The sequence below is a fragment of the Apium graveolens genome, chromosome 7 (genome assembly GCF_009905375.1).
Source record: "Apium graveolens cultivar Ventura chromosome 7, ASM990537v1, whole genome shotgun sequence".
Classification (NCBI taxonomy): domain Eukaryota; kingdom Viridiplantae; phylum Streptophyta; class Magnoliopsida; order Apiales; family Apiaceae; genus Apium; species Apium graveolens.
In genome coordinates, this window is record NC_133653.1 from 2,926,329 (window position 1) to 2,998,417 (window position 72,089).

Below are 72,089 nucleotides of genomic sequence, written 5' to 3' on the forward strand. Positions count from 1 at the left end.
AATATAAAATTTCCAAATTCTGGCCATGCAAATCCACGTAGGATTAAGAGAATAAAATCCCACCTGATAACATGCATAGCACAACACATTAACACATACATGAACACAAGACACAACTCATACATACAAAAATGTACATAAACAATGATAATGATATGTAGAGAGAGAAAATATATGTAGAGAGAGAAACTTAATGATCAGTTGCCTGTGTTGATGCCGCCATTTTCTCGGCCAATGTCTGATAACCCACCCACCCTTTTCATCTTTTCTCCTCTTTTCATCATCCAAACAAGCCCTTAAGTTTTTTTTGTTCTTTAAATTCTTGATTAAAATTTCACTAATTCTCGTTTGATTTGCGGAAAGATTTGATTTTGATGGTGTATATGGTGGATAATCAGCTAAAGATTAGACCCCAGATGGAGAATTGCAGAGCTGATGGTACAAAAAAGGTACTTTTTTGAAACAGTTTGAAAAAGAAATTAAAGATTTGATTTTTATTTGATGGGTTTGTGAATTGGTGTATATTGATCTTGTACCCATGTGGGTTTTTGTTGATTTAGTGAGATTGTGTTGAATTTGTGTTTTAGATTGGTAAAGATTGTGTTGATTAGAGTTTAGATGTTAATTGTGTGGTTGATGTTTTATTACAGGATCTTTGTTGCTGTGGATATGAGAATTGAATGATAGTATTAGTGGCCAGCTCGATATTTGTCGATTTTGAGTAATTTGGATTACTATAGTAGTAGGGTTTTGTAGCTGGTATATATATACTTGTTAGGTGTGTGCATATATTGTAAAGGTGTATTGTTTTGGAAGTGTTACTATTTTTTTGTGAAAATTTAGAAAGATCGCTGTAAATTGGGGTTAGCGTTTGTCAATAGTTTCGAGTATAGTGCTGCAAATTGACATCAATTTGAGGGAAATAGAGAAAAATTATCATTTTATACCACGAGGTGCTGCAGTGTTTGTTCAGATTTAGTGGCTGGTCCTAGAGGTTTATTGGTATCTTTTGGATTTTTAAGCTACTTTGGACAAAGGCTGAGACTTAGATCGCAAGGGTTACAGAACCGAAGTATACATAGTACATAGTGTGTAGTGAGTTACTATTAAAGGAATTGTTGAATTGGTGTAAGATTGGTTTTGAATTAGTATGGAAAGGGAATCCCATTTGGGAAGAGAGATGTTGTTATGATTGATGCCACTGAATAGAGTTAAGAAAGTATCTGAGGCTATGACCAACCAGGGACAAGGCCATAGCGGACAGCGAGTACAACAAGAATCTTCACCCACAACATTTAGAGATGGAATAAATGCAGGAAAAAGTGTTGTAAATAATAATGTTTCTATGCAGACAGGCGAGGACTTCTCTACAGAATTTATCTATGATCGCACTAGTACAAAAGGAGTACCTGGTCTGACCAACATGGTCCAAAATCATGGCAGAGTAGTTGGAGCCAATAAGGTTCAGAATATTCCAGTGGTGTACCAGGGGCTTACTAAGATTCTAGGGCTGAAACGTATGGATTCAGAATGTAGTTCTGATATAAGCGATTTTCTTTCAGCAAAAGGATCTATTTCGGAGTTTGACATTGGTAGTTTTAGTAATAAAGACTTCCAGATTCAAAGAGCAGATTCTCCTATTTTCTACGAGCCAAAAGAGGCCACTGCTGATATGTTTAGCAATCAGGGTGCTTCTGACCCCACCGCTTCATTCATAACTCAATCTGATATATCCAAGTTACTTCAACCTTCAGGATCAGTTGTTTCAGATGGACCCCAATCTTGCAAAATAAAGTTGCTCTGCAGTTTTGGTGGGAAAATCTTGCATCGGCCTAGTGATGGGAAACTTAGATATGTTGGGGGTGATACACGTATTATTTCTATAAGGAAGGATATTTTATGGGAAGAGCTTGTAAGAAAAACCTTTGGTATATGCAAACAGCCTCATACAATCAAATACCAGCTTCCAGGCGAGGACCTTGATTCCCTTGTATCCGTTTCTTGTGATGAGGATCTTCAAAACATGATTGATGAATACTATGGGCTTGAAAAGCTTGGAGGATCACAACGACTAAGAATTTTCGTAATTCCACTTAACGAAACTGAAAGAACACCTCTAGTTGTTTCTGACACTAGTGAGCAGAATAATCATGACTATCAGTATGTTGTCGCTGTAAATGGCATAGGTGAAACTAGTTTTGGTAAGAACTACAGCGAACAACTGCATAGTGAAGAAAGTATGTCGAAACCCCATATGGACAGAAGTTCTAGCTTCTGCAGAGACTCTCCCTCTTCCTTGCCATCTTTGAGTAAGCCCGGTTTTAGTGTTTCTCATCTTACTCCGGTTTTAAATGAATCATATGAAGTCATTGGATCTCTCAATCAGTCTACGTCTTATTCCCCCAAGAAATCCCGACAAGGAGATAGCTATGGTGAGATGCAGAAGTGCGTGGAAATCTCGGCTCATGGTAATACTGAAAAAACCAAAGCTTGCGTTACTGGTCGATTGCTTCCTGAAAAACTTAGAACCGATTTTACTTTTCCACAATTAGCTGCGGATTTAATGAGTTGTAATCATCCCAGTGAACATTTCGCGGTGCATTCTCATATCCCCGTTCCCAGCAGCAGAGGTCTAGCAACTTCTCCCAGACTAAATTATAGTGACACAAATCTTTATTGTCACTGTTCTGGAAATTCAATAATTAAAGAAATGGAAGTTTATTCTGAAAAGAACATTTCACAACCAGGCGATCATATAAGATCTCCGTTGGCATCTAATGGGTCGACAGAGTCTCATCCTGTGCTGTTACATGCATTTTCTGATTCCTTTCTGCCGGAACATGGAGGAAGGTCTGCATTCTATTTGGAAAAAGGAACAAGTACATCACCCTCGTTAAAAGTTGCAACTCCACTGCTGCCTTCAGAAGGAGTTTATGCTGCTTTGGCCGAAAAGCCTGTGCGGATACAGGACAATGGTAATCCAATTGCTTCAGAAGTTCAAATCAAGTTACTGAACGCTGATTCTAATGCATCCTACACAAGAATGAATATTTCAAATGGTGTCACAAGCTCAGGATCAATGGATAGAGTTAAAAATTCTTATGGAGGTGCTGATCGTCCAGATATGAAGCAAAACCTTAGCAAGGAATACTCTTTGGATTCTGACAGACCAAGTGGGTTTGATGGAAGGGATCATTTATTGCTTCAGAGTGGTAGTGTCTCTGATTCTTGGAATCCTTTTGCTGCCAGGGAACCAAACAAGATTTCATTGAATGTCACATGTGATCCAGTATCTAATGTTGGTGTCCAAGCACCCACACAAGATCTGCGAGTCCTCAAGGACATCATCTCTAATGACCCAAATTCTTTCAAAGATGCAGCGATTGAACAGTCTTATCGACCAGAGAAATATCAAGCAGAGCATATCTTCAAAGGTCAGAAAAATCAGGCAGGTCAGCTGCACTTTTCAACTGAGATAACTGGCAGTGATCAGCAGAATAACAGATCATCGGCGAAAGACTCAGGAACAGCTGGGAGGATACAGGGCTCCCTACAACCGTACCATGAGAAAAATGTTCTTACTGATCCTTTTTTTGAAGTATCCAATGATCCCTTGTTAAATGACACCGAGATGCCACCACTTGTCTGTTGTAAGAATAATATTGACCAAGAACCAAGGGTAAAAAGCTCAACAAATTTTGATCACCTTCATTGCGAAAATGCTAAAACCAATCCAAATTTAAATGACTGTACTTCGATGCAGAATATAACTGAAGGAACTGCCATTAAAGTGTCTCTCCTTGATAATGATTTGTTTCAGCACCCTGATGATGAAGTAGAAAAACTTTTCCTTGGTGAATCATACGATGAGAAGCAAAAAGTTCATGGTAGTTCCCAAAGTAAACACGCTGAGAAAAACAGGCTGGAGACTGATGAATTTTTGGGATGCACTGTTGCTGGTATTCCTCCTGGTGTAGAATCTTCCGCAACAGCTATCCTGCAAATGATAGATACTATCAATTGTGATGTAAAATCTCCAGGTTCAGCAGAAGCTAATGTCACTTTGGATGAGTCGAAATTTGAGGTGAGATTGGTTTTTTAGTAATCACAATACCTATTATTGTAACTTATGTGTATAAAGTTTAAATTGACTTTTTTGTTTTATGTAGGATGCAAGAGCTGATGATAGAGAGAAAGATGAATGTTTTAGTGATGCAATGATAGCTGAAATAGAAGCGGACATATATGGTTTACAGGTCTGTATGCTTTATTTACTCAAAGTTGTAACTGAATATATCCTTTAATACATGCAGATAAAAGAAGTAAGAGCTGAGATTATGGCTTATATTAGATGAAAACAGGGTAATAGTTCATTGATCGTGGCAGTTCTGTATACATCTTATAGCTTCCATGCTGCAAGTTGTGCACTTCATTGGAATGGGTAATTTATTTCTTAAGTTCGAGGATTAGTTCCATTGACAAAAGGACTCGCTGCACTTTAAGAAAATGCGTGACTTAAACTACTTGGAATTTGCAGACGTAGGTTCTCACAAGAATGTGCAGACTGCAGCCTACCATTAAGGACCAATTTATTCACAGGCACACCTTGCCTCTATACTATGAACATGTGGGAAACTTCTTGTAAACGTAGCACATAATAGTGGTTTTTTTACAAAATTATTCTATCCCGTGCATAGGGAGGGGACACCTAATTATTTGATATATTAGTTAGTACTTAAAAGTATATAACAGTTGCATCACTACCTTTTAACATGCTTGGAATTACTGACCTTATATTTCCTAATTGGAGTTTGCGGAATAAATCATTTCCCTATAATTTTTTGGTTATAGCTCTAAGTTAATAATCTTGTTTAGATCATATTATTCTAAATCGAATTGTAAAGCTGCCTCCTCTTTTCTTCTGACACTATTTCATAATTTATCTATGCTTGAGTTTGATGTATCATTTGCATTTTTGGCATTTATGTCCAGATCATTAAGAATGCTGATCTGGAAGAACTACGGGAGCTAGGGTGTGGTACTTATGGAACCGTCTATCATGGAAAATGGCGAGGATCGGATGTTGCCATTAAAAGAATAAAAAAAGGCTGCTTTGTTGGGAGATCATCAGAGCAAGAACGCTTGGTCAGTCATGTGAACATTCTTGCTTTCCATATTCTTTTGTTAACTCTTTCCATATATTTTCCGATCGCTGATAATGCATGTGGTTCATATTAGGCCAAGGACTTTTGGAGGGAAGCACAAATTCTTTCAAATCTTCATCATCCAAATGTAGTTGCATTTTATGGGGTCGTACCAGATGGGGCCGGGGGGACATTGGCGACTGTTACGGAATTTATGGCAAATGGGTCACTTAGGAATGTCCTCCTCAAAAAGGATAGGTGAATATTTTCACCATTTGCTTTCAAGCATTTATCCCCTCTTTAAATGTAGTTTAATGATTTTCAATCGTTTTACAGATCACTTGATCGACGAAAAAAGCTTATAATTGCCATGGATGCAGCTTTTGGCATGGAATACTTGCATTCAAAGAATATCGTCCATTTTGATTTGAAATGTGATAATCTGCTAGTCAATCTCAGGGATCCCCAACGACCCATATGCAAGGTGATTTGAGAATTCCAAGCCTGTTCTTTAATACGTGCAACAGTGCAAGTAACGAGTACACAGTCCATGAACTATTCAGTGCAAAGTTACAAATACAGAAAGTACTGCTCTAATGAAGAAAAAATTCTCTTTTTTATATTGTTTGATTATTGATGATTGACTCTGCTGAAAGAAGGATATATTTATTAGAACAACAAATATTAAACTAGTTCAGCTTTGCTTTGCATATAATTGATGATTGTTTTACTTGTTGGCTGGTTAATCAATAAGAGAAAAAATAGTATTATGCAACATTTCAAAGAAATGGTGGTTGTTTGGTTAACAAATTAATACCCAGGAACTCCAGTTTACCGGGAAGTACGCAATGGTCTACTTGTTTTGAAGGATGTAATTACCAAGGAACTACAACTTTCTTAAGAAGTCAGTACCCATGTGTAACCAAACTTATATTGTAATAATCAACTAAATACCATGTTATAGGATTTTAATGTGAAAATTAAGTTAAGAACACGGGGTAAAGTATTGTACCCAACGAGAGGAACATTTTATACACTGTGTACATCTGCGTCACGGGTCCTTCTCTTAATTGCCCTTGATGGTTTTAGATCCTTTCAGGTAGGAGACTTTGGACTTTCGAGAATCAAACGCAATACTTTAGTTTCCGGAGGTGTGCGAGGAACCTTGCCATGGATGGCCCCAGAGCTGTTGAATGGTAGCAGCAATCGGGTTACTGAAAAGGTTGGTTGATATGTCATATATTACATGTTAATTCCTATCACTAAAAGTAATTCAGGTTAACTGTTTCATATGAATTTGTTTTGGCAGGTTGATGTTTTCTCCTTTGGCATTGCAATGTGGGAGATCCTGACAGGGGAAGAACCCTATGCAAACATGCATTGTGGTGCAATCATAGGTAAGTGATTAACTAATGAAATTTAGATGCCAAAGGGTCTGCTCTATCTTGCATGTTGTTGCCATTTGAATGACACAACTTCTACTTTAATTTACTTGCATTCTTAGAATCGAAATGGTCAATGTGAATACAGATTTTGCTGCAATCAATTGATAAATAGCAACTAACGGGAGTGAAGTGTTATGAATGGATAATTTCATTAAAAATTCAAAAGAATTTTGGATGCAAAATGCTTTACTCTATCTTTCATTATGCTACAACTTGAATGATAGAAGTTCTGCTTATATTTACTTGAATTGAAATTGGTAATTCTAGATCCGTGTGGATAAGTCGCCGCACCTGACATATAATCTTCAAATACAAACTACATTACTACAGTTACAATGCCTTGAGAAATTGAACAAATTTTGTATTAGTGGAATTTATTGCCGTGCTAACAAAGGGTTGGTGCAGTGGTTGAGCTCTTGTCCCCTTGCGGGAGCTCAAGAGTTCGACTCCTGGTGTGTGCGTGTTGAATTAATTAGGAAAAAAAGGAATTTATGGCTGCCAAGGTCATATTTAATAGTGTCAAATTTAGGTCGCAGCCAATAGCTGTTATGTCTGGTGCTTGTCTGAGTTATAAAGGTGTCAGTTTAGATTTATTTATATACAAGGGGGGTGAATCGACAATTATGTCTTGTGCTAAAAAAACTGATATTTAATCTTATGATATATATTAAATTTCAATAAAAAAATTATGTGCAGTCTTGGTTTAAGTTCAAATCATGTTAAAATTATAGAATTCCTCTATTATATCATACCTAACGATTGTAAATATAACTTCAGATAATGCTAAAGAAATTCTATGTGTATCTTAGATTCATTATAATAATTTATTTATTTTTCCTTCTTGATCGCTATGGTTGTAGTCATGTAGATACCGGGTCTGCCCTGCTTGTGTTGGTCATTACTGGTTAAAGCTATTTGCATTGATGATTGTAGGTGGAATTGTAAAGAATACTCTTCGTCCTCCCATTCCAGTAAGGTGTGACAGTGAGTGGAAGAATTTGATGGAACAGTGCTGGTCAGCTGACCCTGATACCCGACCATCATTTACTGAGATAACTAAAGCTCTACGATACATGTCTGCAACATTGCAAGGAAAAGGTCCCGGACTGGCCAGATAATCCAAGCCTAATATCCTTGTAAAAGTCCCGCGTCAGGCAACTGCTTCGCGCTTCCTGTTTTCTGTTTGCGGCTGTGTGGTAGACTTTTTTTACGAAGATAATCATGTTTTTCTCGAAGAGTTGCAATCGAGTGGTGTTTTTTTTGCTTGCTTCATCCAATTTTATTCATTTGTATATTATTCGCAGTCTATTCATTCTTTTTGATTCTGCTATAGTAATTAAACCATTAGGCCATTACGTGTAAATCTCGAATATCCTGATGTTCTTGCTCTAGTAAAATGTGTGTATAGATATGTGTAAATCTCGGATATCACCGTTCTCTATTGATTTTTTCGTTTCAATGTATTGTTAGAGATAAACACACTAATCAAATTCCGAAATATAACGAGGAGAAGAATTAGGAGTTCCGATTCTTTTTTCCTTTCTTTTCCCTACAATTAAAATATATTGTACTTCGATGGTATTAGCTATATTTTAAAAATAGTATGTTATTAAAATTTTATGTTGTTATAAATAGAATATATATCTTCAATATGGTAATAAATGATTAGATTTTTTTTTTACAGATTTCTTACAGTGATTCAATAAATATAGCCAACATCAAGAGGAGGCTGACTATATCTATAGACAAGGGGAATGTACCATTGGAGATGGATTTTTTTTACATAATCTCTATGTTTTTTATTTATAATATGTATTAATGATTTTTAACTAAGGGTTTTACACGTTGGAAATGCAGAAACAAGTGTAATGATTGTTAATTAGACTAATGACAATGATTAATATAAAAAAAAAGCATAACAACTAATTTGACAGCCCATGCGTTTACTAACTTTCCAGTCTTCAGTCTTTCCATTTTAGTGACTGTAATAGTTCTAACAATATTGTTGGTAAGAGGTATTATTGACCATATTCATGTAACCTTTTTTGAACAACAACTAAATTTTTGTCCACATTTACAATTTCGTAAAATAAATTTATACTAAAAGATTTTCTATAATTAAGTATCAAATATTCAATACTTTATCGAAATGATAACTGGATACCAAAAATTTTTACAAAATCTTTGGTTAGTAGGGCTCTAATTCGGGCTGTCCGAGCGAGCCGAGTTTCGGGATGGGGCAATTCGAGCCGAACTTAATCGAGTCGATCCCAGCCGATTCGTTTAGCTAATTGAGCCTAAATCTTTGTCCGAACTCGACTCGGTTTAATTTTATAATTCGAGGCGAGCTGGCTTATTCAATTTTACATTTAATCGAGTGTAAAATTCTATTCAAACTCGGCTCGTTTAATTTTACGAGTTGAGTCGAGCTGAATCGTTAATTAAAAAAGTCGGAATCTTTTTTCAAACTCGTCTTATTTAATTAAACTAGTTAAATCAAGTCAGTTAATCGAGTTCCAACCGACCGACAGCAAAAATACTATCATTTCTTAATCACATAAATTTAAGGCGATATTATGACACACTCATAAAATTCTGATTTCGTTATCGCTAATATATAAACAAATTTATATAATTTTAAATCCAATTAAACATCAGTCAAATCAAACAGGCGTCAAAGACTCGTGGTCAATCTTCTTTGAAAAAAAAAATCAAGTGAAAAATGTGAGTTATTTCCCAAACGTTTCATTCTAATTTCCCACCATAGATTCCACTCAGTTTCTGAGAAAGATTCTTGGTGTACCATCTTACAAAAGTACAATGCACTTGTGTGTTCCGTCCACTTTTATTTTTTACTAATTTGGTTTATATACCTTATAATTGAGTATCTGAATAAACAAATTTCGGTGGTGAACAAAAATCGAATCCACAACCTAGGACCACAAGAGATAAGTCCTTGACTTCACCTATCTCATCGCGTTCTCTTCCGTCCACTTCTTAAACACAAGTCAACCCTAAATAACCATGTTCTCCGCAAATGATCGGGATCGAAAATTTTTATTTATTAATAAAATTATTTTTATATTAAAATTAAAATGTGATATTTTATAGTATCAAAATAAAATAAATATTTATTTATCAAATATTTTTAAAATTTTTAATGCACTTTTATACATATAACATTTACATACATATATTTTCTTGATCTTTTTCCTTTAAAGACTCTAGTCTTTCCATTTCACATCACCATCTCTATATAAAGCAGTAAAGATTAAATCTTTAAAGAAAAAGATCAAGTCTTTAAGCACAAAAATACAGGAGAGAAATGGAGAAAGCTGTGAACAGACAGAAGGTTTTGCTAGGCCATCTTTTACCATCTTCATCATCATTTTCTACTGATTCTTCTTTATCTGTAAGTACCCTTTTGTTTATATGTATGTATGAATCTTTTTTTTTTATGATCTTGATGGTTTAGATTCTTGTTTTACAGTTTTTTAGTCTACCCTTTTGTTAGTAGTGTGTGTTTATGTGTTTTGTGTGTTTTTATGATATGTTTGTATCTTTTTTTATGATCTTGATGCTATAGATTATTGTTCTTATAGCTTTTTAGTCTACCCTTTTGTTAGTAGTGTGTGTTTATGTGTGTTTTGTGTGTGTTTTTATTGTCTGATCCTGTTGAGACTTGAGGGTGAGTTGTGATTTATTTAGATAGGCCTGTACATTAGATTGTTGAATTTTTTTAGTGTGTGTTTATGTATTTTTATTGTCTGATCATGTTGAGACTTGAGGATGAGTTGTGATTTAGTTAGATAGGCCTGTGAATTAGATTGTTGAAATTTCTTAGTGTTGTGTGTGGGGAAATGTTATGTGTGTGTTTTAGAAATTGTGGGCTGATCATTTGGGGGTGAATTGTATTTATGTAGATTGGTCTTTAAACTAGATTATATGTTTGAAATTTTGTCTCAGTATGTGTCAGTGTGAGTATAAATTGCGTAAATTTGCTTCGCTTGAAAATTGAAATAACCGGTTTTGTTAGTTGTGTGTATGTCTCTTTTAGTGTGTTTTGTAGCTCGAGCAGTTTGGGAATGAATGTTAGTATTTAAAAATAACCCTTTAAATTGGATTATATGATTACTAATAAGACGATGGTGTATTACTGTATTCACATGGCAGAGTTTTAACGGCGAGCCTACTAAATAAAGCACATGATTCTAAAATATATTGGACAATTTAAACAAGTATCGATCATTTCTGAATTTCATGAAAGGAAAATGTCAAATTTGTTCATGTGCACATTTCTAGGATGCCCGTTTATTAATTTTCTGGACTTCTTTAGTTTTTCATGTACATATTAAATGTAAATTGGTTTGATCATTGAGTTTAATATCTCATGAATTTGGTTTATGGATATATATAGAACTGTAACTATTGTTATGAGTATAAATTGCTCGTGCCTTGCTCTTCAGGCTTCTGTGTGTCTAGCCGGAGATAGTAGTGCTTATCATAGACAGGCTGCTTTCGGAGATGATATTGTGATTGTGGCGTAAGACAATCTAATTTAAGCTTCTGACACGTTTAAACTAAATTGATTTATTGTTGACACGTTTAAACTAAATTGATTTATTGTTGATGTTATATATATTTCCTTTATCTAATTGCATATTCATTTTCTCAGTGCATATCGAACTGCAATATGCAAGGCAAAACGTGGGGGTTTCAAGGATACTCTTCCAGATGATTTACTTGGAACTGTTTTGAAGGTATAGATTTAGTTAATAACTAAATTCAGATATAAATGAATTTTAAAGCAAATTAGATGTTCTTAATCTTTTAGTGCTGTTTTAATAGGCAGTGATAGACAAAACAAACTTGAATCCAAGTGAAGTGGGGGATATAGTTGTCGGTACTGTCTTAGCTCCTGGTTCAGAGAGAGCTATTGATTGCAGGATGGCAGCCTTCTATGCTGGTTTTCCTGGTACTTTCTCCTTACTATATATGCAATTTCTCAAGTTTATCGATATAGTTTTTTGAATAATAAAGGAAATTAGAAATCATCTTTTAGTCAATTGGCCAACTTTATCTGAGATTTCATTGTCTAAATCATAGTACTTGAGTAACTCAGCAGAAACTGCAGTAATATATCAAAAATGAGCTGCGACAATATGTTCACAATAAAAGTTTTTTATTGGATCATTTTCATAAAGCTATGCCAACTTTTATGTTGATTGTTGGGCACTGCGAGGCGAGTCTATGACTGATTAAATGGGGCCCAATATGACCGAATGACTGGGGTCCAAGCCAATTTGTAATTTCTGATTTCATTATTGCAGATACTGTTCCACTCAGAACTGTCAACAGGCAATGTTCATCTGGCCTTCAGGCAGTTGCTGATGTAGCTGCAGGCATAAAATCAGGATACTATGATATAGGTAAGTTTTGTTCCTAAATTCATGGTAGTAGTTATGTAGTAGTTATTTCTCGTGTGATATTGACCCCTTTTTATTCATTGTTATTATGAAGGTATTGCGGCTGGACTGGAGTCTATGACAGTTGATCAAATGGGCAGAACTCGGAAGATAAACCAAAAAGTGAGTTTATGGCCTTGATTTTACCAACACTTAATTGGTTCCTCGCGAGGAAGCTGTCTTCAACAATATATATTAAATATCACTATATTTCCATCAACAGGTAGAAATGTTTGAACAAGCCAGAGACTGTCTTCTTCCAATGGGAATTACATCTGAAAATGTTGCACAGCGTTATGGCGTGACACGTGAAGAGCAAGATCATGCTGCAGTAAGTTCTTGATATCTGTTTGTGTAAGAAATTCTCCGAGTGCTCTGGTTTACACCTCTTGTTTCTGTCTCCATAGGTCTTATCTCATAAGCGTGCTGCTGCTGCAAGTGCATCTGGAAGATTTAAGGATGAAATTATTCCAGTTCATACGAAGGTAGTGTTGTGGACTTATTTCTTCTTAATTCCAGATTTTAACCAACTCAAACAATGAACCCGTACTCGTATTATATAATAACAACATCCAGTATGCCACTTCCCCTCTTAACTTTACTTGTATCTTAATTGATTGACGGTTTGCAAATGGTTAATTAAATTGGAAGATTGTTGACCCGAAGACCGGAGAGGAGAAACCTGTAATAATATCCGTGGATGATGGAATTCGTCCCAGCACAACTATGGAAGCTTTGTCAAAGTTGAAACCCTCGTTTAAGAAGGACGGGACCACAACTGCCGGTACACAATATTGGTATCTTTGTAATACTATCATTTTTAACTTATATATTTGAAACCTAAAGATTTGCCATTTGGCGTTCCAGGTAATGCTAGCCAGGTAAGTGATGGTGCTGGGGCGGTCCTTCTCATGAAGAGAAGTGTAGCCATGCAAAAGGGACTTCCCATTCTTGGTGTATTCAGGTATTATTGCTCAGATTATTTTCAAGGCAGAAAATATCAATCTTTAAATGAGGTCAGGCGTTCACAACAACTCCTAAGAGTTCTACATGTTTTTTAATGCAGGAGTTTTGCCGCAGTTGGAGTGGATCCTGCTGTCATGGGAGTCGGGCCAGCAGCAGCAATTCCAGTTGCCGTGAAGTCCGCAGGTCTTCAGCTTGATGATATTGATCTGTTTGAAATAAATGAGGTAATTTGTTGTCTTTATTTTTAACAAGCTGGTGATAGACTAGGACTAATTTGTTGTAAATTTGTACAGGCTTTTGCATCCCAGTACGTTTACTGCTGTAAGAAACTAGAGCTTGATCCAGAAAAAGTCAATGTCAATGGAGGAGCAATTGCTCTTGGGCACCCTTTGGGTGCTACAGGTAAATTCCCAGAGTTGTTTTGAAATATGCAAAATGGATTATGCAGTTGCTTCTAGCTGAACTTGATTTCACACATAACGAATCTGTTTGATTGAAGTTAGGACCATGCTCTGGCCTTGCTAAATCTCGAAATAGAAGTTAACTTGATCATATTCCTTTATAGGTGCTCGTTGTGTTGCAACTTTATTGAATGAGATGAAGCGACGGGGTAAAGACTCTCGTTATGGTGTGATTTCTATGTGCATAGGTATCTATGTCTACATCTCCATCAGCATTCAGCAAATTGTCTTAATTGTTTCAGCTTTGAAAACATCATTTTCATAAGAGAGTAACATGCATTGTCGTAATTACAGGATCGGGCATGGGAGCTGCAGCTGTTTTCGAGAGAGGGGACTGTGTGGACGAGTTGTGCAATGCTAGAACTGTGTGAAGCACAAATATTTTATCAAGAGCTGCTCAGTAGATTATGCCTTTAAGACCATTGTGGATGTGAAGATGATATAGGGACATGCTCTATTTCTTGTAATTGTAAACAGTTTACAATAAGCATTTTCAGATATTTTGATGTGCGATTGCTTGTTTTAATGAAATTAATTTGCATTCAAAGAAAATAAAAGACAAGGGCTGCTTAATAAAAAAAGCAATGAAGTCCAAATACAACATGTTAACATGTAAAGCAGTCGAAATTCAACATTGAAAATTGTCAAAAACTTTTAATAATACCTTTGTCCCTGATTATATTTTCATTTTGATTTTCCAACTAGTTAAATTAAATAACTTTTGACTTACCTGATTATATATTCATTTTAATTTTTTAGAAGTTAAATTGATCAATTTTTGATTTAGTTATTATCCCAATTTATCTTATTTTGACAATTTGGGGTCAAATTAACCTAACGTTGATAATAAATTTAATATTAACCGTTTCATTATTTTAAAAAAGTGAAATGTAAATATTAAAGTAGATTATATGTAATTTTGAATGATATAATTTTTAGTGTATGAAATTTTCGGTTAAAGTTAGATGAATTTGACCACTAAAAATCAAAGATGATAAATAAATTAGGAGGGAGTATTAAAATTTACCGATTAAATTTTCATATTGTGATGTTTTTTTCTAAGCACTTATGAATTTTTATAATATTCAATAGTGCATTAAATAATTTACAAAATTAAATTTTCATACTGTGATGTTTTGGGTGTGTTGATCGTAATAATTTGACTATTGATGTTTGTTTTACTGATTTTTTCTACTTCTCTTTTTTGTTATAATTCACTAAACATGTTTGATAAAATGTCTTAAATTGATTTTCTGTTTTAAATGTATAATCGACAGATGGAAAACTACCGTCACCACTGTTCGACTGTGTTCCGTTCACGTTCTGCAATTACAAAGCACTACAAGCGCGTACACAAAAATCTCTACAGAAGCCACTAACAAAAACTTACAATGATTGCAGTTCATGGTTCCCGAATCTGATTCGTTTCTTGCAGTCCATGTGGCGCTGAAGTATCAGTTTTGAACCGTAACTTTGTCAATCTTTTGTGGAAGCTTGATGTCTGCACTCTTGCATAATAAAAAAAAACTGTTATTATAAAAATGGCTCGAAGTCCCAAAATTCAGCAAACTCTGGTGCAAAGAGAGTTATGGGTGGTGATTTTCGTGCTACATGTGTTTGATTTTAAGTAGATGTCTCTCGAGTTAAGTCATTCATAGGAATTCCTTCCTTATTTTACATTTAAGTAGAGAAAAAGACTATGTCATCTATGTTCAGTGGTATCTCCCTCATTTCCTTAATCGTTTATACATTTGGACTCTTCCAGTATCCAGCCTAACATCAACCTGGGCTATCTGGCCTGGCCTTTGAGGTCAGCTCAATCCTATGTTTGCGGCACACATTAAACATTACGAAAAACAGGACGATTTCCCTTTCACTCATAGTATGGGAAATAAGTGGATCCTAAAGGTACTACGAATTGAATTGATTGAGGAATCACATTAAACCATATCAATTGTATTATAGATCGTTCTGCAACATATTTTGGCAAGAAAATGCGTAAAAGACAAGAAAGAGGGACACCAGCCGGAAAATACCTGTGAACGTTCCTTTTGATCGAGTGCTATTTCTATAAAAAAAATAATTTAGTAGGAAAATCTTGAATTGGCTTCAATCGAGATTGCCTCGAAATAACTTTGATCCTGACTCAGCATCACATATTAGTTTGGACATTCCTTAGATTTACTAGTGATTTGTACCTCAGTAGGCACAAGCAGCTCTCAGATCTCCAATTTCCCCTTTTCTAATTTTTTCCATGTTATTTGTCTGCGTTATTTATTGAATGGGCCTGTGAGTTAATGGGCCGGATCATCGGATATAAAGATCAAATTGACGTCTTATGGTTCTCATTTTTATTTCTGAGTTCAATAGGATTTGTTATATTAATATAATTGGAAATATGTTATTATTATGTTAATAAAACTGAAGCGTCAAAATTTTAATTTTGTTTTTAAAAATTAGTATTCACGATTTCATTTACTGTCGAGAGCAATTATATAGGGGTGATCACGCTGCGGGCGGTGCGGCTCAACCCGCACATGCGGTTTGATCAAACTTTCAAACTGCAAACCAAGCCATACACACAATTAGATAAATAATTAATGCAATAAAAAATTTTTCACATTAAAATAAATGTGAAAATAGTTCTAAACAATACATGCAATTAGATAAATAATTAATGCAATACTAGTTCTAAACCATAAATGCAATTAGATAAATAATTATTAAAATTTATAATATAATATTATATTATATTATTAAGATTATAAATTTTAAATATACAATTCTAATGCAAAGATAAAAATAATTAACATGGTTTAATGACTTACTATATATATTAAAAATATCGCATTTGTTGTAAGCCAGTTACGTTATCAAATCTCGAATGGGACATGATTGCATCGCTGGGGGCTTATCCATCAGCTAAAGGCCCTCTTTCTTGTTTTAATTTTGTTATTCTTTTAATAATACACATTCTTGGTTAAAATGTGTTTTTTACCTAATTTTGTTGTTGTTGCCTATATCTCATCTTGAAATGTTTTGAGTTATTTTTTTGATAATAATTTATGTCATGTATTGAAGGATCTGGAATCCTCGCATTAAAGTAGTGTGGAATAAAATAATGGTGAAAATTGTAATAATCCACCTTTCAAAACAAAAGTTTTCTTATACTCTACGTGTGCATCTTTACTTTCGGTTAGTATAACTAAAATATCCGAATATTGGATTACATCTAGATTTAATTGTGTGAACGTCAATTGTGATGTTATTGTTTTCAAGAAGACATCGAGGTATAGACTAGATTGCTCGAAAATCATCGAATTCATTTTTAATTTGAAAAATTTTAAGCGATCCGAATATAAAGCGGTTAAATTTTTTAAGACTTAATTGCAGAAAGATGGTCTCAGTTATAATTTTTTTGCACAAAAATGTCTGAAATATAATAATAGTCACCCGCATAACTTACGTATAGTTTTTTTACCACTCAATTACATTTCGTTAATTTTGATTAACGGACGTTAAATATTGAGAGGTAAACTTGGAAAAAAAATATAATGAGTTGTATGTGTATATTATTATGTCATACAGATGTAAACTTGAACACCAGATAACAAAATTGGGCATCCATGATTATGCAAATCAACTGAGTTGATCAGAAATCATGGCAAAATCGAGTGTCACACAAATTTTCAAAGTTTTTTGATTCCTTGCTGCCTTGTCTGACTTCTTCCGATGACAGTGATGATATGACACAGATGAATTTTAAGTATTAAGCTGATCCTTATTAGGAGATTAATATGTCAAATACAAGAGAGAAGGAGTTCAACTGAGCGAATTCTATGAGCTTGAGGAAAATAAATCTAAATTAGTTTTAAGAACTTATAGGGGTGTATTCAATTGGGATTTTGAATGATTTTTATGGATTTTAGAAATCATGGGGTATTCAATTTGGATTTTAAATAATCCTTCAAAATCTGAAGGTATTCAACAAGGATTGAAAAAAGTCTTTTAAAATCTGAGTGTATTCAATTTAGATTTTAAAAAGTCAATCAAAATTTGGTGGTATTCAATTTGAATTTTAAAAAATCCATCAAAATCTGATGGTATTCAACAGTCCATGGATTTTTTTTTATTTAAAAAAGTTGTGGATTTTGATGGATTTGCTAGTACATTTTTAATATCTTGAAATCTCTTCAAAATACATGAGATTTTAATGGATTTCTAAAAAACTCCACAAAATCTACAAGACTCTACAAGATTTTGGATAAACTCCATCAAAGTCCACGAAGAATTGAAATCAACGAAAATCTTTTAAAATCCATAAATTATTAACAATCCTTTAAAATCTGAAATGAATACACCCCATTTAGAAAAATAGAAGTTCAATGATGGAAGCTTATCATAGGTAAAGATAATTATTATTAAAAATTAAAACTTGCGAAATCCCTTTGCCAGGCCTTTCGATGCATTGGTGATAAAATCAGGTGGACATCGGATATCTTGATACTTGATAAGTGGCATTTTATACCACTTAGAACGTCTTAAAATGGCTTAAATTGGTGTCTTGAAATCAAGTATTTTGTGTATTTGATGCGTTTTTCTAGTGTTTATGCGTTTCAGGGTATTAGTTGCATTTCGGAGGAGGAATCATCAAGGATAAGCCTTGGCATGTGTTCACCATTGCGAGAGGAAAAGAACGGGCAGATTACGGCGAAGAAACGGAGCAAACCTGGAAATTTTCCAGTAGGGTCCTGCGCGCCCGCGCAGCAATGCTGAGCGGCCGCGCAGCAACCTTGCGCGCCCGCGCAGAAATGCTGAGCGGCCGCGCAGGGTCGGGGAAAATAATATATTGTTTTAGACTTCTACTTCTGTTTGGCTTCCAACTTCTATGTAATCTGAGTTTTATGGGACTATTATATAAGTATATTTGAGACGTTTTTCACAGAGAATTAAGAGGAGATTATGTTTTAGATTGTGTTTTGCAAGAAGCGAAGGAGATAAGGAAGAAGACCGATTTAGCACACAGCAACGAAGAGGAAGCATATATTCTTGTGATTCTTGTTTCGTTGTAACGTTGGATGCTAGTTTTCTTGCTTTGACTTATTTACTCTTGTGACGTACTCTGTTTTAATATAATTAGTTTAGTTGTTATTTTCTTGTGTTCGTTTATCATGATTTCATATGAACCCATGATGGCGATAAGTTCTATTATGGGCTAATCGTGATCGTGGGGTTGCAACGGATTTATTATGGAATTCTTTAGTTAATTTTTTAATACTTTAGTGTGTGATGATTGCATGATATCTAGTATTGGTTGTGCGTATTCGTCTTATGTGCGTCGCGAACATATAAGATAGGGTGTTAATCTCTTGTGAAGCGACAGTGGATCTTGAGATTTAGAATTTGCCATGCTAGCATAGGTTCATGTATGTTGTGCATGATTAGTGGGTAACTCTAACATTTTTATTTGCCCTATGTAATCAAAAGGAATAACTTGTGCTTAAATCGTTGTGTTGTCAATTTCTGTAGACATATAGGAACTCAACATAATTGATGACTATTCAATGTCTATCTTAATTGTGGATGTTTGGTAGAATGGTATTAGTACAATGAAAGTTGGCTTTTATCAGTTTTGTGTTATTCGATTAATATCATCACTGTCACATGCTAAAGGTAATAACTATGGCTATAGAAGGAAGTAATAATGAAGTTGTGATCTCATGAGTATTTTATTATTGATAAATTACAGTGTTAGTTAAGTGGTTAATTAAGTAGTTAATTATAGTTAATATTTAATCAACAATTTTAAGTGTTATTATCTTAACATTGAGAAGTAATCATACATTGGTGAGTGAGTTAAATTAGACAATAACTTAGTCTGAGTCTCTGAGGGAACGAACTAGAAGTATTCTATATTACTTGCGAACGCGTATACTTGCGTGAATATTAGTGCGTGATTTCGCCCTAACAAGTTTTTGGCGCCGCTGCCGGGGACTCGGCGTAGTTGTTTAGTTTATGTACTTACCATCATTGGTCATTAGGACTCAGTGATTAGGACGTAGTAGTTAATTACTCTTTTCGGTTGTGTTTCAGGTACTTTAGTGCGTTTATGCAAACTCGTTCTCGTGCTCGCAAGAGGACCTTAGATACAGCTGAGGAGAAAGACGAAGTTCTTGATACACCGGAGAAGTTAGATTTTGAGGATTCGGATTCAGGAACTGAGCAGAAAGAACCAGTAAACATGGGAGATCATATTGTTCAAGCTGATCCAGCTCTTATGGATTTTTCTCGGCCTAAAATTGATGACATTCAGTCAAGCATCCTTCATCCGGCTATTCAAGCTAACACCTTTGAAATCAAGCCGGGCACTATTCAGATGGTGCAGAATTCTGTTTCTTTTGGAGGAGCGGCAACTGAAGACCCCAACATGCACATAAGGAATTTTGTCGAGATCTGCAGCACTTTTAAGTATAATGGCGTGACTGATGAGGCTATCAAGTTGAGGCTTTTCCCATTCTCACTGAGGGATAAGGCTAAAGACTGGTTACATTCTGAACCAGCTGGGTCAATCACTACGTGGCAAGATCTTGCGCAAAAGTTTCTGGTGAAGTTTTATCCAATGGCAAAGACTGCTGCTATGAGGAGTGCTCTCACTCAGTTTGCGCAGCAACCTACAGAATCTATGTGCGAGGCTTGGGAACGCTACAAGGAAATGTTGAGAAAATGTCCACATCATGGAATGCCGGATTGGATGGTAATCACTGGTTTTTATAATGGTTTGGGGGCTCAATCTCGGCCCATGCTCGATGCAGCAGCTGGAGGCGCCTTATGGGCTAAAAGCTATACTGAGGCGTACAATCTTATTGAGACGATGGCTGCAAATGAGCATCAAAACCCAACTCAGAGGATGACATCAGGCAAGGTAGCAGGTATTCTGGAAGTTGATGCAGCCACCGCTATTGCAGCCCAGCTCCAAGCGCTATCAATGAAGGTTGATTCTTTGGCTACGTATGGAGTTAATCAAATAGCTATGGTTTGTGAGCTTTGTGCAGGTTCTCATGCTACGGATCAGTGTTCTCTTGTCAACAAATCTGTTCAGTATGTGAATAATTATCAGCGACAACAGCAGCCTGTGCCAGCAACCTATCATCCTAACAACAGAAATCATCCAAATTTCAGCCGGGGAAATAATCAGAATGCTATTCAGCCACCATATCAGCAAGGAGTGAGTAAACAGTTTAACCCACCTGGATTCCAGCAACCACAGCAGTATGCTACAAGACAATCATATCCTCAACAGGGAAGTGCAACTGCACCTACTAGTGCTGATTTTGAGGAACTTAAGCTTGTTGTGCAAGAGTCAGGCGGTTTCTATCAAGACCTTGGAAAATCAAATCGGTCAATTAGCCAATGCAGTGCTCAATCGTCAACCTGGCACTCTTCCCAGTGACACGGAAGTACCAGGCAGGAAGGAAGCTAAAGAGCAAGTCAAGGCTATTACCTTAAGGTCTGGAAAAGTAGCTGATGCTGAAAAGGCAAAAGAAGTCGAAGCTGAAGTTCGAGATGAAGAATCTAAGCAAAGGGAGAAAGCGGCGGAACCAAGGAAGACTACTGTTGAACACACTCTGCCTGAGGCTAATACAGGGGAGAAACAGCTCTATCCTCCACCACCTTTTCCTAAGAGATTGCAGCAACAAAAGCTGGATAAACAGTTCGGGAAGTTTCTGGAGGTGTTCAAGAAACTTCACATCAATATACCTTTCGCTGAGGCTCTGGAACAAATGCCTAGTTATGCGAAGTTTATGAAGACTATTCTTTCAAGGAAGGTGAAACTGGATGACCTTGAAACCGTTGCTCTCACGGAAGAATGCAGCGCGGTTCTGCAACAAAAGTTACCACCAAAACTGAAAGATCCAGGAAGCTTCACCATTCCTTGCACCATTGGCAATCTAACTTTTGACAAGTGCCTTTGTGATTTGGGAGCAAGCATTAATCTGATGCCGTTGTCGATCTTTAAAAAGCTGGATCTACCTGATCCAAAACCCACATACATGTCGCTACAATTGGCGGACCGTTCCATTACTTACCCAAGGGGCATAGTTGAGGATGTGCTCGTCAAGGTGGATAAGCTCTTCTTTCCTGCTGATTTTGTTATTCTGGATTTTGAGGAAGATAAAAAGATTCCCATAATCTTGGGGAGGCCTTTCTTGGCAACTGGCCGTACCTTGATAGATGTGCAAAAAGGAGAACTTACTATGCGGGTTCAAGATCAGGATGTGACTTCAACATATTCAAGGCAATGAAATTCCCTACAGAAGATGAAGAGTGCTTAAAAGTGGATGTGATTGATTCTGCGGTTACTTCGGAACTCGATCACATGCTAATGTCTGATGCATTGGAAAAGGCCTTAGTGGGGGAATTTGACAGTGATGATGAAGATAGCAACGAGCAATTACAAAATCTGAACGCTTCTCCCTGGAAGCGAAAGCTAGATATACCATTTGAATCTCTTGATACTTCTGACCTCAAGAACGCTGAAGGGAAGCTCAAACCATCAATAGAGGAAGCGCCTACCTTAGAGCTTAAACCATTACCTGAACACTTGAGGTATGCCTTTTTAGGTGATTCATCTACGTTACCTGTTATTATTTCAGCTGACCTTTCAGGTAGTGAGGAAGACAAGCTCTTAAGGATTTTGAGAGAATTCAAATCGGCTATAGGATGGACTATAGCAGACATCAAGGGGATAAGTCCCTCATATTGTATGCATAAAATTCTGTTAGAGGAAGGTAGTAAGCCAACTGTGGAACAGCAGCGAAGACTGAACCCAATCATGAAGGAGGTGGTGAAGAAAGAAATTCTGAAATGGCTAGATGCAGGCATCATTTATCCTATTTCTGACAGCTCGTGGGTGAGCCCTGTACAATGTGTTCCTAAGAAGGGAGGTATCACTGAGCTCATCCCTACTCGAACATTTACAGGATGGAGAGTATGCATGGATTATAGAAAATTGAACAAAGCCACAAGAAAGGATCACTTCCCTCTCCCATTCATTGATCAAATGCTGGACAGATTGGCGGGACATGAGTATTTTTGTCTTCTGGATGGGTATTCCGGGTATAATCAGATTTGTATTGCACCAGAGGATCAGGAAAAGACTACCTTCACTTGTCCATTTGGCACATTTGCTTTTCGTAGAGTTTCGTTTGGGTTATGTGGCGCCCCGGCCACCTTTCAGAGATGTATGATGGCTATATTCTCTGACATGATTGGAAATAACGTCGAAGTGTTCATGGATGACTTCTCCGTCTTTGGACACTCATATGATGAATGCTTGAATAATCTGCGCGCCGTACTCAAAAGATGCGTGGAAACTAATTTGGTGCTTAATTGGGAGAAATGTCATTTTATGGTGCGTGAAGGCATTATCCTTGGGCATAAGGTCTCTAGCAAAGGTCTGGAGGTGGACAAGGCCAAGGTGGGAGTCATTGAAAATCTTCCCCCACCTAATTCAGTGAAAGGAATCCGTAGTTTTCTCGGTCATGCGGGTTTTTATCGGCGATTCATCAAGGACTTTTCAAAGATATCTAAGCCGTTGTGCAATTTACTTGAGAAAGATGTGCCTTTCAAATTTGATGATGAATGTTTGGCAGCATTCGAGACTCTCAAGGAGAGTTTGATCACGGCACCAGTTATTACAGCACCAGATTGGACAGAACCGTTTGAGATGATGTGTGATGCGAGTGACTATACGGTAGGTGCAGTTCTGGGACAACGCAAGAAAAATCTCTTCCATGTGGTCTACTATGCGAGTAAGACTTTAAATGGGGCCCAATTGAACTACACCACTACTGAGAAGGAGCTTTTGGCTATAGTCTTTGGCTTTGAGAAATTTCGATCTTATCTGCTTGGTACGAAAGTGACAGTATTCACTGATCATGCAGTTATTCGCTATCTGGTTTCTAAGAAGGATTCGAAGCCGAGACTCATTCGTTGGGTGCTTTTACTTCAGGAATTTGAGTTAGAGATCAAAGATAGAAAAGGTACCGAGAATCAAGTAGCTGACCATCTCTCTAGGTTGGAGAATCCCGATTCTACTTCACAAGATAGGATGTTAATCAATGAATCTTTTCCGGATGAGCAGTTGTTTGCAATTCAGGAGGAAGAACCATGGTTTGCAGATATTGTAAACTATCTTGTCAGCAATATAATGCCTCCCAATTTGACATCCGCGCAAAAGAAGAAGTTTCTGCATGAGGTGAAGTGGTATATGTGGGATGAACCATATTTGTTTAGACAGGGAGCTGACCAGATCATCAGGAGATGTATCCCGTTCTGTGAGACGGAGGGGATATTACGAGACTGCCATTCCACAGTTTATGGTGGACACTATGGAGGTGAGAAAACGGCAGCTCGTATTCTGCAAGCAAGTTTATTCTGGCCCACCTTGTTCAAGGATGCTCATCAGTTTGTTTTAAGGTGTGATCGTTGCCAAAGAGTGGGAAATTTGTCAAGGAAGGATGAGATGCCATTAAATGTGATGCTTGAAGTCGAGGTCTTTGATGTATGGGGAATCGATTTCATGGGGCCTTTTATCTCGTCTTGCAATAATCAGTACATTTTGCTGGCAGTCGATTATGTCTCAAAATGGGTCGAAGTTAAAGCTTTACCAACAAATGATGCAAAGGCAGTGCTAAATTTTCTTCATAAGCAAATTTTCACAAGGTTTGGAACACCTCGGGTAATCATAAGTGATGAAGGATCGCATTTTTGCAACCGTAAGTTCACTTCTATGATGCAGCGTTATAATGTGAATCATCGAGTAGCTACTGCCTATCATCCGCAAATAAATGGTCAAGCGGAAGTGTCTAACAGAGAGATAAAGCACATTCTAGAGAAGGTTGTTTGTCCATCAAGGAAGGATTGGTCTTTAAAGCTCGATGAAGCTGTTTGGGCTTACAGAACAGCATACAAAACTCCACTTGGGATGTCACCGTTTCAGTTGGTGTACGGTAAGGGATGTCATCTACCGGCGGAGCTTGAGCATAAGGCCTACTGGGCATTGAAGAAATTGAACCTGGATTTAGATGCAGCTGGTAAGAAAAGAATGCTTCAGCTTAATGAACTTGATGAATTTCGACTTCAAGCGTACGAGAATAACAAAATGTATAAGGAAAAGGTGAAAAGGTGGCACGATAGGAAGCTACATCCTAAGTTGTTTGTGCCAGGGCAACAAGTTCTGTTATTCAACTCTCGGCTCCGACTTTTTCCTGGGAAGTTGAAATCAAGGTGGTTTGGACCTTTTATTGTCAAAACTGTGTTTCCACATGGAGCGGTGGAAATTTTTGAGAATGATTCGGACCAAGCATTCAAGGTTAACGGTCAGCGGTTGAAGCACTACTATGGGGACATGGCAAACCGAGAGGTGGTTAGTGCCATTTTGTTGACTACGTGAGAAAGGAACGGAACGTCAAGCTAATGACGAAAAAGAAGCGCTGCGTGGGAGGCAACCCATGAATTGTTGTTACAGGAACCCTTAGAAGTTAATAACCTATCCAAAAACACAAAAAAATCAGAAAACATGGGCTGAAAAAAAAAAATTCCAGAGACCCTCTGCGCGCCCGCGCAGAAATGCTGAGCGGCCGCGCATGGGTCGAGTTCCAGAAATTTTTTTACAGTTCAGAAAAAAAAAAAAAAAACAAAACACAAAAACCCATTACAGCCCATAAACCCACGAATTCTTTTCCCATTACCCCATGATTTTATCCCTCAACCCCACTCCTAATCTAATTTAACCTACTCCACACCCTATATATACATACACATATCCTACATATCTCCCACAACTTCCTACACTTAAACCCTCTCATAAACATCAAAAATCAGTTCTTACACACTTTTATTCATAAATCAATGGCACCCAAGAGAGCACGCACTAATGACAGCAGCAACACAGTTCCTACTGCTGATTCATCAAGGGGTACTGCTGCAAGGCCTCGGTTAACTGACAGAGCCGCGGAGGAGGAGTACACTAGGCTGTTGGGGAAGCCGATTCTGAAGGAGAGGGGGTTTTTACCATCAGGGAGGGATGGTGAGTTGTTGCCCATGATTGCAGAGAAGGGGTGGATAGCTTTTTGTGAGTCACCCGAAGCAGTACCGATGAGTGTTGTTCGCGAGTTCTACGCGAACGCGAAGGCTGAAAAGAATGGGTTTTCTGTAGTTCGGGGGCTGACGGTTGATTATCATCCTGCGGCGATTCGCCGAGTGATTGGACAGCGAGAGAGGAAGCCCGAGGAGGAGAACTGGAATGAAAAGACTGCTGAGGATTTTGACTTGGATTTGATTTGTGCGACTCTCTGTCGACCGGGCACAGTTTGGAACCGCAGTCCAGCCAATAATGAGTATCGTCACTTTCCGGCGATCGCCATGAACAGGTATGCCCGTGCATGGAACGCATTTATATGTGCTAATATTTTGCCTTCTTCACATGCACACGAGGTCACAGTTGAGAGAGCACAGTTGTTGTGGGGAATTCTGAATGAGGAATACTATGTGGACCTTGGTGAGTTTATCTACCAAGGAATTCTGAAGTTTTTGAGGGGAGCAAAGCATATGAACATCCCTTATGCATCCACGGTTACAAAGCTATGCCGTGCAGTAGGAGTGAACTGGCCGGCTCATGAGCAGTTGCAGTTGCCAGCAGCTCCTATAGATTCATGCACTCTGAATGGGATGCAGGAGTGGACCGGTGGTGAGCCTGAGGAGCATGGGCTGGGTTATCGTCTTCCAGGAGGGCGTCCAGCACGAGGTGCTACTATGGCCAGGCCAGGGCGTGGTGAGGCTAGTTCTTCGAGAGCTCAGGAGGGTGCTGGGATGGGTGATGCCCAATATAGGAGGCTTTCACGGCGGATGGATGCCATGTATGAGACGCAGAGCAGGTTTGCTCAGGAGCTCACCCTTGCGTTAGGGACTGCTTTTCGAGGCCTTGGAGCTGATATCCAGTGGCCAGTTTTTGGTGAGGACTCTGCATACTCGCCGCCTGATACTCCACCCACTGAGGGTGATGATGATGATGACTCCGAGTAGGTATATCCTGTGTTCCTTTCTACTACCTTCACTGGGGACAGTGAAGATTTTAAGTTTGGGGGTGGTAGTTAAGGAATATTTTGTGTGTGTCATATAGTTGCATATTCATGATAGTTAGTTCATATAGTTGCATAATTTTTGCCATATAGTTTTTTTTTATATAGCTTTATTTGTTGTCATATCATATAGCTCATATATATACCATGATCCCTTTTGCAATGATTTATCGACTGAATTGTGATATTGATGCGAGTGTAGTGATAGCATTAAAGTGATATTAAGTTGTGTAGGTTGATATGCATGCTAGAAGCACTTGTATTATCACTAAGTCTTAGAGAATGCTGAAGGACTAGATTGTTGTTATGATCTGATTATTTTCGAGGATAATCTATTTATTATGCTTAGAATTTGATAATAGGTTCTTAGTGGTAAAGGCATGAAAAAGAAAAAAAATGGAGTAAAAATGGAATTTGTTGCTAGTTGTGGCTAGGCGTCAAATGGCTAGTAGCCGGCTCGCATGTTATGCGAGTAGTCTAGGGTTGAGCAAGATGGAGCGAAACGCACTTGCTCAGAGTTAAAAAAAAAAAAAAAAAAAATTTGCGTAATTGATCAAGAGTGGGCTCTTTGGTATTCGAGTTATTAAGTTCTTAGGGGACTTTGTGCCTAGTGACCTAAGGCTTTTAGAGTCTGGGATCCGCTAACCTAACGCTCGTTACATGGATACCATTGTATAAGTATTTTGTGGACCTCACTCACTGCACGGTCAAATAAGCATTTGCGTTGTAAATAAAAAGCACGATTCCGTAGTAAGCTCTAAAGTTCTTGTAGTAGTTGTATATCACTTTGTGCCTAGAATTTTTATTCTTTGTATAATCATAGGATTGCCTTGAGGAAAGTCTAGTCATAGTAATTGGTCTAGTTCCGAAGCATATCTGTTAAGCATTTGCACACACCACGTTTCTGGCGGTATGTCCGTTTGCATGAGTTTCTTGATCTTTAGTGTCTAACTGCATTCGTTGAGACGTGATTCTTGTTTCGTTGTAACGTTGGATGCTAGTTTTCTTGCTTTGACTTATTTACTCTTGTGACGTACTCTATTTTAATATAATTAGTTTAGTTGTTATTTTCTTGTGTTCGTTTATCATGATTTCATATGAACCCATGATGGCGATAAGTTCTATTATGGGCTAATCGTGATCGTGGGGTTGCAACGGATTTATTATGGAATTCTTTAGTTAATTGTTTAATACTTTAGTGTGTGATGATTGCATGATATCTAGTATTGGTTGTGCGTATTCGTCTTATGTGCGTCGCGAACATATAAGATAGGGTGTTAATCTCTTGTGAAGCGACAGTGGATCTTGAGATTTAGAACTTGCCATGCTAGCATAGGTTCATGTACGTTGTGCATGATTAGTGGGTAACTCTAACAGTTTTATTTGCCCTATGTAATCAAAAGGAATAACTTGTGCTTAAATCGTTGTGTTGTCAATTTCTGTAGACATATAGGAACTCAACATAATTGATGACTATTCAATGTCTATCTTAATTGTGGATGTTTGGTAGAATGGTATTAGTACAATGAAAGTTGGCTTTTATCAGTTTTGTGTTATTCGATTAATATCATCACTGCCACATGCTAAAGGTAATAACTATGGCTATAGAAGGAAGTAATAATGAAGTTGTGATCTCATGAGTATTTTATTATTGATAAATTACAGTGTTAGTTAAGTGGTTAATTAAGTAGTTAATTATAGTTAATATTTAATCAACAATTTTAAGTGTTATTATCTTAACATTGAGAAGTAATTATACATTGGTGAGTGAGTTAAATTAGACAATAACTTAGTCTGAGTCTCTGAGGGAACGAACTAGAAAGTATTCTATATTACTTGCGAACGCGTATACTTGCGTGAATATTAGTGCGTGATTTCGCCCTAACAATACTCTAGCAAGAAAAGTTCTTGGAGATCATCCACATGAAGAATCTGCCTTAAATTATATCCCCGAATCATTTTACGAATTTCCGGTGTGCAAGAATTTAGCAGCTGACTATATCTTCTAGTGCTTTTCTCTATAATAACTATGCATTTTCTCTACAGAAGGTTCAAGAACTTCTGCTTCTTCCTCCGGGGCAAATGCCATGCAGATGCTAAGTTCCTGAACTGCCTCCTCGTAGTCCCTGGTGCTCATGATTATCAACACCGATGTAATGAAAAAACACATAGCAGATTATGATAGTATGAAGAAACTTTACCTATCAAAATACAACATCATGTCGTTGTCTCTCCTTAAAGCCCAATTATGTGGCTGTAGGATAAACAATTTCTTTGAAGCCATGATAGCCATCTTAGGGAAAGAACGGAGCTTTGCATGCATATTGTTATTCCAGTGCACAACAATTTACACATTCGAGTTTCATACAGTCGCGAAAACTTGTTAGATTTCTAATTAAGATGAACACTATTACATTATAGTTTAATTATAAAGTAATATAGGATTGAATGCTTCACACTTACTCATTTCATACTTTGCATTAATTTGACAAACTTTTTGCAAAGTTTTTCATCTGTAGAGCCAAATATAATATCATCTACATAAATTTGAACAAGTATGCTAGAACCATTACATTTCTAAAGAATAAAGTTTTATCAACAGTACCTCTAGTGAAGTGATTCTTTAAGAGAAATTTTGACAAAGTGTCATACCAGGCCCTAGGTGCTTGCTTCAATCCATAAAGTGCTTTCAGAAGATAGTATACATGTTCATGAAAATTTGGATCCTCAAAACCAGGAGGCTGACTTACATAGACTTTCTCCTCCAAATCTCCATTAAGAAGGCACTTTTGACATCCATTTGATAGACTTTGAAATTGGAATGGGTTGCATAGGCTAGGAAAATTCTGATGGCTTCAAGTCTTGCAACAGGAGCAAAAGTTTCATCAAAATCTATTCTTTCTTGTTGACAGTAGCCCTCAGAAACCAATCTAGCTTTGTTCCTGATGACTATGCCATTTTCATCCATCTTGTTTCTGAATACCCGCTTGGTGTCTATTGAATTCTTCTCTTTAGGCTTGGGTACCAGCTTCCATACATTATTTCTTTCAAATTGGTTTAGCTCTTCCTGCACAGCTAAAACCCAATCAGGATGCAACAGAGCTTCTTCTACCTTCTTTGGTTCCTCCTTTGATAGGAAGCTGTTATACAGACATTCTTCTTGAGTTGCTTTCCTTGTCTGAACTCTAGAAGATGCATCACCAATAATGAGCTCATAAGGGTGATCTCTTGTCCATTTTCTCTGTTGTGGTAGATTACCTCTTGATGAAGAGGTCTCATTGTTGTCTTGATGTGTGACTGAATTTTGTGTGACTGAATTTTGATTAAAAGAAACTCCCCCTGAGTTTATGGATCTTTGACTTAAAGATGGAGTTCTTTCTGTAAGTGATCTGACTTGACTCCCAGCTTCTCTCATTATTCTGACGGATGATGCACTTTGTATCTCGACGGATGAAGCTGATTGTGTACCGACGGATGAAGCATTTTGCAACTCAACAAATGTTGAGTTCTGTGCTTCATTAGTAGTAGATATTTCCACATTATTCTTAGTCACTGTTTCTTGATCACTTTCATCATCATTGTCATCACTAACCATTTCAACATTATCAAATTTGAGACTCTCATGGAAATCTTCATCTTGCATTCCTTCAATCTTTTTATCATCAAACACAACATGTACAGATTCCATTACTATGTTGGTTCTTAGATTGTAGAATCTAAATGCCTTTCCAACAACATATCCAACAAAGATTCCTTCATCTGCCTTGGCATCAAAATTTCCATGTTGATCAGTTTGATTTTTTAAGATATAGCATTTGCATCCAAAGACGTGTAAGAAATTAGAGTTGGTTTCCTATTCTTGAACAATTGGTAGGGTGTCATGCGCTTTGCTTGATTGATCAAAGAGATGTTTTGAGTGTAGCATGCAGTATTCACAGCTTCGGCCTAAAAATATGTTGGCAACTTTGATTCTTCCATCATTGTCCTTGCAGCTTCAATAAGAGATATGTTCATCCTTTCTACCACTCAATTTTGTTGTGGAGTTCTAGCTGCAGAGAACTCATGCATGATCCCATTCTCTTCACAAAATGATCTCATCACAGAATTCTTGAACTCAGTTCCATTGTCACTCCTGATTCTTCTAACTTTGAAGTTAGGATGATTGTTAGCTTGCTTTATGTGATTGATGATGATTTCACTAGCCTCATCTTTGAATTTCAGAAAATATATCCAAGAGAACTTTGAGAAATCATCCACAATTACTAGGCAATATCTTTTCCTTGAGATAGACAATAAATTGACTGGTCCAAATAAATCCATGTGCAACAGTTGCAAAGGTTCTTCAATTGTTGATTCAAACTTCCTGTCTCTTTCTTCCTTTTCATCTTTTGCCCTTGCAATTTTATCATCTCTTTCCTTCACCCATACACAGTATACAACTTTCCAAAACCTTGTGATTGTATCCTTATCCTTCATCAAACTGATCACTCTTTTGAATTCTGTGGTTGAAAGTATGTCCATTAGATTGCTGCCTAGTAGAGTGAAAGAACCATCATCATAATAAATTCCGACTACTATATATGATACAACCCAGAATCTGACTATTTCTTCAGCTAGCTGTTGAAAATATTCTTCATCTGTGAGGCATCAATTTAGTGGCAGAAAGTCAGTTTGATCATAGCAATTCCATAGTGATCTTTCAGTAACTGGTAGTTGCTTTGCTTTTCTCCCAACAGATTTAAAGTGTGTCTTGATTGGAGGTTTATATGAAGATAGGTTTGTGATTTTCTTCAAGCTGGTTTGAGTGGTAGTGATTGGGATTTTGAGAAGTGAATTTGCAGTTGGCTTGTATATAAATTTTGGCTTTGAGGTGAAAGATGGTTGAATGTTTGAGCTAAGAGATTTGGTAGGTTGAGATTGTGTCATTTGAATTTGTAGGGTTTGTTGGTGTGGTCCTGGATTGTCTTCATTCTTTTTCCTCCTTTCATCTCCTCTCTTCTTGTCATCATCCTTCTTCTCATCCTTATTTTTATCCTTGCTGCCAGTTGCTCTTGAAGATTGACTTGGATTTGAGCCATAAGGTTTTTGTTTATCATCATTCTACTCATTATCATTGTTGTCATCTTTTAAGTTGTATTGAGTGGATGACAATATGGTGTCACCATTTACAAGATATCTATCAAGAATCCTGATCATTTCTTCATCTTCAATTTTCTTTTTCTTTTTATATTTCAAATCAGATTGAAGAGTCATGATCAGCCTCATGTTCCCTCTCACACAATTCTTTGGAACATTGAAGAATTTATTTTTCTCGGTCTGTGAGCAGATGTAGGACATCCCTTGCTTGGATATCATTAGGCTTCATAAAAACTGTTATCTGTGCATATTTAAGCTCATGAAGAAGCTGAGTGTCCTCTATGATGACCATATGTACTTTGTCAATCACAACATCTAGCTCATGTGCCCTTAGTGTTCTGAGATTTGACAGAGATACTTGAAGGCATCTATCCACACCACCATGATTTATGTTGACAACAATCCTCTTCTGTAGATAGTTATCAACATTTACAACTACTGCCCTAATGGAGTTGATAGTATTGGCCAATGCTCTTTTGTATGTGACGAAGTTATTTTGAAGAGACATCCCCAGGACTGCAAGAAGTTCACTGAATTCTTGATCTTGATTTGGTCTTTCTGCAGCCTTGATGAGTCTTTCTTTTCCCACATCTTGAAATAGTTGAGTTTTTGAAGAAGTTTGACCAAGTTGAACCGACGTGATAGGCTCTTTAGATTTAGATTTATTAGCATCCTTGGACTGTTGAATCCTAGCTTCAATCTCCCCCTTAGTCTTGGTGACAGACATGAGTAGGGGAGTTGGTAATTTTGGCCTTACATCTTCAGGTAGTGAGGGCAAAAGAATGTTGAGCTTCCCCATAATGGCTCCCAAAGTAACAGAGTTTTGCATTTGGAGATGGTTATGAAAGTCCACCAAGGTTTTGATATCTGTCTGTTGAATCTGCACTGAAGATGTAAGAGCTTGTACTTGTGCACTTAGTGAGTCATTGGATGATTGGAGAGAAGAGGCTTGTTGTTGAAGCTCTTGAACTTGCATTGTTGATGGGGATTGAGATGTGGAGGAAGTAGAAACCCCAAAAGTGTCCTGCACGGCCTTCTTAATTTCATCCATGAGCAAGGCTGAAGGAGTGTATCTGCTAGAGTGCGTTTGATCCAGCTTCAGTCTTGTATCATTGGAATTAATGATATGTTGTTGAACTTGTGAATTTAGGGCCACAAATGAGGTCTTGAGATTCTTGACTTGTCTCCACTCCACTCAGATCATACCTTGACATCTAATCATCCAAAAATAGGGGTACCCAATATATTACAGTATGTCGTAATATATTAACACGCTGGACCGACGCCACGGCCTCCTACGCAACCATCCAATCTATAATATAAGAATTTAGTATAATGAAATTCTTATACAACAATAACTACTATTCCTGTTTATCAGGAATAACCATAAAATTAACTTTAATAATCAAACAGTGCATCTCACTGTCCAACAAACAACCAAGGAATCACTGTTTAGTAACAATAATGGATTCTAGCAGAATAATTACTAGAAGTATTTTTTAACCAGTATCACAATGATAAATTGTATCAAAATAACAGTATATTTTATTTTCACAATATCGATCAGAGATAACCATTTTAATAAATAAAATATTTAACTATTCTGAAAGTAGAAAATCGGAGAAATACTTGCATAATTATAAGCAGTTTGATATGTAAAATATTGAAATATCCTGGAATTAGAATAGTATAGAGAACCTGCCTTTGATTTTTTAGTAGTTAGTCACACTCGCAGCAACGCAATTATCCCAGTCTGGCATCTCAAGACATCATCGTCTTTCATTCCAACAATCCACTGATATGCTGGTCTTGCGATTGTTAGAAGCCGGATATCCAATATCATTCCATTTCATTCTTTCCAATTTCTGGTCCCGATCAACTCTAACGATTCGCATCCATAATTAAAAAATACACTTTAATCGTCTAAATGATAATTACTCGACGAATTACACGTCAAAACCCTATCGTCAACCCATACGATAGCCCACACATAAATAAAACAGTTAAACACAAGAATCTTGACCCATATACACACGTAATTCACATAGCACGTAAACACATAACTCACGTATCCCATAATTCATATCACATATGACTCATTTCGTTAAAAGATTAGACTCGATACGTTTAAAATTGAAATCTGGTCAAAAATATTATTTACCGATCAATAAACGACTCGGAATGATTCGCAAAACAAACGACCTTTTGAAACAAAATAATTTGGGTCTCGAAAGTATTTTTCATAAAAGAAGAATATTTTTCTGAGTCTAGACGCGTTCATTTCGTATTAATCGGACGAACGATCTATTTATTACGAATAAAATAAGAATAAATCAATTATTAATAATATTAGTTGATTTTTAAACAGTCAAATATAATCTTTAAAAGCTCAAAATAATTTTTAGAAATTATTTTGAATTAATTATAAATTATTATATTTTATTTAACTATTTATAAATAAAACTAATTGATTAAAAGAATTAATCAATTAATTAAATCTATAAATAATTAACTAAAATAAATTATAAATAATTTTGGAAATAAAAAAACAATTCAATTAATTATTAAATAATTAACTAAATTAAAATTAGAATTTAAAATGATTTCTATGAATATGAAATGAATTTTGACTTATTTTTTAAAAACAAAACCTGCACTAACAGCTTTTAGAAATTGTATTTGGCTAAAAGGAAATTGAAACCGGGTCAAACATCAGACCTATCGGGTCAAAAAAGAAAAATCGGGTCACCAAGAACCCTAAGAACAAGCTGGAATTTTTGTAGAACCCGACGAGTTCTTCGACTTCCGGCAAACCCCGATTGGCCTCCAACTGATTCATTACCTCCGCTTTACCGTGCTAATTCATTATACGCCTACCCACACTTCCAATAAACCCTGAACTAGTCATACATGACGCCGTATACACCACAGCCGGCGACAATCACCATTAAAGCCGGTCAAATACCGAGCTTTTCCGGCGAGTCGTGTTTTTTCCCGATTCAATACCAAACTCAAACAATAATACCTTAAATTAAAGTTAGTAATCAGTACAATCAACCTATACTCTTATAAACATCGAATCAACATCAAACAATTCACAAATTCGAAAACTACAAATGAAATTGTTCAAATTTACTCCTGATTCCATTTAACTATCAATTAACAACAACAATTATGCAAATCGATTCTAATTAACACCAGGAATCATAATTTATCCTTATAAACATCAAACAATGAATCAATAACATAGTCCGGATCTTTGTCGATTCTGACGAACGAGTCAAAATAGAATACCCGACCTTAAATCGTGATTCCGGTGTCGAATTATTCATCTCAATCCGTGCTTTATCACAGTGCCAGGATCAACACAAACGGATGGATGAATCGATTAGAAATTAAGGTTCTTTGAAATATGTTCTAAGGTTTATCAGATAAGGAAGAAGGAATGTTTATCTGTTTGGTTTTTGATTTTCTAAAAAAAATACAGACAAACTTGATAGTTATTTATACTCGGTAACTTATTCCGATAAATCGCAACGCAACGCAATATCATTTATCTCTTAATTTAAAATCACAAGTCCAAAATAATAATTTACGATAAAATATAATTTATAATTAATTACAAGTTTTATATCAATTTTTTTCGAAAATTACGTACATTGCAAAAATACGAGAATCACTTGAGCCAAAGATAGCCAGCAATGCTTAGCAACACATACAAGAATAGTGACACATATTCAACAAATTTAGTATATTACCTTATGGGCAGGGAACAAGTTGCCTTGTGCATTACGTTTTAGTTATTAATGTTCAGCTTTTCCATCAAAGTTCCAACAACTTTGAGCTCCGCTGTAACCATTATTCTAAAAAGCGGGAATCGGCATTATTCGGTATAGCAATCCTTTAGTGATTAATCAGATAATCGGTGATTAATCGGATTAATTAATCGGAGCATTAATCGAATATATTTAATAAAATATAAAAATAATTAATTTATTAAACTAAATATATAAATTTAAGAAAAAAGTGCAGTGATTAATCGATTATAAAATTGAATCGGCGGAGCATATTGAAATGATTAATCGGGTGATTAATCGATAAAATCGGTGATTTTTAGAACAAAGGCTGTAACATGATACACTTTACAGAAATAACATTATAGAGAAAAGAAGCAGAATCTCGGAAACCAAACTTTTTCAATTTCACCAACTCCTCGCCATATATCTTTAGACAATCTCTTACGACCGTCCATCTACTTGGCATCTTAAACCTCGACTTCGCTTCATTCAACAATTCTTTAAACCCGTCATGCTCCACAATCCTCAAAGGTTGATTGTCTTTTATACACATCAAGGTTTAGTCTCTCTTGATTATTATGATCCTTAAGCGTGTGAAATTTATCATCCTTCGATAATTTCCCTAATTACAATATTTTTTGCAATTTAACAAGATTCATACGCAACGTCGATTTAGGACACACTAATTTCAAGTGACTCATCATAGCGGATGTACCATTTTGGAAAGAATTGCACGCAATTATCACACCACAAAATTGACATTTAGCTTTCTCAAAATCTTTTGGACAACATGTTACAATATCAAAGTAATCCGCGGCTTGTGAATTTTTTTTCCCAATAGTATCACATTTTTTCCCCTTCCCTTTTATCATCTACCAAGTCAACATTTATCTACAAATAAATAAATATAGAGTAGACAACACCATAAATAACTAAATGTAATAGCAAATGATCCAACAAATTAACTTGTTTCTTCTAATATAACACAAACGAAACTGTGTAATTTGTATATCCAACAAATCAATTCATAATATTACACAAATTAAAAAAAAAGAGATGCACAATATTGTAATATCATACCACTAGAGTCGGAGATATTGTTTCTCGGTAAGATATGGTTTGCAACTCGCGGCAATTCAGGGACAATAGTTCAGGTTTCGGCTCAAATGTTTAATATTTTGAGCGGCTACTGTTAGACCTAAATTATGGAGTGTGGACTTTGTGTGGCTGTGGAGTCTGGAGTATGAGGCCGTGGACTATGAAATATGTTATGAATTTAGACATGCCCAAATGATAAAAAATTCCGGGCCCAAAATTTAATTTCTTAAATTAAATATTTACATTGGTTTAATATATATATATATATATTTCTCGATTTTAATCGATTCCATTTTAGTTATTTTTTATTAATTTCAATTCAGTTTCAATTTCATTTCGGCTTTTCCACTCAGCAGTGGTGATCGGCACACATTCTACAGTAGTAATCATGACCAGAATATATGCATTTAAGCAAATCTAAAATATTTTAAAGTTACCAAAATAAGTAAAAGGGAATATATTTCCTGTTTTAATCTTTTTCCTCTTTTAATCAGTGACACAGAGGCACACATGAGGTACACATGATTACAGTTCGATTTGATGCAGACATGACTCAAACACAACATTTTAATCTTATTACACAACATATTAATCTTATTCCGATGTTGAGTTGGGGACCTCAGTGAAACAAGGTAAGGATTCTTTGTCTATTCATATTTTAATTTGTATTCTTAAACTCAGATGTAATGATTCTTTTTCTATTCATATTCTAATTTGCTTTCTTAAAGTCAGATATAATGATTCTTTTTCGATTCATTGTCTGATTACAATTCAAAAGATTAAATCTTTATAAGTTGGTTGCTCCCATGTTCAATTTTGATGATTCAAACAATTTAGATTGTTTAGTTCTTGATACAGAGATTGTTTAATTCTTGATTAGAAAAAAGATTGCTTTTTTAGTGATTAAAACAGATAAGATTGCTTAGTTCTTGATTTTGAAAAAGATTATTTTTTTTTAATGATTTGGCAGCTCTCATCTTCAGTTTTTTGTATCTGGAATTGAAAAGGTTGGTGATAATTTAATAAAGTTTGCATCTTTATAGAGATGGCTTATAATGTTAATTGGACTGAGCTTCCTAAGGATCTTGTTATAAGTGTTGCAGATAGGTTAAGTTTTTTAGAGGAGTTTTTTCAATTTACTGCTGTTTGTAAGTCATGGAAATTAGCCACCGAAGATCACAAGCCATGGTGGCTGCCTACGAGGGCTCCGATGCTTCTTCTCGCTGAAGAAGTTGCCCCTGGTGCTATACTTGACGATACTGAATTAAAACAAGATGATACGGACACTGACGAAGATGAAGAAGAAGATGAAGAAGAATCTTATGACGATGGCTGGGAAATCAGATACGATAGTTTAAAGAATTCAATAGGTAGTAGCCGTGGTTTATATAGCCTTTCATCAACGAAAACATATAATATCGAGTTACCAGAAGCTGCTGGAAGGCTAATATTAGGGACTAACAGAGGATGGTTGGTAACGCTAGGCAGAGATTTGAAAATCAATCTTCTACATCCTCTTTTGAGGCACCAATTCTCCCTTCCGCCCATGCTTACGTTTCTTAGGCAGTATGAATACCATGAAGACTACACTCCTCTAGATGCTAGTGACCAGTTTATTGAAAAAGTTGCCTTATCTTCTAAATTACTAAACAAAATTACAGATGTCGGATTTTGTTGTCACCAATATACTATGTCACCAATTGTAATGGCTGTCTATGGAGAGCATGGTTATTTAGGTTTTGCTAGATTGGGAGACCAAGTGTGGACGGATGTCAGTGTTCCTTCTCGCTGCTTCCACGATATTGTTTTCCACAAAGGAAATTTCTATGCAGTAAACACTTACGGAGATGTATATCTGTGTTGTATTGACGATGACAAAGAGACTGGAGGGCCTAGGGGCACAAAAAATGCATCTCTCGTAACTGAGGATTGGCACCAGAAGTACTTGGTTGAATCATCGTCAGGATCGGAGCTTTTTCTAATCGTGCGCTACAGGAAAACTAAAAGTGTCAAACAATCTCTAAGCACAGTACTTACGTATTGTACAAAGAATTTTGCCGTATGGAAGTTGGATTTAAAATATCACGATTCTCTTGAAGTTCCTTCTTGTACTCTGACTGAAGAGAAGAACTTGGGAAATGAGGCAATATTCGTTGGTAGAGCTTCATCGTTATCTGTATCATCATCAGAAATCATAAAGCCCAACTCCATTTACTTTACAGATGACTACTGCGAACTCTACTTGCGTACAGGAGGTGGCCATGATATGGGGATCTTCGACATGGAGCGTCGAACCATTGAACCTCACTTTCCAGGAAAATCCATTCATCCCATCTCTCCTCCGCTATGGTGCATCTGAACTACACAGTGAAGCCGATCCACAACTTTTAATTTACATATTAATGGAAGGAATCAGAGTTCACTTATTTCAAGCCTTAGTCAGACATGTCTTTTCATGATTTGTCATGCCTTTTTACTATTTCTTTTTATTTTTTAATAATTATTTTAATATCAGAAATATCCAGAAATAATAAATATAATTCTAAAATATTTACATATATTTGAATATCTAAAAAGTTATTAATATAAATGAGTATTATGATGGTATTCAGTTGTTATTATGCTAACTTTAATTTTATATTCAAGTTCACTATATATAAGCATAAAAATTATATTTTAAATTTTATTATATTTAATTGATAAATATTGGTATGCCATTCGGGCATGACTTTTGATAAAAAATATGCCTTAGACATGCCTTCTGGAGTCTGGTGACAGGTACCCTCACGTGTATTTGCATCTCTGGACAAACTTCTATATATTATTAGATGCCTGATCATAACTGGCATTAATCTTCACAGTAGGAGCATCACTTTCCTTTGCAACAGAACCCTTTTTCTGCTATAGGATGGTCTGGGACTACTACACAGTAACTGAGTGACGAGGGGCTGGAGGCTTTTCATTTATTTTTATTCCAGCAGCAGAAGCATTTGTTGGTGCAAAGTTAACAATAGCGTAGGAATTCTTCTTCTGAGAAGAACCACTTTCTACTAGTTTTACCATCGATCTTGGTTGTCCAATTCACTTTACATTCATCATCGTTTTTGGTATTAACAAATCGTGCGACTTTTAATTTCCTATGTTAAATTAGAAAAAACATACAAGATTTTATTGAATTCATAATTTTTCCTGTTTTTATATAATCCATCATCTTACTTCCTGTTCAAATTATCATTTACAAAATTTCACTGTCATTTCTCTGTCTACTATTCGAAATAAGGACATGCTTTGCATAGATCTTAGGCTCCCCTCTATTTGGTTTGTTTTGATTTAGTTTTTCTAGAGTATGCTCGTCATTGAATTCATTAATTTAGTTTTTTTCAGATCGGGTCGGATTTCGGGTTTCGAATTTTTTTAACATCTTATATTGAGAGAGAAGTAATAGTATGGGTGACCCTCATAGTATTGTACCCCTGAAGAAATGCATCAAAATAATTTAGTTATTTATAAATTGATATATATTTAACATATTATTTAATTTATAGTTATTTACATTAAATTACTACTTCATTTTATATCTAATAATTTGTTTGAAATATATTTTTGATCAAGAAGAATTCATAGCTATTAATCGGATTTCAAAAATCTGATTAGTCACATATTATTAGAGGATTAATCGGGAATTAATTGATAAATTTTCAAAATCATAGGTAAAATATCAATTTGTGATTTATTAAAATCTGAATTTGTTAAAATAAAATATCATAATAAAAATTGGATAAATTTTTATATTTTATTTAATATACTAGTTTTATTTATTAAATATTCATTCATAATATTCATAACGATAAACGGAAAACAGAAAAAATCGTCAAAATATATCATTTTTGGACTTCATGGCACTCACTTGCCTATTGGACATGAAAATTCATGTAAGGCAACTGTTTTTTTTTAATAGGGATGTTGTAACATTTCGTGTTACACGTCTGGAGAAATACAAATTTTGGGCATGACTACCTGTCCTGATACGCAAGACAACAATACGTATTAGCTGAGAACCACACTAAGCTTACACAAGGGAAATAAATCCCACCAGTTACTAGTTGCAAATATGTACTCTGTCTAACCTTTCATGAACTCAATTAGCCTTCCCTTTACTTTTCTCCCAAGTGTATTTCCCACCGGAAAGATCGAGTTCTGCAAGAGAAGAATCATCAATAGTTCTATTTATCTTGTACTACATCCGTCCCTCTCATTTCTTTACAGTTTTTTTCACATGCTTGACGCATTTTAAGGCAACTATAAAATATATCTCCGTAATTTATTTTTAAAATTTTCTTTTTTTTATAAAAGTTTAAACATTATATTTTTAGTAAGAAGAAAAAATTTTAAAAAAAAATTATGCAACTACATTTAATAATAAGGTGACGGAGTGAGTAATAGATTTCCTGTTTTAATCTTTTTCCTCTTTCAAGTGCTGAACAGACCACATATTACAGAACCAGTTCGATGTTGAGTTGGAGACCTCAGTGAAACAAGGTTAGGATTCTTTGTCTATTCATATTCTAATTTGTATTCAGCTGTAATGATTCTTTTTCTATTCATTATCTGATTAAAATTCGAAAGATTAAATCTTTATAAGTTGGTTGCTCCCATGTTCAATTTTGATGATTCAAACAATTCAGATTGTTTAGTTCTTGATTCGAAAAGTTTGCTTTTTTATGATTTGGCACATACAAAGATTGCTTGATTCTTGATTAGAAAAAAAGTTTGCTTTGTTAGTGTTTACAACAGATAAGATTGCTCAGTTCTTGATTAAAGATTGCTTTATTCTTGATTAGAAAAAGATTGTTTTTTTAGTGATTACAAAAGATAAGATTGCTTAGTTCTTGATTGCAAACGATTGTTTTTTTATGATTAGGCAGCTCTCATCTCGATTTTCTTGTTTTTGGAATTGAAAAGATTGGTGATAATTTGATAAAGTTTGCATCTTTATCAAGATGGCTTATAGTGTCAATTGGACTGAGCTTCCTAAGGACCTTGTTGTAAGTGTTGCACATAGGTTGAGTTTTTTAGAGGAGTTTTTTCAATTTACTGCTGTTTGTAAGTCATGGAAATCAGCCACCGAGGCTCACAAGCCGTTATGTCTGCCCATGAGGTATCCCCTGCTTCTTCTTGCTGAAGAAGTTGCACCGGGTGCTATTCGTTTTGATGGTGTATATGACCAAGATTATAGTGACACCGACACCGATGAAGATAAAGATGAAGATGAGGATGTTGGTGAAAAAGAAGATTTTGACACCATTTTTTTGCGATGGAAAGCGAGTTATGATTATTTGAAGAATTCAATCGGCAGTAGTCGTGGTTTATACAGTCTACTATCGATGAAAACATATAATATTGAGTTACCAGAAGCTGCCGGAAGACTAATATTAGGGACAAATAAAGGATGGCTGGTCACGCTAGGTAGAGATTTACAAATTAATCTTTTGCATCCTCTTTTGAGGCATCAAGTCTCACTACCACCCATGCTTACGTTTCCTAGGCAGTATAGGTACCATGAAGGCTACACTCCTGAAGAAGCCACTGACCAGTTTATCCAAAAAGTTGCTATGTCTTCTAGATTACTAACGTGCAATACAGATGTCAGTTTATGTCAGCATCGCTCTACTCCTTCACCAATTGTAATGGCTGTCTATGGAGCATCAGGTTTCTTGGGTTTTGCTAGATTGGGAGACAAAGTGTGGACTGATGTCAACGTTCCTTCTCGCTCCTTTCATGACATTATTTACCACGACGGAAGCTTTTATGCGGTGGACCATCGGGGGGATGTATACGTGTGTTGCATTGACAATGATAAAGAGAGAGGGCCTAGGGGCACAAAAATTGCGTCTCTTGAATGTGATTCTCTTGACCAAAAATATTTGGTTGAACCATTATCGGGATCTGGTTTGTTGTTAGTTGTGCGCTACAACAAGATTAAGCAAATTGAACATAATATCGGAATAGAAGTCAAGTACGGTACAACTGATTTTGTAGTGTGGAGGTTGGACCTAAAATATAGTGATTCTGTTGAAACTCCATCATGTACTTTGACTGAAGTCAATAACTTGGGGAATGAGGCAATATTCGTTGGCAGAGCTTCATCGTTATCTGTATCATCATCGGAGATTGTAAGGCCAAACTCCATTTACTTTACAGATGACAACTCGGAAGCCTATTATCGTATAGGAGGTGGCCACGATATGGGCATCTTTGACATTGAGCGGGGAACCATTGAACCTCATTTTCATGGGAATTCCATCCATCCTATCTCTCCTCCACTTTGGTACATCTGATTGTACCAGTGAAGTTGCCCCACAATTAATTATGTTCTCTAAAGATTATTTTTATGTTAAAATATATTTTCTTTACATGGACAAATTGTTATGATGTTAAATCAGTCATTTCTAGCTGTGAGTTTTTGTTTACAACCAGACCTAGTATTTTACTTGAATATAGTTTATTACTGATTTTCTGAAGGCACGGTTTCACTATTGTGAGAGGTGTTAAGGCTACACAGCAGAGTTATCGAGGATTTTCGTAAGGAGAAATCCTAAAATTAGCCTCATTCTAATAAAAAAGATGAAACAAGCTGAAGGTTAGGATTCTCGGGAGTTGGAATACATCTCAGTCTTCCATGTTATGCAGTGTGTATGGTTGTTTTAGTTAATTTAGGACCGTGCCTATCAGAATCGTCAAATGCAATGCTAATCTGGCCCCAGTCAGTTGCTGGTGTAGCTGCTGCGATCAAAGCAGGAATGTATGGTATTTGCAAATTCTAATCGCGGCTTCATAGCGAAGGTTAATTCTGATGGTAGTTCTTGCTTTACAATCTAATATTTCAAAATAGTTGATGGGGACGGAATTTGAGTCCACTAAGATGGCTAGTAAAATTATTTCAAGAGTTAATTTGAGACCTTTATTTTTCTAGCACTCGCCTGTTCCAAGAATGCTGACTTGAACACCACATATATTCTATCAACAGATAGGAGTGTTCCGATATGCCCTGTATTGCCTTCTTCCGATAGGCATTACTTATGATGAACAAGGACCACATTGCAATGACTTTCAGAAACTGTGGGGAAAATTCGCCAATAATAACATGTGCTGAGGTTCAAACTGTATCCAAGGAATTCAAGGATGAAACTGTTCTAGTTAATGCGAAGGTAGTGTGCAATATCACGTTATATTGCCATCTGATTTTCAGGTAATCCTTGTCGGGTGAATCGTGATGCTGGGATGGTTCTTATGATGAGAAGTCTAGCTATGCAGTACTTTCTATTTATTGGTTTTGTTCAGGTAATATTGATTTCTCAGGGAAGTACATTATGACAAATAAATAAAAGGGTAGTCCAATTCTATAAGCTCTTATATTGTCTTTTTCTTAAAATCTGCACTGTTTTGCTACTTGTAAAGATCAGTTCAGTGTTAATGCACTGTTCTGTAATGTTTACAAAATTTTATTGTTTTACAATATAGAATTACAGACTAAGCATAATAGTCCAGAGTTCTATTTCAATTTCACAAGATTCTTTAGATGCACTAAGCATCAAATCTTTGTTTATATTGTTTGTTGCTTTCTGCTTTTATGCTAGTTTATTGCTTATGATAAATAGGAATCTACCCCTGTTGCCGCAGTAAATAGCACATGTCTTCGGTTTGAAAAATGGGATGTTGAGGACTCGAACATTGTCTAAAACAAGGTCGGTGTATGAGTGCATTAAACTAGCAAAAAGAAAAATGTATATTAGAAAAATTATGTTGCATGTACTGTGTAGCCAGGGCCAGGCTCAGTATGATATTCTGTTTAATCTTTAAATTAGAACAGCACAAGAAGCTGCAGTGAAATGCACTAGCTCACAAGTCACAAGCCTTTGATTTGTCGGGAATAAATTATTCAAAATGCTGACCTGCAAGTGATCTAGTGCGTTCACTTGTATTGTTGAGTTACAGTGCTAGGGGAATCTCAGGTGACCTGAGCTGTTTTAAGTCACGTAGAATAATTCTTGTTGACCTGCAAGGGTCAGAAAGACAAAAGCTAAAAAATGCAGCCAGGGATTGTTTGAAGCTTTGCACCTAATAGTTGATGCTGTTACAAGTTGTCGGTTTGAGGTGACCGATCCTGCATTTGAAGAAGTGGCAAGCTCTAAAGGTGAGCTGCTGCAGAGAATAGCACGCCATACAATGCATGAGCATGAGCTGATTAGATGTATTATCACCCACCTGTCCCATTTTTACAACATTGACCCAAAGCCATTGGGTTGGTCTAATCCACAAATCCAAACAAACTGCTTCGTTCATCAGTTGTGATTCTAGAGATCAACTGAATCCTGACATGTTTGCTATCTTATGAGGTCCAGCTATTGCTGCACTAACTGTGGTTTTTGATAATGTGGTGCAGGAAGATGCTTTACAAACATGTGTTGGTGGATTCTTGGGTGCTGCTAAAATTGCGGCTCATCATTTTAATGATTTGCTAAACGATCTGGTTGTCTCTCTTTGTAAATTACATCCCTCATGCTTCTGCTATCTGGTGAAGAACCTGTAATTATGTTGGGAGATGATATCAAAGCCAGAATGGCTACTGAAGCAGTTTTCACTATAGCCAATAGGTATGGTGATGATCTTCACTCTGGCTGAATAAACATTCTGGACTGTGTACTAAGCTAGCACAAGATAGGCCTTCTTACTGCTCGTTTGGCCAGTGATGCAACTGATGATTTCCGCTATCTGCTTCAACTTCGTTGCCATTTACCATCTTCACAACAAGCTTCAATATGCTTGACAGATTATCAGGTCTGTCTACAAATGGTGTAGAAGTGCCAAATCAATAGCAATTTCAGTGAGAGCAAATTTCTGTAAGCTGATTCTCTATCACAGTTCGTCCAGGCTCTCATCTCAGCTGCATGGAGATTTGACAAGGGAATTATTGTTCAGGAAAATGAAGAAACTGCATAACTTTGTCTCGAATTGCTTGTTGCAGTCACCCTAATCAATAGCATGTTTGTTAAGGCTTAAAATTAGCCACTTTGTAAAAATCTCAATTCTTTAAAGGACGGATTGAAAACTGATATTATTACCGCGAGACTTTCAAAACCGACAATGTGAAAGATGGTTTGTAACATCAGTTCCTTAGCAAGGCGGTGTTAAAGTTTTAACTCTCTGTCATGATTGACAGTTTTTCTCTGTCTTTGTGGCAGCTATTAGTCTATAAGAGTTTAGTCTATAATTTTGTCAAAAATTATCTTCATTTTAAAATACACAAATGACGCGATCTGAGAATTCTCTGGAGGAGATGTATGCAAATCTGGTGATCGATGATGAGAAGGAAGGAGGAATTATTGTACCAAGCAATGAGGTGGTGGCACAAAAACAAACATATATGCTAGTGGGGAAGTTTCTGACAGAAAAACACATAAATTACCATGCGATGCAGAATGTCATGGCAGGTATATGGAGGCCTAAGGAAGGAATGGAGGTATATGAAATGGGTGGGCTCCGATATTCATTTGTGTTTTTTCATAAGCTAGATATTCAGAAGGTTATAGACGGGGGTCCTTGGTCGTTTGAGCAAGCGACGTTAGTTTTTCATCAGGTTAAGGAAGGAGAAGATCCCGACTGCAGTGCCGTTAAAGCAAGTTGAAATGTGGATTCAGATTTATGATATACCAACAGGGTTCTTGTCTGAGAATATACTTAAAAGTGTGGGATCATCGATTGGTCAATATATTAAGTCAGATCCTGACACCTTTAAAGGAGGATGGAAGCCATACGTGCGTATTAGGGTCTTATTAGATGTGGAGAAACCATTGAAACGACGAATGAAAATCAAGAGGGAAGGGGATATATGGAGCTGGTTAAATTTTAAATATGAAAAGCTGGGAACGTTTTGTTTTGTCTGTGGGATTATAGGGCATGGGGAAAGAGAATGTAATGTGGTTTATGCTAATCCAGAGAAAGTAATAGAGAAAGCATACGGTGTCTGGCTTCGAGCACCGAACAAAAATGTAAGGAATAACACAGGAGCTAGGTGGCTTAGAAGTAATAAGGATGGAGGAGGTATGTGGGAACAAAATGCGGGAACCACCATGCATGGTGGTACACAGGTGGGGGAGCGGTTCATGGAGGTGGAGGGGGTGATTCGTCAAACAACGGATGACACGAAGGAGATCAGAGTCAAATCGCGTGAAAATAGGGAGGTGGTTGTACGTGATGGGGATCCTAAAATCATGGGGCTGGAAAAAGGGGAGGTGAGTGCAACAGAAAATGGGATGGATACCGAAAATATAGTCATGGATGCTAAAAGGAAACGTTTAAATACGGATGTGGTAGGAGAAAATCAAGGAAAGGAAATGGTGGAATATATGGAAACTCAACCTACAGATGGGTCAAAAAACTTGCTAGTGGCGGGTCCTGGAGTCCAGGCCCGCCAAGGATTATGAGTCTCTTATCTTGGAACTGTCGTGGGCTGGCCAATCCACGGACAGTTAGATTTCTAAATGAAATCAATAGCCAATATCGGCCCAGTATTTTATTTTTAAGCGAGACATTAGTAAAGAAAAATAAAGTAGAGAGAGTAAGTAAGAAGTTAGGGTTTGCAAAGTTTTTTGCAGTTGATGCTCAAGGACATGGTGGGGGACTAGCTCTATTTTGGAAAAATGAGGAAGGAATAAATATTTTAAGTAGCTGTAATAATTTCATTGATTTTGAATGTAATCATGAAACTTTGGGTAAATGGAGATACACAGGATACTATGATTTTCCTGAGAGAAGTAGACGGGTGGATTCTTGGAATATGATCAGAAATCTTTCAGCAAGTTCAACTTTACCGTGGTGTATAATTGGGGATTTTAATGACATGATGTCTGGGGAAGAGAAAAGGGGGGGTCAACGGCAGCCAAGGGCATTATTAGATGGTTTCTCTGAGACTATAATGGACTGTGGTTTGGAGGATCTGGGGTATACAGGGGACATATATACGTGGGAGAGAGCGAGGGGGACGGATAGATGGATTCAAGAGAGGTTAGATAGAGGATTAGCGACGAAAGAATGGTGTGAGTTATTTCCAGCTGCGGAGGTTCAAGTTCTGGAAATGTCATCGTCTGATCATATGCCTCTGGTGCTGCAACTACATAAGCAGGTATATATTCGAAAACGATGTAGGTTCAAGTTTGAGAATATGTGGGTGAAAGAAAGTGAATGCAGGAGCATTGTTCAGTCATGCTGGAATGAGGAGGGAGTTACTGATTTACTGGAAAAAATGGTGCGTTGTTGTGCTAAATTAGAAGAATGGGGTGGAGGTTTAATCAGGGACATGAAAATGAAGATAGCAAAGTACAAAAATGATATGAAGAGGCTGCGAGCTCGAAGGGATGTGGCTGATATTCGTCAGTATGAAGAGGCAAGATGGCAGTATATGAGATTACTTGAGAAGAAGGAAATATTTTGGCGTCAACGAGCCAAACAATACTGGCTTCGTGAAGGTGATAAAAATACGAGATTTTTCCATAAGTATGCCTCGATGAGAAAGGAGTATAATAAAATTAAAAGATTGAAAGATGAGAATGGGGAGTGGAAGGAAACAGAGGAGGAAATACAGGGGCTCATTACAGAATATTTTGTGAATATATTTAGTACGTCAAATATGGAGGAAAGGTTGTCAAACAGAATTGGTTTTAAACAGGTAGATGAAGAACAGAAACAAGCATTAATGTTGCCAATAAATGATGAAGAAGTGAGAACAACTGTTTTTGCTATGCACCCGGACAAGGCCCCAGGATTGGATGGGTTAAATCCTTCGTTCTTTCAAGCTTACTGGACTATAGTTGGACCTGATGTCTGCAAGTTCTGTCAACATTTCTTTGACACAGGAGTTTTGCCTGCAAGTATTAACACAACAGTAGTGTGTTTGATTCCAAAAGTAAAACATCCTCAGAAAGTGGCAGATTTAAGGCCCATCTCCTTATGCAATGTGCTAATGAGAATATTGTCAAAAGTCATGGCGAATAGAGTAAAACCAGTACTGCCTACAATCATTTCGGAGCAGCAAAGTGCATTTATAGAGAATCGTCTCCTGACAGATAATGCTTTTGTGGCATTTGAAGTAAATCACTATATTCATAGGAAAACACAAGGATCAGTGGGAGTTGCTGGATTAAAAGTTGATGTATCGAAAGCGTATGACAGGTTGGAGTGGCAGTTTATTGAATTTATGCAGCAGAAATTTGATTTCCCTCAACTATGGATAGATAGAATTATGAAATGTGTAAAAACGGTGACGTATAGTTTTTTACATGATGGGAAAATCTTTGGAAGTGTGATACCTCAAAGAGGAGTACGTCAAGGGGATCCTATTTCACCATATTTATATATAATGTGCGCGGAGGGTCTGAGTGGAATTTTGAGGATATATGAAGAGGTTGGGTTATTACATGGCTGTAAAATAGCTCGAGGAGCTCCATCTATTTCTCATCTGCTATTTGCAGATGACTGTTACTTCTTTTTTAGAGCATCACGAGTTGAAGCAAGTATAATGAAAGACATCCTGCAGCAATATCAAAATATGTCTGGTCAGATGATCAATAGTAGTAAGTCAAATATCACATTCAGTCCAAATACAGCAAGGGAGGATAGAGCAGGGGTGTGTGAAGTTCTACGCATTCAGGAGACAGATGCCCCAGGAAAATATCTTGGTATGCCTATGCGTATGGGACAAAATAAAATGGAGGTGTTAGGTTTTTTAAAAGATAAAGTCCAACAAAAGTTGCAAGGATGGACTAATAAAGATATCTCCAAGCATGGTAAGTTAACATTATTGTCTTCGGCAACTCAAGTGATCCCTAGTTTTTGGATGAACTTGTTTCTCATCCCGATTGGTATTTGTGAGGATATAGAACGGAAAATGAATGGCTTTCTGTGGGGTAGGGGAGTAACAGGGAAGGGGGTTAGATGGATGTCGTGGGCAAGGATGTGCAGACCTAAAGGATGTGGTGGTTTAGGGGTAAAAGATTTGAGGAAGTTCAATTTAGCTATGTTGGCTAAGCAAGGTTGTCGTCTAGTGCAGCAGTCAAACGTACTGGTGTCGTCGATAATTAAAGCGAGATATTATCCTAACACATCATTTCTTGAAGCAGGGGTAGGGAGGAACTCGAGTTATGTGTGGCGAAGTCTGATGGAGGCTATGGGGGTAGTTAAGGCAGGGACGAGACGAAAAATAGGGAATGGTAAGGATACAAAGGTGTGGCATATACCTTGGCTACCAGCTGTGGATCTGGGTTACTTAACAACGGAAATGCCTGATCAGTTGAAGGATATTACTGTTAATAGTTTGATGGATGATACGGGCAAGAATTGGGATATTGAGCTGGTTGAAGATATTTTCAATACGAGGGATGCAGACTTAATTAAACGTGTGCCAATTCCGATGTCTGAGAAGGAAGACTCTTGGTTTTGGTTACTAGATGAGAGTGGAATGTTTACAGTCAAGAGTGCGTATAGATGGTTGCAAGGGGAGTATGATAATACTTATAAGAGTTTTTTGGAATAAACTGTGGTCGCTGAAATTTCCAGGTAAAGTTATGCACTTTCTTTGGCGTGTATGTACAGGGTGCTTACCAACTGCTTGTGCTCTCTCAAGTAAGCAAATTGTTCAAAGTGTGCAATGTCCATGGTGTAGGAGTGGGATAGAAACGGATACTCATGTGTTATTTACTTGTAACTTTGCCCGTACAGTGTGGAATATGACAGGAGTGCAACAGGTATTACGTTTGTTACCACAGGAGCCAGCATTTAGAAATCTGTTAGAAATTTTTGCAGCAGCAACAAGAGAGCAATGTGTGCAAGTTGGAATGATTGCTTGGGCTTTATGGAGTAGACGAAATAAGTGGGTATGGGAGCATGTCAACGGTTCTGCGTTTGGAGTGAAAGCTACAGCTACAAGGTTTATTACAGAGTGGAGGGAGGCACAAATTCAGAGTGTGGGAGGAGCTAATCAAAATGGAGAAGGTGAGCATGTCTGGAAGAAACCGATGGAGGGTTGGGTGAAAGTAAATACAGACGCTGCCGTGTTTCAGGATGGCAGTGTTGGAGTGGGGTGTGTGATGCGAGATTCACAAGGTGCTTTCTTAGGAGCTAGATGTTGCAGAAAGATGGGAGCTTGGTCACCTAGAGAGGCTGAAGCCATTGGTATGAAGGAAGCTCTGTCATGGGTAATTGCACGGAAAAATCAATGCTGCATCATGGAAAGTGACTCTCGGATGTTAGTACAGGCGTGTAACGGAAGTCCAGGTGAAGCTATGTTTGGAACAATAGTTGGAGATTGTATTCAGTTATTGAAGCACATAAATCCAGTGCTAGTTAGATTTACTTATCGTTCTGCGAATAGTGTGGCACATGCATTAGCGAAAGCCAACTATTCTATGTCAGGAGAAAGGGAGTGGCTTGATAGTCCCCCAGGCTTTATTTTGCATGTACTTGAAAATGATAGTATTTAAGTAATGAAAGTACGTTTTATTCAAAAAAAAAAAAAATTAGCCACTTTTACTTTAATTTGAAAATATTGGATTCTGTATAATATGTTCAAAAAATGTTTTTGAAATACAATAAATTAAAGGGTTTTTTTGAAAAATATCTAAGTTTAAAAATACTTTTACAAAAATTCTTTTTTATTTGCAAATATACTATTTTTCATTTTTTTTTGCAAAAATACGGTTTTGGCAACGGGAATAACTAGATGCAATATTTGACGGATTTCCGCAACTACATTCAACATCAAATGCAACAAAAAAAACTCCATTCAACTAATTGCATGTCTGGTTGATTTTGGTTAATTCCCTATTTTTGCAAAAAAAATCAGAAAATAGTAAATTTACAAAAAAAACTTAGAAAAGTTAGCATTTTTATAATTTCTCTAAATTAAAAGTTAAAAAACTAGTAATAAGTTATTTTTTTATAATTTCATAAAAACAAAAGTTACATATTAGTATGTACAATTTCAAATCCATTTTTAAATAACAAAACTATTAAAATATGCATTTAACTTAAATTATCACATTTTATTTAGGAATACTTATAAATTATAACTTGTCACTTTTTCGAGTTTACCCGAATGTCTAAATCTATGTGCACCTTATTTTAATAATCTATCTATTGCATATATAACAGAGCAACAAGGGGATTAATTGCGATAATTTCTTCATTTAAAATTATTTAATTATCCCTCATAAATATGTACTAATAAATATCAAATTTAATAATATATATTAATTACATCTAGGTCATTTATTACTACTCTATTATTGTATAATAAGAACTTATATTTATAAATACATATGTATTTTATAAGTATAGACTAAAATTCTAATATTATTATGTATTTATATACATTACTATCAGATTTAATGTTGTATGTCACAATTTAATTATTTCATTTAGAGTAGAAGAAACTTAAATTTGAACAAAAAATAAATATCATATTCTTATTCTTATGTACATACGTATAACACTTGTATTATAAGTTCACAATACACATGTACTATCAAATTAATTATCCCATAACTTATTTCACACATTTAACATTCAAATACATACATGCATACTTGTATCAAATTGATTATCGTATCACTTATTTTCACACATTTAAAATTCAAATACAACATATATACATGCATATACACATACAAACATACATACAAGATATAAAAAATAAAGTAACTAACACAAATGAACTAATTTTTTCGTAATCAATAAATATAATCTTGTCAAATAATGAATTTCAATACTATACAGTAACAATTATGGAATTTAACAAAATTTAGAACACATTGAAATACATCTTTTACAAAAATCAACTATTAGTCATCTAATAAAAAATTAAAAAAAATACATCTCACACTATACCATATTTTTCAATTATATAACATGCACACATTTTATTAACATATCCGTCTTGAAATTATGTGTGTCTCATTTGGGCTATAAATACACATGCCGAAAAAACTCATCCTTACAACAAAAACTATACACAGATAAAATAATTTCTCGTAACAGAAAATATTCCATTTCAGAAGCATGTAAAACAAATTTTATAATAGTTGATCTTAAATCATGTTTGTGCCTCGCACAGGGTACAGATAAATTAAAGAAATAACTAGCCCCGCTCATACTCATATCCACTTTCAAAACACCCCAAACCCATATGCGAATGAAATTACAAATTTAGTACAGTAAAATAGAAGAAACAAACATATTAAAGAAGTAGAAACAAATAACTCACTCAACTTTCACATCCCTGAAGAAAAAACTACTAATCAGGTTACATATTAACGTCATTTGTTTGTCACAATTAATACATCTACATTTGTTTAATCTGTGCAATCATATAAGCTTGATAAACAATAGGTTTTGTTCATATGTATGTGTTTTGTCTTGTAGATGACAATCAAACAAATGAGTATTATTGCTATATTTGCAATCATGACTTGCTTCTCCACAAGGCAATGACTAGACACAACCTTTATATTTTATGATTTTCATTATCTTATTTACCGTTGCACTAGATGAGTCTGTTTCAACCAAGAATATGTATATATTCGATTAACTCTCATTCATGATGGAGGAATATTTGACTTTGTGAACTTTCAGAAAGAAATATTTGTTAATAACAACTAGCAACTTTCTATTGGAGTTCTGAAAAACCATAAAACAGTCACAATTTTGATCGAGGCGGATGTACAAGTTGTTTGTACGAAGACAATAAATAGATGTTCAGCCATGGTTTTAAGATTTTGTTCATGGAAAATAGCTCTGCATGAGAGCTGTACATGAAAGGAAAAGACAAAAAAATAGTAGGAATGTATTTAATTTGTGTGGAAAAATGATGCCGATGTGATGTTCAATACCAATCATGAGGACATGGTTAATTTTCAAAGGGGTAGGATTGTGAGGTATTAGCTTAATAGTAGGTAATATTATTTAGGTAAGGGGGATGAAAATAATAAGGGTCTTAAACTAGAAAAATGTGTTCGATATTAATTGTTTTAACATACTTGTAATTTTTTGCAGGATGAATGGATTCCTCCCAGGAACGAATTGTTTTTTAAGAAATCAAAGAGAGAGAAGGCAATTCTAAAGAAGAAGGCTGATGAGGAGGATAAAAAGGAGGAGGAGGAGGAGTGAGATAGCCGGAATTATGAGGGTCATTTATTAATAGATGAAGGAAAAGATGTGAACTGAACTATTTTGTATGTTGTTGTTCAGATTGTTTGACTATTGTTTGACTACGCTGAGTAACTTTGGAAAATCTGGATGAATGGGAAAAATCTTATGGAAGATTGCCCCTCTTACTCCTACTTCTATCTGAATGGTTCATTATTCACATGATATTTTAAGTTGTCTTACGTTTAATGATTGCACACTTTTTCATTAGCATTTCTTTGCAATTAAAAATGTTTAACCTTTATTTGTTAACATTTTTTTCTAATAACTTTAGATAATTCATGTTATAATTTTATTTTTATTATTAGGTTGGATCAAATAAATCAAATATTAATAACGAGCATTTAAGCTCGCGGTGCTGAAAATTTCATATTTAATAAAAGGAAACATGATATATAATAATAATTAAAGTGAATAAATGACATCATTGATTATCTGAAAATTTCATATTTAATAAAAGTAAGCATGATATTTAATAATAATTAAAGTGAATCAATGACATCATTGATTATATGGGGCATATAATCCATAAATTTTGTATGTTTAATAGAAGTAAGCATGATCAATGATAGAGATGCACAAAAACCGGAACGGACGCGGGGCGGATTTTTTTTAAAATCGGGTCGGATCGGGCCGTCGAATTTCATTCATAACTACGCCTGTTAGGCCCGCGGATTGAGTCGGGCCGGGCCACCAAATTTTTAAATAATTTAATGTTAATAATATTAAAAAAAAATTAGTAATAATAAATATTTTTTGTATTTTTTAGATTGTATTTGCAAGATTAGGCTTTTATTTATATGTACACACTCTTATTTAAAATTTGGAACAATTTCTTCATGTTATATCTTAGATTAGTTTAGAGTTTAAAATTTACATATCGATAATTCTATCTTAATATATTCAATTTATGACTTTGAAATCAAAATTATATTAGAAATTTTGACCTTTTATTCAAAATTATATTTAATTATAAAATAAATTTGGATAATGCATAATTTCTTCAAAGTTTCATTCGAATATTTATTAAAAATCATCATAAAATCCGGGCTTTCGTGTTCGAATATTTTATAGTCGAATAAAATAATATGTCAAACTTGGCCGAATAGACCCACTTATAATCTAAAAACTAAAAGAAGGCCCGTCACGAGACTCTAGAGCCGACAATCTCATACACGACACAAAAATTACGAATTTAGGTTGACATTTTTGATACACGAACACGAAAGTAGACAAATATAGAAAAGAAATTTAAGGAAATCTAACTTATTATATTTTTACTAAGTAAATCTAAAATATTTTAACAGTTACCGAAATAAATAAAAAATAATATATTATTTTGTTTTAATCCTTTTCCTCTTTTAATCAGTGACACAGAGGCACACATGAGGCACACATGTACAGATCACAGATTATAGTTCGATGTTGTTGCAGACATGACTTAAACAAAACATTTTTAATCTTATTCCGATGTTGAGTTGGAGACCTCAGTGAAGACAAGGTAAGAATTCTTTGTCTATTCATATTTTAATTTGTATTTTTAAACTCATATGTAATGATTCTTTTTCTATTCATATTCTAATTTACACGGGCTATAAAACTAGTTTTTCTTTAACGGAGAATATGGTTATTAGTTATGAATGAGTTTTAATATCTTGGTTTGATAACTGAAACTAGTATATTGCTGTAAGCAGCGGAGGCATTGGGTAGCTCTCCCCAAAAGTTATCTTAAAGCCTTTTTATGATAATTGATTTTTGTTCATACAACGTTCGTGGCCTTAATTTATAAATATTCCTTCATAAAGGACTTTCTTTATAATGTTCCTTAATTTATCTGAATTGTTAAATAAGTTCTATAACTTGTCAATTAAGCTCTAATTACATTATTATGTGCAAGAGATGCTAGACATGCAGTTCACTGCTGGAGCTTGATCGATAAAATTTGGTATCATGTACTTTTACCTATCATCTTTTATCTATTTCTATTATATGTATAATACTGCAACAAGGAGTTTGGTTAAAACATTTTATTTCACCACACTGCCATGTCAATGTCCCCGTCAGCCTACACATATAAACATATACATACACCTATTCACCTACTTCGTTGTTCCCGCTTCCGCTTCCGCCTCTGCAATCTGCGATTTTTCATCAATGTGTAGATTTCCTAATCTGTAGTCCATTCGTTCAATGACATACTGCTAAAACCCGTGGACTTGCTAAGCAGGCCTAACTCCACATTAGTATGATATTGTCCGCTTTGGGCCGAGTCCTCACGGGTTTATTTTTGGGTCACTCCCAAAAGGCCTCATACTAATGGAGTTATCTGGCTTCTTATATTCTAGCAATCTGCCCTTCCCACAAATGATGTGGGACAACTCCTAACAATTTCCCCTTCACACATCGGGCCCAACACCTGTCGATTCCGCCCCCTGATTGTGTTATCTGGCTCCCCCTTGACCTGTACTGGAAGTCCATCTGGCTATCTGCTCCCCTAGGCCCATACTGAAAGGTCCACCTTCCTTTTCCTTGAGCCCATACTGGGTAGCCCATTTGCCTCCTCCTAGGTCACTTCTGGAGCCACGTGAGATTGTTTTATACCGTTTTAACCTGAAGCTCTGATACCACTTGTTGGGATTTCTAAACATGCCTAACTCCACATTAGTATGATATTATCCGATTTGGGTCAAGCGCTCACGGGTTTGTTTTTGGTTCACTCCCAAAAGACCTCATACTAATGGAGTTATGTGGCTTCTTATATTCTAGCAATCTGCCCTTCCCATAAACGATGTGGGACAACTCTTAACAAAAGATTCATTTTAATTATGGTTCATTTCCCTTTTTGGAACAGTTTGATTATCATTTATGTTCTCTTAAAACTTCTTGTTTTTTAATTTGAATTTGGTGTATAAGGGGATAAGAAATTATAAGGGGATTTCAGTCGATAAACTTTGGTTTGGTAGATTTTGAATTAGAACAAATTATGTCATTGATTAAGATGCATACTGATAAACATGAAATTTTGATTTGCCAACAATTTGTCATGCAGCTAGTTGATCGGTTTCAGCGGATATTTACATGTGTTATCACTAGTTAGGTGATACACCAACACACTTATCTCTTTTCCATTACATATATGCTTTTATAGGTAAATTAGTTGCAGTCGCTTAATTTTGGAAAGATATTAGATACAACATTTATCAGCTTTATGAATGATCACGAGCCATAAGCTAGGTTGATATGAATGAACCATGTATTCCTACTAGACAATTATATATAAGTTGTAGCCCAAAACATGATTTTTTTCGAACCATTTCTGGCTTTGCACTCAAAAGAGCACTTAATTATCTGCAATGCAAATTTTATTCAGACATAGTGAATTGTGGAGGGTCACATAATCCTTGTGTAAGATAGCGCTCTTTTTGTCCTCTCCGACGAACATTTCTTTACCGGATGATGCATAATTACGAAAGTAGAAATGAAATTTTCCTACTTCTCATTCTTTATAAATGTAAATACAATTCATATAATTACAACTTACGCTTTAAAATAGATGATAGTTTGAGACTTAAAACATGCCCGTGCCTTGCATGGGTTATAATTTAATGTAGTATATGATTATTAGTTATGACTGAATTTTAGTTCTTGGTTTGATGACTGAAACTATGTTAGTCCCTTAACATTATAGCAAGAATTACAGAAGGGGGGTTGAATGGAATTCTTGAACCTTTTTCTTAAAATAAAAATGTTCAAACTCGAATACAAATATAAGTGTTTTGATTAGCACAATGTGGAATAAAAACTTAAGTGAATCAAAACATAAGTAATTAAAAATAAGAGTCTTTAAAACCTTTCTGGTGGATTTAAACAATTCCACCAGAGATATATATTATATCGAGAGAACTCTGTGTGCAAGAATGCTCACAGTTGCTTACAAATTTGAATTACTGAGAATACAGAGAAATGCTAATAATTCTGCTTACAAATGTTTCTCACTTTTTGTATCTCAGATCCATGTTTTCATTTGCTACTTCTTGGTTTATATATTACCAAGATTACAAAGTCAAAAGATAGAATCATTATAAAAACTATCAGTTTTTATGATTTGCTACTTTGTTCTGTATTACCCAGTTAATAGGCTTCCTCATTCCATTTGCATACATCTCGACGCATGTGACCAGTTGTCACTGTCAACTGATGTTTGAATTCTTTATTCGTTGGGTTCATGATCATCCGTCGGATTGTTGATCATCCGTCGAGTTGTTGATCATCCGTCGGGTGCTTTGTAGGTTATCCGTCGGGTAGCAATCAGGTACTTGACTTTATTTCACTTATGCAGAATTACAAGACATCATCTATGTACAATTAATCAACCTATTCTGCATATCTAGTTAAAGTCAGTATGACTTATATGCTACTACAGAATCTATACAAAGGTGTATGTAGAAATGTGCTACAGACTCATTATTACATAAGCTACTCACTCGATGGATAATAAATCATTATCCGTCGGGACTATAAAGATTTATCCGTCGGGACTAAAATTCTTATTCGTCGAGTGCTACATTATTTCACTAAGTAAAATCTACTTAGGTGTTTTGTTTGTGAAATCATCAAGTACACAACATATGCACAACAATCTCCCCCAATTTATGTCCACTGGAATTGTAGCCATAAATTAAGAGATACTTGATGATAACAAAACATCCTAAAGATACATCTTTAAAGAAAAGTAGATAATACTGAAAGTGCTTCAAATAATCAAAATGTACAAAGTTTTGCTCACAGTCATTTTCAAGATGCTCCTCTAGCCTGAGCAGATTTGTCTAGTTTCTTGAAGGTCTGGATCTTCTTCCAAGCTTTCTGTTGTTTTCATCAATCTGATTTTGGAGCTGCCTGTGAAATTCCAGTTCATCAGGTTCTGAGAGATTTAACTTTCTCTGCATTTCCAAAAGAGTCTCATTGCTAGAGATGCTCAATTGGTCTTCTAATCTGAAGAATCTTCTCACACCTTTGTCATCCATGAACTCCAACAGCCATTGGGGCCTTATATGCACTCTTCTCCCTGTGTATGGGATGATTAGAGTCTTTGGAAGTGCATCTTTAGCTCTAATACTCCTTAGTTCTTCAATCTTCTTCAATACTAGTCTTCTTGCAGTGACATTGAACCCAAAGTTCTTCTTGAAGGATGAATAAACTTTAATCAGTACAACTTGGCTTTCTTGAAGGATCCTGTGAAGTGGCCACTGAATCTCATTACCTCCTTTGTACTTAAACACTAACCTTTCAGGTAGGTTTCTGTATGCATCAATTCCCCTCACTTCATCTAGTTCATCCAGATAGAGGTTAAGTTCAGAAAATTCTTTGATGTCACACAAGTACAGATAATCTCCCCTATTGACTTTAGGTTGAGCTTTGATTATAGACTTGGGTTTGAGAGATGACAGCTTCATTTTCTTGACTGCTCTTAACTTTGTCCTTCTTGGCTTGCTAAGGATTGGTAGATTGAAGTCTGGAATTGGTATATTCTCCCATTCTATTGGCTCATCCTTGGGCACAATAGGTTCACCATGAATATTCCTGCAGGGATCCATCACCTTTATATCTTCAAATACCACAGGAGTCTTTGATGCTTGAGTTGTAGTAGGTGTGGGTTCCTTAGGAAATTGATCTCCCAATTCCTTGTCAACAAAATCCAGATTCCTTTTAATTCTTTTAGCCAGTGCTTTCTTTCTTGGAGATTTCTTCTGTTCTTCAACTTGCTTTCTTGATTCAGTAACTTCAGATGGTTGAGAGGGAATTTGTTGAGATGAATTCACAGCCTGTAGCTTGGCCAAGATAGCAATCTGCTCTTTCTTTTGTTTAGTCTTCTTTGCATCTAGAGCATCTTGCTTCTTTTACTGCTTTAATTTGGATTTTTCATCTCTCTTTGCTTGAGCAAATTGTGGATGTCCATCTACCACACAAATTTCCTTTCCATTTCTGAATATCTTTGCAATTCTTCTTTTTAAAACTGAATCAGCTGGATCTTTATAGAAGGCAATTGATCTTGACATAATCTTCTTCTCATCAGGCTTGGGTGTCTCATACACATTGTCCAAGGGATTCTTCAAGGATGATTTTGAGTAGTTTACCCTTGGTTTGAGAATTATTTCAGCCTTTGGAGACTTGATGCAGGAAGATTGTTCTCTTTCCAGATAGTTCATGCTCATCTCATTCACACTGATTTGCTTGACTTGAGAATGATGGATGGCTGATTTAACTGGCTCCTTGAAAAGTTGGAACTTCTTCTGTATCTCCTCATCAATCTTCTCCCAGTTGATGAGACTCAACTTTTCTTTCTCAGCAGCTTTCAAGTTGGCTGCTGCTGCTTGAATCAGATCTATACCATCTGCAACTGGTGACTTTGAGACAATAATTGAGGGCACAATTACTTTAGTGATTTGTATCTGAAGCTTCTCCCCCTCACTTGGTCCTTTCTCCCCCTTTTTGTTATCATCAAGTTGAGGAGTCAGGCCTTGTGCTTTAGCCAGTTGCATTAAGAGATTGGTCTGAGACTGTTGATTTTGAAGAATGGTGACCACTGAGTTTTCAATACCTTGAACTCTGTTCTCCAATGTGGTCAGCCTCTTTTCAGCATCTGATTCTCTTCTCAATCTCAGTACTAGATCCTGCATGGTACCATAGGGCATGACTGAATCCAGCTTCTCAGAATTGAAGGTCTTCAAGTCAACTATATCCTTTCTGAGTTCATCCACACTCAGATTCTGTCTTAATTGTTGTATCTTCATGAGATGTAAAGAATCTAGGTGGGCTTGAAGAATAGCCTTGGTACCAGCATTTGAGGTGTTCTGAATGGCCTTTTGAATAGACATGATTTGTTTGATCAAGGATACATTAAATTGTCCTGGTGTAGACTCCTTTGTCAATGCCCATTCAGGTAGATCTGGAACAGAACTTGGGCCTTCATCTCCCCCTAAGTTCATGCTTCCATCAAATGAAACAGAGTCATCATCATTAGAATTTACTCCAAATTCTTCAGATGGCTCACCAGCTGTGGGAGGCATCAGATTGACAGCAGCTTTATCCCTTTATAGAGATTCTGAAGTATGTACTAGATTTAAAGTCTTCTCTGCCTCCTCATTGCCCTGAGCAACCAACAATTGATAGGCTGACACAGGATGAGTAAAAGTGTCAGCATCCAAGGAAATGTTTTCAATTAGAGCTTTATAATGTTGCTGAAATTGTCTTTCCTTTTCAGCATCATCCACAATCATTGACTCATGAGCAATGGCTGGATCCACCCTTATATCCTCTGTACCTGCTTTTCTCTCATATTCTCTCTTTTGTTGCATCAGGGTCTCACCCTGGCTCCCCACCCTCACACCCTCACCTTCACCTACTAAGGTGGGACTCCTCTCACTCCCTTTTGCCAATCCTGAAGAAATGGATTGCTGATTTTCACTCATTTCCTCTCCTTTTTTCCAGGGAGCAACCCAGACTCTCACTCAAAACACTCGGCTCTCTCAATCCTAAGAGTGACTGTACAACCACTAAATCTTCTGCACTTGTGATAATTGAAGTTTGAAGCTGTGCAGAGATACTTGACGGATGAGTGATATCAATCGAGTGAGTGGTTTTGCTATTCGACGGATAACTGCTGTTAGGCTTATCCGTCGGGATACAATCACTACTCGGCGGATGAGCAATATCCGTCGAGAGAGTAGAAATGAATGAGTTGGGAAGAGAAACTATTGTTGACTCTGTGCTGATTGAAGATATTTTGGGCACGGATGACACAATAGTTTCTGAAAGAATTGGCAAGTGAGCCAACAAATCATCTAAAAGATGATGCTCACTTGCACTAGATTTTGGCTTCCCCAATAGAGTTAAAGAAGGGGAATCAGGAATTGATGTATTTATCATATCTACATCCAGAGAGTTTGTTGGTGAGTATTGTGTATGAGGTGCTTCTATAACTAGAGATTTTGGCTGTGACTCCACATTTATTGGAGCCACATCAAATTGAATTTGAGAAGTGTCTTTAGCACCAGTTTGCACTGTGTGTGTGCCCTGTGCATCCCCAGAGGTCTTAGATTTCTTCTTTCTGACATAGGTTTGGGGTGAGCTTGTGTCCCTAACCCTCTTGGCCTGTGCTCTTGGTTGAGAGCTTTGTTCAATAGCTACATCCTTTTGGGAGGATGCAGCTAGAAATGAGCTTTTATCATTTTTAAGCACTGCAGCTTGTTGGGAAACTGCAGTGTGGCTAGGCTGAATTCACTCAACTCTCCAACCTTATTCTTGGGGTTTCTTTGACGTTCACCCCTTCCCTCACTTGACTTTCCCTCCTTCACACTCCCCTCTTTTGCTTTTGTGGATTTTTCAACTGGTATCTTTTGGGAGATACCAGAGGGGGTTTTCTTTGATTTAGATTTGGAAATAGTAGTAGGTTTGGAAGTTTTGGCAGGCAACTGTTTGGTCATTGGCACAGTTTCCATAGCTACTCCTGAATTCAAAGAAATTGTGGAGGTTGGAATAGTTGTAGGAATGGATAAACTTACCTTACTTACCTGAGGTGTCTGCATTACAGGAAAGTAGAACATTGGCACATCCTTGTGATGATTGGCCCTGTTCAAATATGCAATGAGCCTTCTCTCTTGAACTCAACAATCCAGTTTGTTGTTAGGTTTCTCAAGCACAATCTCTTCACAGAGGTGGTTAGCCAATAACATAAGAAATCTAGCATAATACACATTCTTACCTCTTTTAGCTAACTCACCTAATTTAAAACCTAACTCAAACAAGACAAGGTCACTGGAATTATAAAATTTATCTGTAACTAGCATGTATAGCATGTTAAGCATGAAAATATTCAAAATTACTGATTTTTCCAGAGAAAACCTTAGTAACTACATCACACATGAAACTCCACTCCTTCCTAAGACCCATTCTCCTACTATCACTCAGTTTAGAAGTAGGAAGTGCATAATGCATGGAATTAAGCATCTTGATAATATCAGTGTCATTGTGTGGTGAAGTCACATTGTTATCAGGAATTTTGAAACATGCTTTTATCACATCACTATTGATACAGAATTCTTTACCTTTGATAGTTAGAGTGATGGTCTTGTCAGTAGAGTTGTAGATAGCCGTGGTCCACATCTCTTCAACAACTTCACAGAAGATTGTGGGTGATTCCAGCATGGCGTAATTGAGCTTGCAATTCTTCACAAAGTCCGTCATCTTGTGGTAGTCCTCTGATTGCTGAATACCCTTATTGACTAATGCAGTGAAATTGTTCTTCTCATAAATGAACCTAGTTTGAGACATAATATTTACTACAGGTGCCATTGTTAGAAAATGAAAGCTTGAAGAGAAGGAGAGTAAGTGCTTGAGAGAGAATGAAATAAGAGCAGTTGAATTTGAGAATGATAAAAGAAAAACAATTGCAATGAAATAAGCTTTTATACTATCTCAAAAATAACTGATAAAAATAATAAAGTAAAATAAAGTAACCAATAGAAATTGCCTAAAATAGCCGTTTTAAAAATAAACTGTAAAAATTCCACTCATTATCCGTCGTGTAATGCTTACAAACTGTAAGTATACTCGATGGATAATGTACAGGGAATTAACGGCTCAGATTAAGACAATTCGACGGATGAGGATAAACTGTTATCCGTCGTGTCTTAAAAGATTCCAGAAAAGTAATTAATTTTCATTAGCAAATAGTATATCGATGGATGACTAAACTCGATGGATAAGGGTCATCCGTCGAGATGTAAACTTTGACTTAGCCAAAATTTCATCCAAGACTAAAAAATCAATTAAATTTCTGGCTGCATAACAACTTGTAAAATAACTCAGATAAATTTAAGAGTAATTAAGCATACCTAACTCACTTACCAACCTTGAAAAGGTGAATTCATCCAGTGGCTTGGTAAAGATATCTGCAAGTTGCTTCTCACTTGGAACAAAATATAGTTCCACAATACCATTCATTACATGTTTCCTTATGAAATGGTACTTGATATCTATGTGCTTTGTCCTTGAATATTGCACTGGATTTTCAGTGATGGAAATTGCACTTGTGTTATCACAAAAAATAGGAATTCTCTCAACTTGCAAACCATAGTCTAGCAATTGATTTTTCATCCATAAAATCTGTGCACAGCAACTGCCAGCAGCAATATATTCAGCTTCAGCTGTAGAAGTAGAAACTGAATTTTGCTTTTTACTGAACCAGGACACAAGCTTGTTTCCTAGAAATTGACAGGTTCCTGTTGTACTCTTTCTATCAATTCTACAACCTGCATAATCTGCATCTGAATAACCAGTTAGATCAAAACCAGAATCTCTAGGATACCAAATGCCAAGGTTTGGTGTTCCCTTGAGATATCTGAAAATTCTCTTAATAGCTATCAAGTGAGATTCTCTAGGATCAGCCTAAAATCTAGCACATAAACATGTAGCAAATATTATATCTTGCCTACTAGCTGTTAAGTACAGAAGTGAGCCAACCATGCCTCTATAACTTGAAATATCCACAGACTTTTCAATAGTGTTTAATTCAAGCTTAGTTGAAGTGGCCATGAGAGTTTTTGCAGATGTACAATCCATTAGATCAAACTTCTTTAAAAGATCAAAAATATATTTAGTTTGACTCATGAATATTCCATCACTAACTTGCTTAACTTGTAAACCAAGAAAGTAAGCTAGTTCTCCCATCATACTCATTTCATACTTACTTTGTATCAATTTGGCAAACTTTTTGCAAAGTTTCTCATCTGTAGAGCCAAAAATAATATCATCTACATAAATTTGAACAAGTATACTAGAGCCATTAACATTTTTGAAAAATAAAGTTTTATCAACAGTACCTCTTGTGAAGTGATTTTCCTAAAGGAACTTTGATTAAGTGTCATACCAGGCTCTAGGTGCTTGCTTCAGTCCATAAAGTGCTTTCAGAAGATAATAGACATATTCTGGAAAATTTGGATCTTCAAAAGCAGGAGGATGACTGACATATACTTCTTCCTCCAAATCTCCATTCAGAAAGGCACTTTTGACATCCATTTGATAGACCTTGAAATTGGCATGGGCTGCATAGGCTAAGAAGATTCTAATGGCTTCAAGTCTTGCAACAGGAGCAAATGTTTCATCAAAATCAATTCCTTCTTGCTAACAATAGCCCTTAGCAACCAATCTAGCTTTGTTCCTGACTACTATGCCATTTTCATCCATCTTGTTTCTGAATACCCACTTGGTGTCTATTGAATTCTTTCCTTTAGGCTTGGGTACCAGCTTTCATACATTATTCCTTTCAAATTGGTTTAGCTCCTCCTGCATAGCTAAAATCCAATCAGGATCCAATAAAGCTTCTTCTACCTTCTTTGGTTCTTCCTTTGACAGAAAGCTGTTGTATAGACATTCTTCCTGAGTTGCTCTTCTTGTTTGAACTCTAGAAGAAACATCACCAATGATAAGCTCAAAGGGGTGATCTTTTTTCCATTTCCTTTGTTGAGGTAGATTAGCTCTAGATGAAGAGACCTCATAGTTATCTTGATGTGTGATTGAGTTTTGATTGCTAGAAACTCCCCCTAATTTTGTGGATCTTTAATTTAGGAAAGGGGTACTTTCTATAGATGATCTGTCTTAACCTCCTGCTCATTTTGATAACCCGACGGATGGTGAATTTTGAGTACCGACGGATGAGGCAGGTTATCTCCCGACGAATAACGCAGATTGCCTTCCGATGGATGAAGCATGATGCAACTCGACAGATGTTGAGTTTTGTGCTTCATTGGTAGTAGATTTGTCTGCATTATCCTTAGACACTGTTTCTTGATCACTTTCATCACCACTGTCATCACTAACCATCTCCACATTGTCGAATTTGAGGCTCTCATGGTAATCTCCATCTTTCAGTCCTTCAATCTTTTTATCATCAAACACAACATGTATAGATTCCACAACAATGTTGGTTCTTAGAATGTAGACTCTATATGCTTTACCAACAGCATATCCAACAAAAATTCCTTCATCTGCTTTAGCATCAAACTTCCCATTTTAATCAGTTTGATTTCTCAGGATATAGCATTTACAACCAAAGACATGAAGAAAGTTTAGAGTTGGCTTCTTGTTCTTGAACAATTGATAGGGAGTCATGCATCTTGCTTGATTAACCAGAGAAATGTTCTGAGTGTAGCATGCAGTATTTACAGCTTCAGCCCAGAAATATGTTGGTAGTTTAGATTCTTCAAGCATTGTCCTTGCAGCTTCAATAAGTGATATGTTCTTCCTTTCCACTACTCCATTCTGTTGTGGAGTCCTTGCTGCTGAAAACTCATGCAGAATCCCATTTTCCTCACAAAATGCTCTCATGACAGAATTCTTGAACTCAGTTCCATTATCACTCCTGATTCTTCTAACTTTGAAATCAGGATGATTGTTGACTTGCCTTACGTGATTGATGATGATTTCACTAGCCTCATCTTTAGACTTTAGGAAATATGTCCAAGAGAACTTTGAGAAATCATCTACAATTACTAGGCAAAATCTTTTCCTTGAGATGGACAATACATTGACTGGTCCAAACAAATCCATGTGAAGCAGTTGCAAAGGCTCTTCAGTTGTTGAATCAAGTTTGTTCCTGAATGATGCTTTGATCTGCTTCCCTTTTTGGCAGGCATCACACAGTCCATCCTTTGAAAACTCCACTTGAGGAATGCCTCTAACCAGTTCTTTCTTTACCAGCTCATTCATGGTCTTGAAGTTTAAATGGGATAACTTCTTGTGCCATAGCCAACTTTCATCCAGACTTGCTTTACTGAGAAGACAAGTTACAGACTCTGCATTGGATGAGTTGAAATCAGCTAAGTACACATTTCCTTTTCTCACACCAGTGAGAACCACTTTGTTGCTTCTTTTATTAGTCACAATACAGGCTTCTGAATTAAAGGTTACAGAATTGCCTTTATCACAAAGCTGGCTGATGCTCAACAGATTATGTTTGAGACCATCCACTAAGGCAACCTCCTCAATGATGACATTGTCCTTTGAAATCAAGCCATATCCCACAGTATAACCCTTGCTGTCATCTCCAAAAGTAATACTTGGGCCAGCTCTCTCCTTAAACTCTGTGAGCAGGGTAGAATCACCAGTCACGTGTCTTGAACAACCACTATCCAAGTACCAAATATTCTTTCTGTTTCCCTGCACACAATAAAATCAAATCAAGTTGATTTTGGTACCCAAGTTTCCTTGGGTCCTGCCTTGTTAGCTTTCTTTTTCTGTTTCTTTGGTCTTATCTCATTTGAATTAGGAATTTCAGATTCATCATTAATCACTTGAGTTGGACCTTTGAAACCGTTCATTGCAACAGAATTATCATGCATATTATGACTAACAGGAAATGACATGCTTGGTGTAAACATGTTATTCCAGTAAGGCATGCTAAATGGCATTTGTGGCATATTATATGCAACATAGTAAGGATTAGGTGCAAATGACATATTAGCAAACTGTGCATTCATGTTCTGTGTAGGCATAACATTAACAGGCATGGGAGGCATGGGAGGCATGTCATTCATGTTAGGAAATTGGGGCTAAACAGACATGGGAGTAGGCATGGCAGATTTGCAATTAACTGATAAATGATTCACACTACCACACTTGACACAGATTATTCTAGGAGCATATTTATCAGGTGTGTAGTTATTATGTTTGTTAATTCCTACTTTACCATTCCTGTTGTTTTTCTTTTTAGTCTCTGTTTTTACCTCAATTTTCTCAAGTCTGTCACTTAGCTGTTTGACAGTCATGTGACCAACATTAGCCTTTTTACCTTTCTTAACTTGACTTGACTCTCCTAAAACAAAGTTCTTGCAAACAGACCCATACTTCTCATTCAGCTTAATTAGTTTGGCTTTGTTAATGGGCTTGCTCACAGCCGACGGATGAGGATTTTCATCATTCGACGGATAACACTTTTTGTTATCCGACGGATAGTCCTCATCATCCGTCGAGTCTACATCAGTTAGCAGTCCATCTACCAAAATGGGTTCTAGTTTCTCTTTGTTCTTTTTCCAGGCTTCATCACAAAAGGACTCAATTCCTTGAACTTTGGTGATTTGAGCATGGATATCCCTGGATGTTTTCCATGCTTTAATCACCTCTTGTTCATGCTCGAGCTGCTTCCTTAAAATTTCTTCCTTTTTCAAGGACTCAGTTAATTCCTCCTTGGCAATCTTACACTCAATTCTTAATTTCTCAAAATCAATAAACTGTGTCTCAAGCACATTATTCCTCTCACTTAAAAACAAATTGTTTTCTTTGATTTTAGCATTTTCTTTAGTAAGAGACTTGAGTGTAACACGCAAATGATATAATTCAGTAGACATGTCATTTATGGCATCATTACACTCAGCTTTAGATAGATGTGTAAGGTTTGTAGTGATTACCTGATTGCTTGAGGAACTTGTCTCTGTCTCATCAGACTTGGCCATTAGGGCTAGATTGACATAGCTGACATCTTCATCTTCATCCAGACCATCTGATGCCCAGTCATTTTCTTGTGTAATAAAAGCCCTTTCCTTTTGTTTGAGTAGATCAAAGTATTTTTGCTTATAATCCACAGACTCAAACCTTTTCTTGCTGGAATCTGACTTTCTACATTCACTAGCAAAATGCCCTGCCAAGCCACATTTGAAACATTTGAATTTTGACTTATCCACCATGTTTCTACTTGGCTTGGCTGCTCCAAAGTTCTTTTTGAACTTGAGCTTGGAAAATCTCTTGGAAAGAAATGCTAGGTGCTCATTAATGTCCTCCATGTCATCTTGGCTCAATGAATCTTCACTTTCTACTGCAAGCCCCTTGCCCTTGTTCTCATAGACCTTTGAAGTTGTTTCAACAGCTTCCATCTTCACTTCCTTCTCCTTTTCCAACTCAGCAACTAGTGCAATGGATCCTCCTTTCTTCTTTCCTCTCTCCATCCTTTCATCCTGCTCTATTTCAAGCTCATAGGTTTTCAGGATGCCATACAGTCTCTCCAAAGTAAACTCCTTATAATCTTGTGAGTTTCTTAATGAGACTGTCATTGGTTTCCATTCCTTTGGAAGAGATCTAAGGAATTTCAGATTAGAGTCTTTTGTTTGATAGACCCTTCCATGCAACTTGAGAACATTTAGTAGTTTTTGAAACCTACTAAAAATGTCAGTGATAGACTCACTTTCTTCATTGTGAAAATGCTCATATTGCTAAATCAAGAGCTGCATCTTATTTTCTCTTACTTGCTCAGTGCCATCACAGATTATCTGTATAGTATCCCAAACTTCCTTGGCAGTTTTGCAGTTTATAATGTTGTCAAACATGTCTGCATCAACTCCATTAAACAGAATATTCATGGCCTTTTTATCCTTCCTGACTTGTTCAATATCAGGATCAGACCATTCATGCCTTGGCTTGGGGGACTGATGGCTCGTTTCCTGTTGCAGCTCTTATTGGAACATGAGGGCCTCTTTCTATGCAGTCCACATAGGCCTCATCTTGAGAAAGCATATGAAGATGCATTTTTACCTTCCAATTATGGTAATTATCTTTATCTAGAAAAGGAATCTTGACTCCAACATCCTTCTTGTTCATCTTGCTGAATTGTTTTGATCTTTAAACTCTTTGTAGGTTAAGAGCTTGCTCTGATATCAATTGTTAGTCCCTTAACAATATAGCAAGAATTACAGAAGGGGGGTTGAATGGAATTTTTGAACCTTTTTCTTAAAATAAAAATGTTCAAACTCGAATACAAATATAAGTGTTTTGATTAGCACAATGCGGAATAAAAGCTTAAGTGAATCAAAACATAAGTAATTAAAAACAAGAGTCTTTAAAACCTTTCTGGTGGATTTAAACAATTCCACCAGAGATATATATTATATCGAGAGAACTCTGTATGCAGGAATGCTCACAGCTGCTTACAAATTTGAACTACTGAGAATACAGAGAAATGCTAATAATTCTGCTTACAAATATTTCTCACTTTTTGTATCTCAGATCCATGTTTTCATTTGCTACTTCTTGGTTTATATATTACCAAGATTACAAAGTCAAAAGATAGAATCATTATAAAAACTATCAGTTTTTATGCTTTGCTACTTTGTTCTCTATTACCCAGTTAATAGGCTTCCTCATTCCATTTGCATACATCTCGACACATGTGACCAGTTGTCACTGTCAACTGATGTTTGAATTCTTTATCCGTTGGGTTCATGATCATCCGTCGGATTGTTGATCATCCGTCGGGTTGTTGATCATCCGTCGGGTGCTTTGTATGTTATCCGTCGGGTAGCAATCAGGCACTTGACTTCATTTCACTTATGCAGAATTACAAGACATCATCTATGTACAATTAATCAACCTATTCTGCATATCTAGTTAAAGTCAGTATGACTTATATGCTACTACAGAATCTATACAAAGGTGTATGCAGAAATGTGCTACAGACTCATTATTACATAAGATACTCACTCGATGTATAATAAATCATTATCCGTCGGGACTATAAAGATTTATCCGTCGGGACTAAAATTCTTATCCGTCGAGTGCTACATTATTTCACTAAGTAAAATCTACTTAGATGTTTTGTTTGTGAAATCATCAAGTACACAACATATGCACAACAAAATAGTATATTGCGTGATTATTGTTCTTAAGTTATTTTATGACTGACACTACCGTTTAACAAGCTTACCCACCCACAATCCTTTAACAAGCTTTAACTCTTTGAGGCTTTGGCCTCTAACCTTATATGCTAAATATAATCTATCAACAAGAGAAATGATTGCTTAAAACTTTTAATAATCTTTTTTATGATGGCATAATGCTGATCTTTTTTTTATGTTTTATAAGTTTTCATTGTCATGAAATGTGAAACCTATTGGCTGAATGTGTAGTCTTCTACTTTTAGGGCTTTGACATATTAAACGGGGGAAACGGATATCACTTATTTATTTATTAATTCGCAGTAAACGGAAGAATTCTGGAACTTGTTCTGGACACGAAATGCTGAAAAAAGAGAGAACGTAGTCATCACTGTTATATATTAATGCCTCATTTTCAAGTGTCTAATGTTATATATCAACAAGATACAACCATATATGACATGTTGACACAAACTTAAATAGTGAATTAAAAGGTCATATGTTCACAAATTGCATATATACCTTAAAATTTTATTAAAAACTACTAATTTATGTTTCTACGTGTTTCAGTTAACTTGATCATACTAATATTCGAATTCTCTCTTACATAATTTGAACAATGCTAACAATTCAATGAAACTGATTTAGACCATATCGGTTGCATATATATGCCGGCGAATATACCTTAAAATGATCTTAGATTAGGCAGGCATAAGTGTTTTAAATAGTGGTTAAATATGCTTAGAAAATGACTAATATAGTTAGTAATATCCCAATTACCATTTCGAATATTGAATCTAAGAAAATAAAAGGATACAATGTGTATTATTTAGAATCAACAAGTGAGTAATAACTTGATATAAGTTCCACTTTATTATATATATACTTATATATGATAAATATAATTTAATTATTTTTATTTATCGGTTCAGATGAAAAAAAGCCCCACATGTCACTATTTGGGGAAGAATGGCCCTGACTGTCACTTTCTAAAAAAATGCCCCCAAATGTCATTTTCTGAAAAGATAGTTCGGGTGTCGTTAGGGATGACAAAAAAATCCGATCCGACGGATACCTGATCTGTGAAACCCGAAATTTTGGATTCAGCGAACCTTATTATTTGGATTTAGATTTGGATATAAATTTAATTTTTAAACCCGAAATTTTTTGGATTTGGATATTAGGTATACCGAATCTGAAACCCGATCCGAAATCCGAAACTCTATTTGAACTCGATCTGAACCCGAAATCCGAAAAAACCCCGAATTATTATATATATTGATTATATATATATATTAGAATTTTATATATTACATAATATAATATTATATAATATCTATATATATACATATATTTTGACCTCGCGTATTTTACCAAAACTCTAAAAAAATGCTACGAGCAAGTTCATAATTTTATACAGAATTTATGAGAAATAATGTCCAAACTACACCACTTTTCACCTTCAACTGCCCAAAATGCCCA

The 72,089-nt window shown here is 36.1% G+C and overlaps 3 protein-coding genes, 1 long non-coding RNA gene and 1 other non-coding gene across 18 annotated transcripts; 3 read left to right on the forward strand and 2 right to left on the reverse strand.

Annotated features, from left to right (window-relative positions):
• The first annotated feature begins 85 nt into the window (after nt 1-85).
• On the forward strand, nt 86-7,986 carry LOC141672453 (RAF-like serine/threonine-protein kinase 20). 2 transcript variants are annotated; one of them, XR_012555534.1, is made up of 9 exons: nt 86-449; nt 651-4,084; nt 4,170-4,256; nt 4,993-5,145; nt 5,239-5,402; nt 5,481-5,628; nt 6,234-6,366; nt 6,454-6,541; nt 7,523-7,650. XR_012555534.1 is itself a non-coding variant. In XM_074479058.1 (9 exons), the coding sequence occupies exons 2-9, from the start codon at nt 1,196-1,198 to the stop codon at nt 7,705-7,707; spliced, it is 3,837 nt and encodes a 1,278-aa protein (XP_074335159.1). In that variant the 5' UTR covers nt 88-449; nt 651-1,195; the 3' UTR covers nt 7,708-7,986. The 2 variants fall into 2 exon arrangements, 1 of the variants encoding a protein (XP_074335159.1); XM_074479058.1 differs by having other exon boundaries at nt 88-449; nt 6,244-6,366; nt 7,523-7,986.
• Nucleotides 7,987-9,841: 1,855 nt separating this feature from the next.
• LOC141672440 (3-ketoacyl CoA thiolase 1, peroxisomal-like) lies at nt 9,842-13,992 on the forward strand. Its single transcript, XM_074479044.1, has 14 exons — nt 9,842-10,001; nt 11,056-11,132; nt 11,265-11,349; nt 11,438-11,564; nt 11,920-12,018; nt 12,110-12,177; nt 12,278-12,385; nt 12,462-12,539; nt 12,706-12,838; nt 12,922-13,018; nt 13,121-13,244; nt 13,314-13,422; nt 13,586-13,669; nt 13,776-13,992. Exons 1-14 carry the CDS (start codon nt 9,915-9,917, stop codon nt 13,850-13,852), a joined length of 1,353 nt encoding a protein of 450 aa, XP_074335145.1. The 5' UTR covers nt 9,842-9,914; the 3' UTR covers nt 13,853-13,992.
• A 715-nt stretch (nt 13,993-14,707) lies between these two features.
• On the reverse strand, nt 14,708-15,712 carry LOC141672875 (uncharacterized). The gene is made up of 2 exons (XR_012555722.1): nt 15,518-15,712; nt 14,708-14,989 (listed from the first exon to the last, which is right to left on the reverse strand). It is a non-coding gene; the product is annotated as an uncharacterized LOC141672875 (long non-coding RNA).
• A 4,403-nt stretch (nt 15,713-20,115) lies between these two features.
• On the reverse strand, nt 20,116-20,222 carry LOC141675651 (small nucleolar RNA R71). Its single transcript, XR_012556293.1, has one exon. It is a non-coding gene; the product is annotated as a small nucleolar RNA R71 (small nucleolar RNA).
• Nucleotides 20,223-36,981: 16,759 nt separating this feature from the next.
• Nucleotides 36,982-45,835, forward strand: LOC141671854 (putative F-box protein At5g55150). Of its 13 annotated transcripts, none has more exons than XM_074478254.1 (5): nt 36,991-37,286; nt 37,625-41,193; nt 41,576-43,497; nt 43,682-44,848; nt 45,098-45,835. In XM_074478254.1, exon 3 carries the CDS (start codon nt 41,655-41,657, stop codon nt 42,990-42,992), a length of 1,338 nt encoding a protein of 445 aa, XP_074334355.1. In that variant the 5' UTR covers nt 36,991-37,286; nt 37,625-41,193; nt 41,576-41,654; the 3' UTR covers nt 42,993-43,497; nt 43,682-44,848; nt 45,098-45,835. The 13 variants fall into 13 exon arrangements, with proteins under 13 accessions (XP_074334362.1, XP_074334363.1, XP_074334364.1 ...); XM_074478252.1 differs by having other exon boundaries at nt 37,625-37,661; nt 37,758-41,193; nt 41,576-44,848; XM_074478261.1 differs by having other exon boundaries at nt 36,982-37,286; nt 43,177-44,848.
• The last annotated feature ends 26,254 nt before the right edge of the window (nt 45,836-72,089 follow it).

Bases quoted from the DNA above. Each gene is read 5' to 3' on its own strand.
- LOC141672453 (XM_074479058.1), top strand. From the start codon at position 1,196: ATGCCACTGAATAGAGTTAAGAAAGTATCTGAGGCTATGACCAACCAG. The intron at 4,257-4,992 runs GTCTGTATGCTT...ATTTATGTCCAG, and splicing joins CGGACATATATGGTTTACAG to ATCATTAAGAATGCTGATCT. The intron at 6,542-7,522 runs GTAAGTGATTAA...TGATGATTGTAG, and splicing joins GCATTGTGGTGCAATCATAG to GTGGAATTGTAAAGAATACT.
- LOC141672440 (XM_074479044.1), top strand. From the start codon at position 9,915: ATGGAGAAAGCTGTGAACAGACAGAAGGTTTTGCTAGGCCATCTTTTA. The intron at 11,565-11,919 runs GTACTTTCTCCT...TCATTATTGCAG, and splicing joins CTTCTATGCTGGTTTTCCTG to ATACTGTTCCACTCAGAACT. The intron at 13,019-13,120 runs GTATTATTGCTC...TTTTTAATGCAG, and splicing joins CCCATTCTTGGTGTATTCAG to GAGTTTTGCCGCAGTTGGAG.
- LOC141671854 (XM_074478257.1), top strand. From the start codon at position 41,655: ATGGCTTATAGTGTCAATTGGACTGAGCTTCCTAAGGACCTTGTTGTA.